This window comes from Pogona vitticeps, chromosome 2 (genome assembly GCF_051106095.1).
Source record: "Pogona vitticeps strain Pit_001003342236 chromosome 2, PviZW2.1, whole genome shotgun sequence".
In the NCBI taxonomy this organism is placed as follows: Eukaryota; Metazoa; Chordata; class Lepidosauria; order Squamata; family Agamidae; genus Pogona; species Pogona vitticeps.
The window spans coordinates 178,979,811-179,050,896 of NC_135784.1; the positions used below are offsets into that span (position 1 = coordinate 178,979,811).

The 71,086-nt window shown below is 44.3% G+C and overlaps 3 protein-coding genes and 1 non-coding gene across 12 annotated transcripts in view; 2 read left to right on the plus strand and 2 right to left on the minus strand.

Annotated features, from left to right (window-relative positions):
- The first annotated feature begins 399 nt into the window (after positions 1-399).
- On the plus strand, positions 400-10,104 carry SSR4 (signal sequence receptor subunit 4). Its single transcript, XM_020793007.3, has 6 exons — positions 400-558; positions 5,406-5,524; positions 6,017-6,091; positions 6,743-6,832; positions 8,003-8,068; positions 9,972-10,104. The coding sequence occupies exons 1-6, from the start codon at positions 492-494 to the stop codon at positions 10,074-10,076; spliced, it is 522 nt and encodes a 173-aa protein (XP_020648666.1). The 5' UTR covers positions 400-491; the 3' UTR covers positions 10,077-10,104.
- Positions 5,645-5,781, plus strand: LOC140705284 (small nucleolar RNA SNORA42/SNORA80 family). The gene has a single exon (XR_012084712.1). It is a non-coding gene; the product is annotated as a small nucleolar RNA SNORA42/SNORA80 family (small nucleolar RNA).
- A 4,252-nt stretch (positions 10,105-14,356) lies between the features above and the next one.
- On the minus strand, positions 14,357-39,425 carry PDZD4 (PDZ domain containing 4). 2 transcript variants are annotated; one of them, XM_072991444.2, is made up of 8 exons: positions 39,232-39,425; positions 25,346-25,617; positions 24,615-24,705; positions 22,633-22,710; positions 20,948-21,010; positions 20,745-20,846; positions 18,580-18,690; positions 14,357-16,541 (listed from the first exon to the last, which is right to left on the minus strand). In XM_072991444.2, the coding sequence occupies exons 1-8, from the start codon at positions 39,289-39,291 to the stop codon at positions 15,204-15,206; spliced, it is 2,115 nt and encodes a 704-aa protein (XP_072847545.2). In that variant the 5' UTR covers positions 39,292-39,425; the 3' UTR covers positions 14,357-15,203. The 2 variants fall into 2 exon arrangements, with proteins under 2 accessions (XP_072847545.2, XP_072847543.2); XM_072991442.2 differs by having other exon boundaries at positions 22,612-22,710; positions 39,232-39,424.
- Positions 39,426-67,815: 28,390 nt separating this feature from the next.
- L1CAM (L1 cell adhesion molecule) overlaps positions 67,816-71,086 on the minus strand; it is a 113,822-nt gene continuing 110,551 nt past the window's right edge. For all 8 annotated transcript variants that reach the window (XM_078386560.1, XM_078386563.1, XM_078386566.1 and 5 more), the window contains one exon: positions 67,816-69,809. In XM_078386560.1, coding sequence (XP_078242686.1) covers positions 69,581-69,809 — 229 coding nt within the window. In that variant the 3' untranslated portion in view covers positions 67,816-69,580. The remainder of the gene's footprint in view (positions 69,810-71,086) is intronic.

Genomic DNA, 71,086 nt, shown 5'->3' on the forward strand with positions numbered 1-71,086 from the left:
GCCAACGAGTATAAGATTATAAGTGTCGCGGCGTTTGTAAAAAGAAATTAGTTCTTACTAAACAAAAACCATTGAGCGGGAACGCCGGGCACATAAATGCGCATGTGTGACCTATTCCTATTTTATTGCTCTTTGTCCACGGGCTACGTCAGCGTTAAAGAAGTCGCTAAGCGACCCTATTTTCTCCTCCCGTCCTTGAACAAGAGACTGGTATTGCGCATGAGCAGAATCAAGACGTTCAGGCGGTCTCTCGCCCTCCACTCCCGTCCCCTCCCCTTTTGCGGGCGCGATAGAAGCCGCAAGCGGCCATTTTAGAATCCCTCGCAGAAGAGCCACGTTTGTTCCCGTTCGAGCTGTCCGGTGTCACGTGGCGGGGGAGCGCAGGGCGCCGGCGCTCATTGGCCCTTGGCCCTTCCCGACGTCCCTCTCGCGGGAAGGGGGGACTTAACAGCCGGGGTTGGTCTTTTCGCCTTTCCTCTCACGGTTTGGCCATGGCCGGGGACGGGTTGGGGCTGCGGTGGTTGCTGTCTGCGGTGTTGTTGCTGAGTGGGGTGCGAGGTATGGAGGCTTTGCATCGCTTCTTTTTTGTTGCTGTTGTTGTTACATGCTCTCAAGTTGCCTCTGAGTTATGGCGACCCTATGAATGAGCGATCTCCAAAATATCCTACCCTCAACAGCCTTGTTCAGCTCAGGCAAACTCAAGGTTGTGGTTTCCTTTAAGGAGTCAGACCATCACGGAACTGGCCTTTTCTTGATGCCTTCAACCTTTCTCAGAATTGTTTTTACCCCCCCCCCCCAAAAGGAGGCTTGCTTTCTTATGATCTGCCCCAAGGTATGAAAGTGTCAGCATTTTTTGCTTCCAGAAGTAGGCTTCAGACTTTATTTGTTCTAGGATCCACTTGTATGTCTTTCCGGCAATCCAGAAAGCTGTCCTCCAGTACTATATTTCAAACAAATCCTTTTCTCCCCTTGTCAGCTTTCTGTGCTGTCCAGTTTTCACACCCATACATGACGATTGGAAATACAAGAGTGTGGATGATCTTGATCTTCATTTCCAGTGACACAACCTTATACTTGATCTTTTCTAATTCCTTCATTGCTGCCCTTCCAAGACTCAATCTTCTTCTGATTTGGCATCATTCTCCATTTGGATTGATGATTGAACCAAGGTACACAACATCCTTAACAATTTCAATTTCTTTATTGTCCACATTATAGTTACTGTGTCATGGTATTTGTCTCCTTAATATTCAGCAGCAGTCTTGCTTTGGCACTTTCTTCTTTCACTTTCATCTGAAGTCATTTCATGTTATTGCTACTTCCTGCCATTAAGATTGTATCATCTGCATATGTTAAGTTATTGATGTTTCTTCCACCAATTTTCAGTCCTCCATCTGAATCCTGTCTAGCTTTCCATATGGCATGTCTGCACACAGATAGGATACAATGCACCTTTATCTGACACCTTTGATTATAGGAAACCATTTTGTCTCCATATTCTGTCGTAGCCATAACATTTTGTCCATAATACAGGTTATGAATCGGGACAATTAAGTACTGAGGCACACCCATTTTTTAAAAGAAATGCCCATAGTTTCTCATGATGCACACAGTCAAAGGCTTTGCTATATTCTGTAAAGCATAGACTGACTTCTGTAGTTGTTCTTGTAGCCTATCTTCCCCCTGCTTCTATTCTGGGATTGTCTCTGTTCAGGGCTTCATATGTTCCCTAGAGTCTCTTCTCAGCATCATCTCCTGTATTTCACATTTCATAATCTCCAATTTCCCTTTAAAAAAAACCCTAAAAGTTTTTGTCTTTTATCTGTTAGATAAACTATGCTATGTAGAGCAGGAGTGGGGAACATGTGATCTTCCAAATGTTGCTGAACTGCAGCTTTCATCAGCTCTAGCCAGCATGCCTAATGGTGATGGATGTTTTACAAGAATCTGAAACATCATGCATTTCCTGCTTCTGATATAGGGTACAGTGCTGGACTAAGGTAGAACAGATCATCAGATTTTATCTTAATCATGCAGCTTTTATATTTCTTCACTTTGGGAAAATAAGTTGGTCAAACATGTAGGATGCATTAGAAATATAGCCTCCAGATCCCATGAGGTACTTGTTCTCCTCTATTCAGCAGTGGTTAGGCCTCATCTAGAGTACCGGGTCCAGTTCTGGATACCATACTTTAAGAAGGATGCCAACAAACGAGCAAGTTCAGAGGAGGGCAGCAAGGATGATTAAGGGACTGGAAAACAAGCCCAGTGAGGAAAGACAGAAAGAGTTGGGCATGTTTAGCACTGAGGAAAAAAGACTGAGTTTGGATATGATAGCACTTTCCAGATACTTGAAAGATAATTGTACAAAGGAGGAGCAGGATCTGTTCTTGATCATCCCAGAGTGCAGGGCACATAATAATTGGCTCAAGCTACAATAAGCCTGATTTAGGCTGAATATCAGGAACAACTTCCTACTGTTGGAGCAGTACAACAGTGGAACCAATTGCCTCAGGAGGTTGTGAGCTCTCCAAAACTGGAAGCCTTCAAGAGAAACCTAGACCGCTGCCTGCTATACATACTTTAACTTGTGTTCCTGTATTGTGAACAGGGTGTTGGATTAAATCTCCTTAGAGGCCTTTTCATTATTCTATGGTTTTTCGTTTGTAACCTGTTCTAATGGGTCCAATAGATGGATCTCTTTTTTTGCAGGAAAGACTATATTATAGACTATATTGAAATAAAAAGAAAAAACATGTTATTCATTTGCACTAAGGTGATTGTTATCACATGGTCTAAAACTTTGCCAGTATAAGAGCTAGCAAGTAGTGGATTGTTTCTGTTTTCTGCCTCAAACAAGACTAGCGCCACAGAAGTGAAAACCTTTTGATTTGCAGGAGATGGTTACCTTTATTGTTGGTTCCTAGAGCAAGTTAAGGTATAACCTGAGATCTTCTTGCACCAAACAAAGTGTAAACTAAAACATTGCAGCTTGGAATTGTCAATCTAGTGGACTTTGCTTCTTTGTAAATGGGACTGAGATTGAGCCATGAATCTGAGTTTACTCCATTCCTTTCACAATATATTACATGTTTTAATTACTGTTATATTATCAAGGTGTGAATTTTTGTTTGTTTAGAGTGCTAAAATAATTAAGGGAAGTTTAGAAAATGCAGTCCTGAGAATGTGCGTACATAGCACTTTAAAAACGAGGTTTGAACAGTTGTATATTAAAAGTCACTGCAAAACAATCAGCCAGCTCTCTAGCAAAGTCACTGTACAATAACATTGCCTTGTAAAAGAATCTCTTTCATGAGTGACTGTCCAGTGTAAAACTAAACAACTGAGGAGAAAAATTGGTCTTTGAGAAAATTAGCTTAACAGCAATTTAGACCCATAGCGTTTTGCCTACCCAAGTGATTTATACCCACTATAACTTGCTTCCCTGGAAGATGAACTCATCTGTTAGTCCAGACAAGAGCTTTTATTTGCCGTTATGGCAACTTGCCAGACCTGTACTTTGGAACTGTATTTTACATGAGCTGTAAAAGCAATAGAAATTTCTGTTTTATATTTTTGGACTATGCATTAAGTGCCTGTAAGTTACTGCTCTGGTAATAGTCAATTGCTTATAGTTGAAAGGAAATGTAAACATTTGAGAGAAATATAAATATTGAGAGGTAGGAGACAGAAGACAGCACACTGTGCCCCAAAAACCTGATACCTACAACACTAGCCACCTAGAGTGGTCTTAACCAACCAGATAGGTGGGATATAAATAAAATAAATAAAACTGGTCCCAGGGAGTGACAGGCATCATGTAGCACCAGCAGCAAAAGTGGTAGCAGATGAGGAGAACGTGGATTTTCCTCCACAGATTCAAACAGGTTTGGCTGGGTGAGCATGTCATTTTCTGTGCCTATTCTTATAATATGTATACTTAATGGCTAAGAAAATCATTTTCTTTAATATATTCTTACTTTTAAGAACTTTGAACTGTGCCTATAATTTCCATAACTTAAAGAATTTTGGGTGATCTCCACAATTTTGGAATATTTTTGTGTATATGGAATACAGAAGCAATGTAGATAAAAGCTTGTAGAATTAAGCAAGCTGATGCTGTCTGGAGTCATTGCAAAAAATAAAAGACTTTAATACGCAGATGAATTTTGATATGATTGGCAATGGTTGTCTGATTTCATTCTGGAATTAACCCTTTTTGAGATAATACCAGCTGTGACAAACACAGGCTTCTGATTTTCCTCTGAGAGGTCTGTAAAATTCCGGAGGACACTTGGGAGCAGTTTAGGCATCAGATTCTGACCTGAGAATACCCAGAAACAGTTGTTTGTTTGTTTGTTTTGGTAATGTCTAGTGTGCTGAAGAGAACAATTAGCGTACTCACTTCATTGATACTGGTCCTAGTTAAGGTACAGTCATGCCCTGCTTAACGATTACCCCGCATTACGACGAATCCGCTTCACGGTGATGTTTTTGCGATTGCAATTCGATGTTTTGAATTATTTATTTATTTATTTATTTATTTATTTGCTTTCCGAAGATCGGTTCCCTGCTTTGGGAACCAATTCTTCGCGTTACAATGATCAAAACAGCTGATCGTCGGGTTTTCAAAATGGCCACCGGGTGCTCAAAATGGCTCCCCGCTGTGCTTAGGTACGGATTCTTCGCTATACAGGCACCGAAAATGGCCACCGTATGGAGGATCGTCGCTGGACTGTGAGTTTTTAGCCCATTGGAATGCATTAACCGGGTTTTAATGCGTTTCAATGGGTTTTTTATTTTCGCTTTACAACATTTTCGCTCTACAGCAATTTCGCTGGAACAAATTAACATTAAGCAAGGCACCACTGTATTGTGTTACTGTTATCTTTGGTTATTTCACTCAGTACTGCTGTCACTTGCAAAATACATGTGCATATCTGTATGCATGTACAATACTTTAACACTGTTATTAGAAATGACTGAATGATGAAAATGCAAATCTCTTCAGCAGGGTGGATGTTAAGCAAAACATAAAATGAGAAGGGAGGAGATACATATGTATGGAAGCTGCATCTGCAATGATGAAGAGTTTTCTTGAGATAGTGACTCAGAGTGACAAAGGAAACTGCAGACTTGGTTGGTAGGTTTTAGTGTTTTAGGCCAAAAAAGCAATGATTCCCACCATCCCATTTGGAAATACCATAAATCAGCAGTTACTCATCTCTTAACTACTGGTTGTGTAAATTAGACAGTCACATTTTCTGAGCAGGTCTTTTATCTGTCAAGTCCTTCCTATTACAGCAAGCAATGTCTGCCTACTGATGAGTAGGTGATTTCTAGAAATCCTTTAACATGTGGTCTTAAATATTTTGATTAACAAGGTACTTTCTCTTTCCAATCAGCTGAAACCTGCACAGAACCAGCCATATCTCCGTCTTACTACACTACCTCTGATGCTGTCATTTCTTCTGAGACTGTCTTTGTTGTTGAGATCTCCCTCACTTGTAAGAATGGAGCTCAAGTGAGTGCCTGAATGCTGAACTTCTCTTGTCTTCAAAGAAAATGCAATCTAAGTGCCTTGATACATCCCCAGGAACCAGCAAAATAGATTGAAGTTTTGCAGTGGGTCTGTGACAATGTTGCATGGTTTTGGATTTATGGTGTGTCCCACTCCATGGACTTCCCATAGTGTACCCCATGCTATAGGAATTTGCCTCTCTGAACCATTGGCTGGCCTGATTTGCTGTAGCCCCAGCCACTGAAGCGGGTGGCACATGTGCACATTGACAAGAAATAATAAAGCACAATTGGGAGCCCAGATAGAATCTTGAACTCACCTCTTGTTGCTCTATCCAGAGGCCTTTGAACCTATTATTTGAAGGGCATGCTGAACTAGAAGAATCTCCCTTTCACATTGTTACAGAGTTCTGTTATGAGGGATGGATGACAAAATTACAACAAGCTTTCAGGATGAACACTGGTGTGATGTTCATCATACTTTCTCTTCCTACAGAATGTTGCCCTATATGCCGATGTCAATGGGAAGCAGTTTCCTGTTACTCGGGGCCAGGATGTTGGCCGCTATCAGGTAAGAGCAAGCAATGACAGAAACAGTGAAATCTTAATGGACCTCCATAAGCGGACCAATATTAAGCTGAAGGTGAATTTCCACACATTATCTGCATGGCCTTGAGCAAGGTGTCTTTTGCTTCCATGGTGTTGACTTGCAGTAATAGTTTGAGAATACTTATTTCAATTCATTGGGTCTGGAAAAAGTGGTCCCTTTAGGTATCAGAATAGAAGGACAATGTGGAATATGCCCTGTCCATCAAGTAGTTTGTCAGTGAGGAAATCTGGGCAGGCTATAAACATGGGTGAGAAGGTACTCGGCTCATTGGCTTGACATGTACATTTCGCATTGACATTGCTAGTCAAGTTCCCAGTCTTTCCATTTTATATATCCGAAGGTTTAGAGCATCAACGCTCTTCCTACACAAATGCATGGCTATGGATTTATGGTGGGTCTAGTTCCATAGGTCTGTCCATAGTGTATTCCATGCTAAAGTGAGCTGCTACTCTGAACCATTGGCTAGTTTGGCTTGTTGTAGCCCTGGCTACTGAAAAGAGTGGTACATCTGTTTATGTCTCTTCATGTCTGTGTATTTTCGTCTGTCTGTCTCCAGTCAGTGGGAGGTGGCCAATTTTGTTCAGATTGACCTGGTATTCCTGCCTCTCTTAGGTCTCTTGGAGCATGGAGCACAAGCTGGCCCGCTCTGGCACCTATGAGGTGAAGTTCTTTGATGAGGAATCTTACAGCATTTTACGGAAGGTGAGTCTGACCCCAGTGGGCTGCGCATCGGCTAAAGCAAAGGTGTGTGCAGCTTTGTCTCCCCAGGAGGTTTTATACTGCAGCTTTCATGGTCCCTCACTTTTGGGTGTTCTGTCTAGGGCTGCTTGGAGTTGTTGGCCAAAAATATTCTGGAGGAAGGCACGGTGCTAACCCCTGGGCGGTGGGAAGACAGACCCTCAGAAAGTAGCAGGGTTAGGAGATGGGTGATGATTTCAGTATATGACCTTGGGAGTGTATTTAAAATTAGTGATATTACTTCTTTAGTGGTATAATTAAGAAAAAATCTCATAAGTAATGTACTGTTGGGTTTTTTTAAAATCATCCAACATAATCTCTTTTCCTTTATTCAATTGGGAGGAATCACTCTGTTGATAGTATTTTTAGTACAGTAAAATGCCGTTGGATTCATATTCAGGTAGAGTTTGGCATTATTAGGAGTTGGTTTTGGTAGCCAAATTGTCATTTAGTGAATGAGTTTTTAAAGCATCAGTAAACCCTGAATTAACATGAATTATCTCCACTCTGTTTTCCATTCCTGCTTTTTGGGGTGGGGGTGGGGGTTGGAAGCTAGTTATATACCTTTGCACATACGGAGTGGTTTTTCTTTGCCACTGAGCAGTTGCAGCTTGACTGTACTTTTTAAAAAGTACAGTTCTTCCAAAGAAAATGGCAAGGATCCCATAAAGACCTGAGCTCCAAGGCTTCAGCAAGCATCTAATCATTGCCCTCAACCCTCTTGACTTTGCTCTGAGAACACAGGCCTAATACTTTCTTAATTTTTAAAAATCTCACAGCTAGCAGCTTAGATTTTATGCTATCGTAACTCACCATTTTTTTCTTTCTCCATAGGATATAATCCCATAGAGTTACTCAGTGTAGGGGAACGGTGATGGGGTCATATCTGATGGGAGTGTTATACCATGAGTGTTATATTATTTTTTAACTTTTCTGCACTGTCCATAAGATACCAGTACATGCCTGAAGAAATGAATTTTAATTCAAGGAAGATTTTTTTTTCTTTTAGTGATGCAGCCGTCTCTTGTATGGACCATACAGCTCCCATTGTGTTGTTTTATACCATGAGAAATCTCATCTAATTAATAAACTTGAACATGAGCCCATTTTCCCAATTCTGTTTCCTTTTTCTAGGCTCAACGCAACAACGAGGATGTCTCTGAGATCAAGCCATTGTTTACAGTCAATGTAGATCATCGAGTGAGTAAAAGAAGGAGGGAAAGCCTGCTGCAGTGTGGGAGAGGGATACTTCTGTGGGTGTCCAATGTTTAAAAGCAAAGTGTGCTGCTTATCTACCGCCCCATAGCGCTACAAGCACTCTCTGGGTGGTTTACAAGTTAATTATGCAGGCTACACATTGCCCACCCCCACCCCCCAGCAAGCTGGGTACTCATTTTACCGACCTCGGAAGGATAGAAGGCTGAGTCAACCTTGAGCCGCTACCTGGGATTGAACCCCAGGTCGTGGGCACAGTTTTGGCTGCAGTACAGCAGTTTAACCACTATGACATGGGGTAGAATCTTTTCCACCAGCAAGGTGTCTCTTTAGGACTGAGGGTCCACCTTAACCAGATTGTTTATAGGATATGACAGTTTCTCAATGCTGTTACCCTGTTTTCCCAAAAATAAGACAGGGTCTTATGTTAATTTTTGCTTCAAAAAACGCATTAGGGCTTATTTTCAGGGGATGTCTTGTTTTTTCATGTACAGCAATCTGCATTGATTCAAATACAGTCCTGTCATCATCTGGTTGCTGCACAATGGTGGAAGTCGGGGTTTCATTCAACTGGGGCTTGTTTTGGGGGTAGGGTTTATATTACGAGCATCCTGAAAAATCATACTAGGGCTTATTTTCAGGTTAGGTCTTATTTTTGGGGAAACAGGGTAATATATGGGTGTATATGTCCTACAAGGGACTCACATTATCTGAGACTAGATACATTGTTTGGATCCTTGCTTGTGAGGCAAATATGGTGCAAAAGGTCCTCAGATCAGGAATCCTGAAAAATAATTGCCTGCCCAGCAGGGGGTGATTCTCTATGCTGTTTCTCTCTTAATTTTAGATGAGATAGAGGCTGTATATTCATGATAGCAGATAAGTACTTTGAACAAAATCTCAGCCATTTAGGCATAATACAGAATTGAGGGAATTTGTTCTTTTAACTTGGCGTGGATTATAATAGCCGCTCCTCACATTTGAGGATTTGAATAATCTGATCTCCATCTTCTCAGACAAAGCCCAGCTTCCAAATTCAGAATGAGTTGTGTTTATTTAAATGAGTTTTGCTTAAGTTTTGCTGACAGTCATTATTAAGATGCTGAGAGTATAGGCAAGAAGGGAGAGGCCGGGAAGATTAGAAGAGCTAGGTCATGTGTAAGATTAGGTAAATAGTAAACTATTGAGGTGGTGAGAATAAAGATCTGTACTAAGCAAAGTAATGCCAATCAGTAGCAAATAACTCTGGTTTCTGAGATGTTGCTTTGTTTTTAAGCTTTCCTTCACATAAGTATTGGCTAGAGAGTTTATTTAAAAAGAGAGCATGCAGACAGAAGTTGAAGTTTTCTATAGCATTGGGAGAAATAGTGAATTACTCATGCAACAATACCTGCTGTCACATCAATTTAAGCCTCCCCCCCCATGTTCAGAGTAATCCCTTTTACTGCCTTGAGTTAGAGACTGGCAAATAAGCTGGAGCTGACCTTGGCTGATGGTTCCTCCAGCATGTCTATATTGCTAAATCCTGTAAGACTTTGCTAAAATATCAAAGAATCTTGTGGCTGGATAGAGATTATAAACGTCTCTGTGAGATTGTCTTGACCCCTGATTTAGTTTTTGATTGCTAAGAAGATTCCCACACTTAAGTCAGTCACTGTTCCTATTGCTGATCTCTGCTCTGTGTTGAAGTTCTCCGCTCTCAGTGATTGATAATCTGTGGATTCCCATCCTTGCCAATGCTGCATGTGCTGTTCAGCTGGAGTCTAGAAAAGAATCAAAAGTGGGAATACTCTGAGGATTCAGCGGTGTAACTCTTTGTGCCTCTCTTTAAGTATTGACGGCTGCATGATCATCATGTTTTTGTTCCTCTTCTCTTTCCCCATCACAGGGTGCCTGGAGTGGACCATGGGTCTCCACCGAGGTGCTGGCAGCCTTCATTGGTCTCCTGGTGTATTACATGGCCTTCAGCGCCAAGAGCAACATTCAGGCTTAAGCTTTCTTCAGTAAATCCTTCATGTCTACCTTACTGTCATCCGTTTGTCTTTTCAGTGGGTGAGAATAGGTTTCTGTGTGCTGGACTCTTCTCTGCCCCATTGCTTCAGACATGCAGTCACTCACTGACTTCATACAGGCCACTCGTGTCAGTTCATTATGCATTATTTTATTTGGGAGTGGGGGCAAAAGAAGAGTTTCAGAAATGGTAGTGCCACTCAGAACTGCCTGTTGGGATCCAGATCCCTGTTGGGATCTGAGGACTGTGAGAGAACAAAAAAGGATACTAGAGAACAAATAGCTTTTAAGTGGAGTGGATTCATGGGTTGAATCAGAGCCTGTTTCTGTAACTGCACACAATTTCTTCTGCTAATGAAGTCCCGAGCTGACTTTGCAGCAGAGATTGATATAGTGGTGGGCTGGGCTGTGATGGCAGCTGCTTTCCCACCTCTGAGCTTTGGGTTTGTTTTCTTTTGCCTTAATCCTGTTAAGCAGCCTGTCCCTGGGTGCCGCAATATTCATGCCACAGCTCCTTATCCGCCTAATGACACAGGCTCCTGGTGTGAGCCAGTGCAATGCAGGGGGGATTACACCACTGCTCTAAAGTCTTGCTAATGCTGGATTAAAGTTGGGGAAGCCAGCCACAGAGGGACTGTAATGAGAGCATCGCAGCCTGGCTTGAATATCCCACTCACAGTGGGATCCTGAAATGGGACAGACTCTTACTGATTTGGGACAAAACCCTATTTGCCGTTCACTGGAGGAAACAAGAAAAGCTGTCAGAATGGTGCCAGTTCTGATGTTACATGCCATCAAGTCACTTCTGACAGGGTTACCCCATGAATTAGTGATCTCCAAAAGGCCGTATCATTAACAGTCATGCTCACATTTTGCAAACTCAAGGCTGTGGTTTCCTTTGTTGAATCATTCCCTCTCATACTCGTCTTTTCCTACTGCCTTCCACTTTTCGTAGCATTATTGTCCTTTCCAGTGTGTCTTGTCTTCTCTTGATATGCCCCACAATATATCAGTCATTTTTACTCCTAGTCAATGTTCAGACTTGATTTGATGTACTAGCACCCACTTACTTGTCTTTCTGACAGTCCATGGAATGTGTAAGGCTGTGCTCAAACAACACATTTCAAATGAGTTGTTTTTTTCTTCTTCTCTGTCATCTTTCTTCACTATTAGCTTTCATGTCTATACATAGTGATTGGGAATATCATAGTATGGATGATCTTCGCCTTGTTCTCTGAAATATCTTTATATTTCAGGATCTTATTTGGTTCTTTCAAAGTTACCCTTCCTAGTCTCTGTCTTCTGATTCCTGGGTGCAGTTTCCATTTGGATTGATGATGGAACCAAGCTACGGAACATCTTTAACAATTTCAATTTCTCTTTTTTCTTCTTCTGAAAATCAAAGTTATGCAAGTCTTCTGTGGCCTTGATTTTTTCTTTCTTTCTTTCTTTTAAGGGCCAATTATTAGTCTGCTTTGGCACTTTCTACTTTAACTTCCCTCCACAGTCATTTCAAACTATTGCAGTTTTTAAACAGTAACTTTGTATCTTAAATTATTGATGCTTCATTTACCAATTTTCACTCCTCCCTTACTTTTACATTGTGTGCTCTGCACATAGGTTGCACAGACAGGGGTGAGGGCAGGATAAACATACACTCTTGTCTGACATCTTTGCAAATACGAAACTATCCTGTTTCTTCATATTCTGTGCGAACAATAGTTTCTTGTCCAAAGCATGGATTGCGCATCAGGCCAAAATGTGACATAGCCCTTTATTTCAGAACAATCTATAGCTTTTTATAATCCACACAAAGGCTTTGCTGTAATGTAAAAAACATAGATTATCTTCTGAAATTCATTATTATGCTAACAGATATTTATTAAATGATCTCTAGTGCTTATTGTTTTTCAGAATCTAGCATGAGCCTCTGGCATTCCTTACTCTACATGGTCAGAATCTTTGTTGCAAAATCTTAACCATGAATTTGCTTGCACGTGAATTTAATGCAGCAGATCCTGTAGTTAGTGTGTTCTTTCATGTGTTTTTGCTATGGGACTGGAATGTACGTTGAATGTTCCCAGTCTCTGGGCCTTAGTTTTTCATATTCATACTCTTACTAGGATTTTGATAGATGTAGTCTTGTCCTGGCAATTTATTTCTTCCATTGCTTTGAAGAGTACTTTTTACTTAACTTTCTAAAACTGCAAGTGTTGCTTCACAGGATTTTTCTTCAAAAGGATCTCTCAGCCTTGCACCTCTTCTGTAAAGTTCCTCAGTATATTGTTTCCATTGTGTGTTTTTTGTGGTTTTTGTTTTGCAGTTGTTTTGATCAAGTAAAATATTCTCCTCTTGATGCCTCTGCATTCCTAATCTTGGTTTAAATTTCCATTTGATTGCTAGCTTGACTGAAGGCTAATTTGGCATTGCTTGCCTGCCATCTAGAGTTGTTTTCCAGAAGGCTGCACCCATCTCCACGACCTGCTTGATATTATGAGTTGGCATTGCTCAATGTTTCTGTTCACTGCCTATTTTTCCTGAAAAAATGTAAAATTCATAGGTATCTCCAGTTTTAAATGCAGCTTTGTACTTTACAGGGATTCTCAGCTCCTGTAATCTCAGCAGAGTGTGTGTGTTTTTTTTTTTAAAAAAGTGTGCATTAACAATTTATAATGGGAAACTGCAGGGTTTTTTTTAAATAAAGTTGGATTGTTGGAAGAGCAAAATAATGTGTAGAGAAGAACTAGTAACAAATGTTTCTGCCGAGTTCTGCCACTCCTTGTGGTCATATCTATGCCGTCTTTTCTGTGACATGAGGCCACCAAGTCTTCTGAGTATAGGAAGGTGCACAAGCTGTGAATGAGAGTCATCCCCCAACATTTGCCAGTGCACAATTTTGAGAGTTCTTGGGAAGGATAAAATTGAACAGTTAACTTGATTTATGTGTTTATTACACCTGCATCTTTAAGGCTCTGTTTGTTACATACACACCTGCTGTATGCTTTTAAAATGGGGACAGAATTTATTAATTAGGGGCATGGACGTGTAAGAATACTTAGAGTGTTCTGTCTGGTTCTTGTTGCAGTCTAAAAGCAAAGCTAATAGTAACCTGTAGTCGGAGCTTCTAGCTGTTTTGGTATTCTCACCCACACTCACAGTTTTTTGAAATGAATAGTTCAAGCTGCCTTAGGGTATGACTGGATGGTCTACTTGTCCTGGGCTGAATTAGACTCAATCATCCTAAACCATTACTTTGAAGTGCAGTGTGTCATTTGGGACAATCCTTGCATCCACATATGAGGATCAGGTGGTTTCTGGGCAGGAATCTACAGCGCATCTGAAAGTGACCTTATTTGTCTTTCCTTTAAACAGAAAGGAAAATAACAAAACCATCCCCTTCCTTGTTGTCTCCTGTTCCATCCTTCCTGAGGGAGTAGAAGAAAACTTTAAAAAAAAAAGTTCTATCTGGCACAAGAGTGCCTTATTGGCTCGCTGAGCAAACAATTCAGCACTGCCTTATAAGTTGAAAGAAAAAAAAACCCACCTTTGCATCCTCTCCCTCTCCACGAAGCTTTCATTTTCTCAATATTGATAAGCAAAGAAATAGTTTAAACCATCAATTTTTGTTCAGTCCCTGAAATCACATATGCTGAAACTGAATGCAAATGGAGCAGTTCTATCCATGCCAAAAAACACCAGTATCTCCTGATGGAGACCCAAAAAGGTGCAGGTAGGCACAAATTGTGGATGGGCCATAAGTCATGGCTGCCTAGGGGGAGAAGTGAGCCAACCCAAACCAGACTGAACTAGATCCTTAACCTACTGAGTTGCTTGATGTATTCATTCACTCTGTGACCACATGTTATTTTAAAGGACAGTAGGCTCTCCAAAAATGATCTGCTTAACTTTGCTGTTTGCTACTACCTGGAAATGCAAGGGATTGAACCTAGTACTTCATTCATGCTGTTCAGCTTAGTAGTGGGACTTCTTTCTTATCCGAGTTCAAAAATTAGGGCAGAAACACTTCTTTACTAGCCAATAGTTCAGAAACAGCAGTCATCAGACCTCAAAAGGTTACCCAGTCACTGTCTTGTTATCAAGGACAGCTAGCTTTTTTCTCACACAGTTGTCCCAAAGTAACCCCATTTGCAATACTTTCCCTTCGCCTGTTAAACTGAATTTTGTAGTGCAAAAGCATTTGCTGGCCAGTTTTGGAAATAAAGCCCATGAAACTTGATTTTCACAGGACTGTTGGACGACAAGTAAAAAGAATGGCGTTTTTATTGTAACAATGCAAGTTCAGCCTTGGATACAAGGTTTACCACAAGCTATCTGCTCCCACAGTCTCCCTATGCTAAGCTAAGGTCCCTTGCCCTCAAGTAGGAGCAGAGGATAATCAGATGGTAGATGATGCAAGAAGGGGAGAGTAGCTTGTTGAGTGAGCCTCCAGGGCCCAGACCTTCGGGTTTGAATAGAGAAATGAAAAAGAAATCAATAGCCACAATCACAAAGAGAGAGAGAGAGAAAATTAGAGGAGAGAAAGATGTCACAACATCCCAACTTGGGGCGGGGTGGGGAGATCATCATTGGTCTTGTTGACCTATAAGTTGGGGGTGGGGTTGAGCCTCCTTGTTGCTTCCCTTGTGCTCTGCACAGTGCATGTAGACCACAGCAGATTCCTTGTGCTTCAGGGTGTGATTTGCAGGGGTGAAGCAGGCAAAACTTTCCCCTAAGCAATGGGTAGCCAAGCTGCCCTTCACAATCGCTTTTCATACAGATTGTATGTCAGAAAAACACCTTGCTCCACAGCAAGCAGGTTCAGGTGGGGTGGCACAGAGGGGAGTAACCCCTCATGCCCCTCTGGGTCTTAAGGCAGGCAGACAGCTATGCGGGGCTTTCTGTCCCATTCTACATTTGGTTCAAAGGGGGCCCTTTGAAGCCCTATGGCACTCAAGTCGCAATAAGATCGTTCCCTGGTGTGTTCCATGAGCTACGTTCTTGGTAAAAGAGGAATGGGTTGGCCTGTCTTTTTTTTTTTTTTAACATTCTCTGGCACACCAGCAGGGCATAAAGGACAATGCAGTTCCCTCTGTGTTTCCCTCTGATGTGCTCAAACGGTGGTGACAGACAGAAGCGGGTTGTACACTCTGCGCCCATCAGCTGAACGGGTGCCGTGTGCCAGCATCTCTTGAATGGTGATCCAGTTGTCCAGGATACGGCGACTCCGTTTCTTCATGGTTTTCCGGTGACTCAAAGCCAGGATGTTAACCTCACTTGACATGCCTCGGGCTTCGCTGCCTTCCCGTTCCCTCAAGCACTCCAGTCGGCTCTGCATCATAAATTCACGGCGCTTCCTCTGCTCACGGGCACGAATCAGGTGCTGCTTCCGCTCCTCCTTGCTCCAGTAGCGTCCCATCTTCATCTCACTCACGGCGTCATCATCTGTGGTCATGCCACTGCGTTCCTCGCGGATCTTCATCGCCCTGGCCTTGAGCAGCCGGTCCCTCACTGGTCTTTTGGCCACGTAGCGTGTGCCGTCACTGCGGACCTTCACTTTCCACTCCATGCGGGGCTCCCCTTTGGCCCCAAGAGAGTCCTTGCATATGCTGGCTAAGCTCATAGGGCTGATAGGAGCAGGTGGCTCTTCCCGTTGCCGCCGACTCAGATACGGGCTGCTTTCTCCGGCTGCTTTGGGGCTGCTGCGCCGCACTCGCTCTTCCCGCCGGAATTTCGGCTGTGGAGGTGAAGGAGGGGCAGTCCGGTTGAGGTTGGGGGGCTCAGCCAAGCGGCGCAAAGGGCTTTCCAACAAGGGGGTGCTTCGGCAACTCTCCCCGGTGTTGTAGGCACTGGTGCTGTCCTTGTCTGAACGTTCTGGCAGCTCGGTGATGTCTGACAACTCATGCTTCTTAGGTTCTCCTTCCAAGGTATATAATCCTTCCTCTTCAAGCAGCCAGGCCTTCATGCATCGCTCCCGTAGCTGCTGCATTTTTTGCGCCCGCAGGATGTTGCGGCACTTAAACTCCAGATGTCGGAGTTCCTCCTCCAGCAGGGCGACCTCGTTTCGGTTAACATCCAGTGCTGCGCTGACCAGGCCAGGGTCGTTGCCGTTCTCCAAGTGACATTTCAGCTCCAAGAGCTCCCGGTAGCGTTCGTACTCTTCATCCGTAAGCCCCGGCATCAGGTCTGTCCCCCCAGCACTGGGAGGCTCTCCTGCCAGCAATGAGTCCATGCTGTAATGGAAGTCACGGGGCTGCAGGCTGGGCCCAAACTTCCGTAGGGTCCCTGGGGTGTTAGCAGCACTGGGTGCTTCATCTCCTAGAAGGTCATGCTCAGAGCTCTCCTCATTGCGGGTGCTTTCGTCAGTTCGACCGACGCCACTATCTAGCTCCTGGCTGTTGGTCAGCGGCGTGGCGGGATCCCCAGCTGGCTTTTCTGGTAGAGGTTCATTCTGCGGGAGAAGGGGGACAGGCCACTGTTCAGAGAAACATGGATGAATACAGTACTGTCTTCTATCCAGGTTTTGGGGACAGAATTTCCTGACACCGTGGTATGACCCTTAGGACTCCTGCTTTATTATAATAGCTTTTACAAGGGCAGAATGGGAGGGTTAAATGAAATATCAGTTCCACCCCATGACCGATTCCCATGGGATCTGAAGGACAGGCAAAGGGGCTCCTTCCAAGATCTCAGCTGCTTCGGAAGCATAGAGCTTCCTTCTGATTAGACATCTCAGCTGTTTTATTTATTCCCAGTCACGAATGGCTCCCACAGCATCCCACTATTTCAGAAATCAAAATCATTTTTTCCTAGGCCTGCCTTTGCTGTTGCTTCACAAAGTGGAGGGGAGGGAGAGAGACAGATTATTTTGCCCTGCAGTTTTGGTGCATACTCCTGCACTCCTGTGCACGCATGTGTGCACACACACACACAGAGCTGCTCCAACTGCAGCAAGTTGATCAGAAATAAAACAAGATCATGTATCCTCTGGTTAGCTATTTAGAAGGCAATATGACTTCTGGACATTTGCCCACTCCTGTGTGAGGTCCTTCTATAGTGTGGACTGGTGTGAGTATAGACACTGGCGGATTTAAGGCTTACAAGATTGACTTTTTTGATAATGCGAAACAAGATGGGTGGTAGATTAAGTGATCTGGGGCCATTTATTGGCTGGACTCTGTATATGTGCAGACAGGCATTCTCAACAAGCTAGTTGTTTGTTCAGTGTTCTTTTGTTCCAATTATTTTTAAGCTTCCAGTAGTTAGGAATACATGCCAATCCACTGCTAATCAGCAGTCTTATCTTCTGTTTATCCCCAGTCCAGTGCATAAGCTAAGGCCCAGACACATGGAAATGAGTAGCTTAGGAGCACAATAATACGAGAGATTTGTCAGTCTCTGTTACTGATCACGGGAGGGAAGAGTTGATTTAATAGATTCAGTGAAATAAACAACAGCTTGCTTCACCGTAGGTACAAGCAAAGGATCATCATCTTACTGTAAATCTTTGAAATATGAGTCGGAGGCAAATTTTAGCATAACCATGAGCTCAGTAATTCACTTAGCATGCCGAAGCAGATGGTATGTGCAACCATAAGGGCTGCAGCTCAGCGGCAGAGCCCATACGTCCATTCAGAATGACCCAGGTTAAATCCCTAGAATTTCAGACAGAACTTATTTGAAACCTTGGAAAGCTGCTTCTAGTCAGCGGGGTCCCTGACATATACGGGCCAGAGGGCGCACAGTGTCATAAGCACTGTCACAGAATGGCTATGATGGTGGTGCTTTGCTACCAAATGGGGGTTGCAGCAAGATGACAAACAGGGATACCGATGACACTAAAATACAAATCATTTGGAGGCAGGGCTGGGGGTTTGACACTCATACCCTGTGTTGCTTCGAACGGAATCATGCACACCTCTCTTACCCCACACAGGTTTCACTCGTCTCAGCCATTCTTTTGTAACTTTCATTTGCTCTTTCAAGATCACCCTTCTCATCAACCTTCCCTCTAAGCACAGCCAAGCCAGTGCTGCCACCCATTTGCCATGGCCGTAATGCCACACACACAGAGCAGAGCCCCCGCCCAGTGCTCCAGAAAATTAGAGGGAATGTTGCTTCTCCTATATGCTCCTGCATGCTCATTCATACACATGCAACACTGCAAGCAGGCCTCTTTCCTGCTTTCTTCTGCCTGTCCCCAAAATGAGATGCCACCAACAGGAGAAGGAGTGTTGCACTGCATTTCGCAGCCGTCCTACCCCGATATTGGCAGTTGTGAGAGTTGCCGTTCAACCACACCTGGAAGCCTACCACACTGGTTCTTAACCTTGGGTTACTCAGGAGTTTTGGACTGCAACTCCCAGAAGCCTTCACCACCAGCTGTGCTGACTGGGGTTTCTGGGAGTTGCAGTTCAAAAACACCTGAGTAACAAAGGTTAAGAACCACTGGCCTACCACACCAGAGCTCCCCCTTCAGGATGGCATACCTGCTGACTTGGTGGAGAAAGGAGCCGCCCGGGTTTTGTTCCAGCTTCATGGTCAGAACCAAAGTCATCTAGGAAATCTTCACGGTCACTGTCCTTCCAGCGTTTGGACAGCTGAAAGAGGGAAGAAAGTTGAGTCAACAGTCCCAGGGATTTCTCTATCTACACCCCATCCCAAACCTAGTTCATGCTCTTTTGCATCCCAAATAAGTGCCAGTCTGTACCAGCCCTGCCATTCTGAACTACCCAGATCTCAGCAGTATCTTGCCTCAACTCAAAGCAAAATTATTATTTTGGACTGCATCTCCCAGAATCCCTCAGTCAGCAGGACTGGAGGAATCGGAGTTGCCATCTAAAAAGTAAGCCTTCCACGCTCTGGATTTCAGATTTATTTTGGCCTTTAATAACCTTCTATTTCATTTCATCTGGATATCTGTCAAAGTTGCACAATCTAATTTTTCTTTCCAAAACAAAGTGTGTACTGTTTTTCACTTTAGAATCAGAACCTCACGTTACTTTGTAAAATGTATTTTTAAAACCTCTGTTTATTGAGGGGACTCTAGTGCTGTTCAGACCCATATTCACATCTGAGTCAGTCCCTCTCTTTTAGCCTAATCGGCTTCAAGGGTTGCTGTATCCAGAGAAGGAGCCTTTGCTCCCAGAGAGGCTCATCCTAATCCAATCCCAGTCTAGCTGGTGGCTGAAAAGAGCTGTGCCTTATTCTTGCATGTAGAACCAGGTGCAGTTTCTCTTGAAAACAGAAGTAGTTTTGTGAAGTCTACAGTACCTGTGAACTGATTCTCCCCCTGCCCCCTACAAGCTTCTAGTCCACTAGTATATCATTAGTTAACTGTACTCAGTATCTTCTTGATTCAACCTGGGGCAATGTATGAATGGTTCACCAGTTTCAGTTCACGTCTCCTCTCTATGTTGTCAGGGTAATGCATCAGCATGGAAGAGCATCGACCAAAGCAATGCAAAACAGAATTCAGATATGAGGTCTCTCAGCATGCTTTTGTTTCAAATCACTGCACATCATCATCTGTACAGGGTTAAGATGGGGAAGAACACAGTCTGAAAACTGCACAAGTACAGCAGTATGAGTTTGGTTGTTAATGTATTGCTGCTTGTGTGGAAACAAGGGATACTTGCAGACAAACATTGGTATAATCATCCTAGTTCAAACACAGTTTTGTAGGGATTCAGGAGTATTTTTCCATCGTTCTTCCTTGCCACAGATGATCTGCTGAAGAGGGGACGAGAGAACAGTTGTGTAATATCTTTCGTTTGGTAGTATTAGGAGCCCCTGTATCTGGACGGAAGCACCTGTGAGGTTATTTGTGACTCCAAATTCAGGGAGAGAAGATAAAGAGGGAGAAAGATCTACAAACATGAGGAAACCAGAATACAGAAGGTCTAGTTTCTGGTACTTGAAAGCCTCGGGCATGATGAACAAGAAATAGGTCCATTCCTCGAAGTTAAAACATGCCAGTGTTCCACCACACTGGATTGGACTGGACTGGGCATGCTTTCTTCCATAACAGCCAAAGGAAAACCCATACGTGCTTGTTCTTTGTAATATGCGAAGCAGCAGAGAATTTCCTTCTTACAACCTTACTACTGTGGGCAAGGGTACGTGAAGTGAAGTTCAGGTTGCATATCCAGCCTATAGAGCCAGTGTGGTGCAGTGATTAGGGATGCTGGGCTAGTATCTGGGATACCTGATTCTTAGCCTGACCAGATTCTTAGCCTGGGGAGGAGAAAGAGTGGAGGAGAACCAGCTGTGCTACCTTAAAGCTTACTGGAGGAAAAGAAGGATATAATTATGATGAGTAAAATAATCATATCAATAGATCCTCTGATTCTCAAACCACAGGAAACCAATTTGTGCTAAGCCTGTCAATCTGGTTCGCTATTGTTTACTCCTGCATAGGGCAACTTGTTGCTTTTTCACTGCTCATTTCCTCAGAGCTTCAGCCACCACAGCTAGTGGCGAGGTCTGCTGGGGGGGTAAAAGACCACAAGCAGTTGACACTGATTGAGAGCAGCTCTTCCGAGTTTCAGGCGGGAGTCTTTCCCAGATAGAGACACGGGTGGAGAGTCAGCCACTGGGCTGTAGCTCCGGCTCATCCTTTTTCAGCCTCGCGGCACATCTAAATGCCTCTCACCTCAGTCTCAGGCCTAGCCAGCAGCAAAGAAATGTTTGTTCGCTCCTCCTGGGTGAGAATGGCTACAGCCTCCTCCCGATTTTGCACCTCCATGCCATTAATCTAAGATGGAGACAATGCACATAAGGGCAGGTTTAAATTCATGTCAAACTGGCCTTGGCAAACAACATCTGTCTGCAACAGACATTCCCCAAAACATTCACCTGGACAATACGATCTCCTTCCCGTATGCGTCCATCTTTGGCAGCGATGCTGTTGGGGTTCACCTGGAATAAGAAAAGTTGCATGAACACCAGTAAGTTCCTCGAGTATTCTGCTCGCTTGATTCTGTTTACTGCTATAGCCTCCTACCCTTGGAATACAGAACAAGACTGGAAATGGTAGGAGAAAACTTTTTTTTAGTGTCCAGAAATTTTATATGTAATCTAGTGCTCTGTAATGTAGTGGTTTGTGATTTCAGCCACGGAGTCACGAACTCAAATCTCAACTTGGGGGGGGGGCAGGGATCACTTCTTACTATTAATAAAAGACTACCTAAAGCTGCATGAAAATGCCTTTTTGTGTTTGCAAAATTTATTTCCATTTATTAAAGATCCCCTTCCTAGAATACAGCGATGATTTGGGGTAGCACTAAAGCTGGCCAAACTTCCTAACGTGATCTCTTTCAATGGGTAAAGACCTCCAGGTTTCATAGCTTGCCTCTGCTTTTCTGTGCTGATGACTTGGTGCATTAAACGTTTCCCTGCTCCCAGCATTTTTCCCAATAGCTGTGAATTCCACAGTGATGTGAGATCCAGTGCAAAAAGTTGCTCCTGATATTGTTGTTGTTATGGGCTGTCAGGCTTCTTCTGAATTAGGGGGGAGCTGATGAATTAATGACCTTGAATAGGGCCCATCACATACTGCAAACTCAAGACCAAAGCTTCCTTTATTGAGTCAATCCATCTTATGTTTGGTCTTCCCCTTTTCCTACTGTCTTCACATTTTCCCAGATTTTGTTTTTACCAGTGTGTTGTCTTCTTGTGATGTACTTAAAGCATGATAAAGTCAGTTTTCCCCACTAGCTATGAAGTGCACAGTGCCACAAAGTCCTGCTATTGAAATACTTCACAACGTATATGAAATCTATCTTAAATTTCTTCTTGCTATTGTTAAAGATCCTGAATAGGTGATTTTTAAGTGGATTGTATTCAGTAGCAGTCCCCTTGGAATCTTAACTTGCTGCCAAAGTAGAAGTGATGTTAATTGTGTGAATGCAATTACCATGTATGCTTTTAACAATGTCAATAAGCATCCGCAGGGAAGGATAAATACTGGAATAAAGAGGGGGAGAGAATTTAGTGCATCCACTCCCTGTTGTGGTTCCAAAAAACATTCCTCCTCTTACCAGATGTTGTTGATATCACCTTGGGAGGGGGGAAGGAACCCATTTCAGTCTGTGAATCTTGTTCTCTCCAAACATTCCTCCTCCCTTACTTTAAGAAGATATCAGAAGGTTTTCCCTTCTCTCTAAATTTCATGGAGTGAGTCTGACTTTCTCTGACCTGCAGCGATACCCTCTAAGGATGCCCTTGAGAACTGTCTGAAGCCACCTAGTGGTCATATTGACCAAAGTGCCTCAGGTGAGGTGCACATGCAAATATAGCTGGTCCTGGTAGGTCCCCTACCAACAAAGTAAGAAAGCTCACAACAAGCTCTTGCTGCTCCTGCCACAGGGGCATAAAATGAGGAACTCAAGTTCCCTGTGGCTCACAGGGTTTAAATCCTGGTGGGCAGCTCTGTTCCCTCCCCCACCCCACAACTTGCCTACCTTGCTCTCCCCCAGCCAAACACATCACACCCCACCAAGGGCTGCCCCCTCCCCCACCTCTCCAACGTAGATGCCTACATCGTCCTCGTCATCAGTTCGGTAACAAACCATCAGGCCCAGCTTGTCCCTGTGACTGGATTTGTACAGTTCCACCTCCTGTGGAGACAGAGAAACCACCAGACAAAGGTCACACAGAGTCACAATCCATCATCACCACCACCACCACTGCCGCCCTTAGAGAAGGAAAGATTAGAAGAGCTGACGGAGCACTCTAGACTATCCACATAGAAATTCATAGATAAAATATGGAGTCCTCTTCTTTGGCCCTGTTTTTCCACATCTGCACTCAAAGTCAGCAAAGGCAAATAGTCTATAGACCTTTTACGAGGATTATTATTATTATTGTGGGTTTTTTGGGCTCTTTGGCCGAAAAACCCACAACAACCACTAGATCCTGGCCGTGAAAGCCTTCGCGAATACATCATTATTGTTGTTTGCCATTTACTAGGGATGTGTGTATGTTTTTCTGCTAAATGGTAAAGTGGGATCAGATGTAACATCATTTGACAGCGTGAATTATGAGTTGTCCTACTTTCTTAGCAACTTGGGTCACAGCTTCCCATTGTTTTTAATTGTTTTGTTTTTGGTATTTGTTTTGGACCACAACTTACACAAATCCTCAGCCACCCATGCTGGTTGAGGCTTTCTGGGAGCTGTGGTCCTAGAAAGGAATTTATCCTGTTGTTAAAAAAAAAAAATCCATGTAAGGCTGATGACATAATCAACCGTACTGATTTATTTATTTATTGGGAATAAAGTGTTCCTGGTTTCTTCTCTGAAGTCCCCATGGAATATCTTTTGTCATCAGTAAGTTGTGGGAGGAAGTCTTTAATTATTGAAAATCACTGCTGCTGGGATGACTTTACCAGCATTGGCAATGATTTCAAGTACTGTAATTAAAGACTTCCCTTCTATCCTGCCATCTCCAATGGCTTCCTAATGACAAAAGAGATTCCACAGGAACCTTTGGATATTTGTGTATCTAGTGGGGGAATCAGAAATATTTTCTGAAGAATCGCTGCAGCTGACTACACCATCAGCCTTATGCAGCGTAACTTTCAGAATTCAGGATCTCACCCAAAATTTCCAAGCACGTGCAGTGCTGATTTTCAGAGGAATACTGTAGCGAAGTTATAGTTGTTGCATGTAGGAGCAGGGAGAAGAACTACAAGTCTTCAAAATACAGTTTTAGAGATGGCAAGCTTTGTATTGTCCTGCCCATGGTGTTTGCAACAAATTTTTTTAGCATGTTCTCCCTGGGGACCAGCTTACCATTCTCTCTAAAGAGGCCATGCCATTCTTCTCCCTCATCTTGTTCCATATTTTCCCTTCAATGGCCACTCCATTTTCCATGGCTTCGTCTGCACTGCCTTGCTTTTGCATATGGTGGCAGTCGTGGTGGTGATTTGCTCCTTTGGATATGATTTTTGCAACCTATCCATGGGATTAGTATCTGTTGATTCACTTATCCGCTGGCTAAAAATGCTAAATAACCCACCCAATAATTATGTATTTGTATTTCCAGGGTGTATTTACTAGAACTGGCCACTAGAGGAAGCCAGAAACCATGCCACATACAGCATTTGATACAGTACTTACATGTTTTTCAGCATCCACGGGGGCAGGGCTTGAAACCAATCCCCCCCGCGGATACCACAGTCTTACTATACTGTAAAAACACAATGCATTAAGTCGGCCATTCCCAATGGGAGCCATATGGTCCCCTGGGGAGCCCTGGCACGTTTGAAGGGGGCCAAAGGCTAGAAACAATTCTTAACATCCCACCTTATAGGGTTCATTATGCAACTTACACAATGCTGATTCTACCTATATTTCATATTGTGTTTATGACCATGGCCAAAAGCAGGTTAAAAATGGCTGCATTAAGGGAAGCAATGTTCTGCTTGTTTATGCTTTCATGGCACCTAAAACTGCCCACTCCATGTGGTTTCCCTTACTGTGTGTGGCCCATGCTTGGCCTATCTCCATCATTTTCTCACCTCATATTCCAACTCTTCTGCACGCTCAGTCTCTGGAGCACCTCCTTCCATGAATTCCACAGGGTCATAATATTCATGGCCTATTGCAGGGCTGTGAGCAAGAGGAAACATAAGGCAATTGGCCAAAAAGCCTCCCTTGGCCATTACTAACTCTCCCTCCCTTAGGACTCCAGCCATTCATGCACAAATTCAATAAATCCTAGTTAAATTTGAAAACTTTAACCTAGAACCTAAACAAATGTATCTTGCCATGGTATCTTGAGGTAAAAGGTATTTTCCTTAATACGCCCTTGTACCCTGTTGTTATGTCCAAAATAAAGAGGAAACTAGCTCAAAATAGACATTTGGGGAAACATAGTTGCCGGCTGTAGAGAAAAAAAATGGTCTGTTCTGCTTGTGTCTCTTAACAACACAAGCGTAAAAACTGGGTGAGCCTCACATCATGCATTGAGAGAAACATTATCACCTCTGATTTTCCCATCAAGCTGCCGTTACTTGTACAGCTGCAGTGGTTAGTTAAAAACCGGCAAGCCAAAAAGGACAGAGGAAATTACTTTTTTGAAATATAGCACCGGACATTTACCACTCCATTGCCACCGTTCATGTTGAGTGGAAGAGCTGCAGTCCAAAAATAACATTTCCAGGCTCTGGGACAGAAGAGACTACAAATTAAAATGAAAGGAACGAAGAGTGAATGGAGAAGATTTTCCTCAGGGGGAAAAAAAACTCACAGATCCGGCAGCCCATAGGGTTCCAGGGTCACAGCTGGGGGACTTGGAGGCCGCATCCTTCCCAGCCCTAATAGGTGTTCAAAGGTGATGTCTGTCTGAGTCCCGTTGTCTACCAGCGTGGTGGGATCATTCTGGGGGGCAGCACCTTCACTTCCACCACCTCGGCTGCGGGGACTGCGCCGTAGCACCTGGATCACCAGTGGCTCCTTAGAACACCGAAGGGCTTCCAGGGTCTGCTCCTGTGAGAGGCGGGACAATTCCCGACCATTCACCTGCAGGAGGTGGAAGCAAGGGGGGGAAAATGGGAAGCAAGGAAACAGATTTCTGACGCCAGGTTCCTGTTCTTCTTCTTGTCTCCTCCACTGAAAACTATTAAAAAAAACACACCACCACCCATCACAGATATTGTCACCCCTGAGTGGCTCCCTCTGAAGAGAAAGGGAGGAAGCGCAATGGGTTCTGCACCTTCCTCAACTCTTCGTTCCCAACTTTTGCTTCATGCACGCTGTTCTAAGCAAAACCTCCCATGGTCGAGAATGATCTCTTATGTCTGTCGTAGCCATGAAGCTTTTCTCCTCTTTCACTGAGGAGTGACACATTTGCTTCGCACAACTGGGCGTAGATACAATGAAAGAATACAAACTGTTCATTTTTGAGTTTATTAATGTTGTGTCTTTATTTCCAGGGAAAGGTGCTTGTGGGATTTTATCTTGTGTTCCACAGCAAGTTGGTTATCATGGGGGACTGTGTTGTGTGCGTGCAGAACTGCCATTTAATACTCTGTCTCAAGCAATAACATGTCTTATGTCAGCCTTAACTATGGCACCTTAAGGAAGCGCTTGTTAGTTATGTACCATCAAGTAGGAACTGACTTATAGTAACCCTAATACTGTAGAACTTTCCAGTAACTGAAGTATTTAAGGAGTGGATTTACCAGTTCCACTCCCCCAGTGAGTTTCCATGGCTGAAGGGAGAATTCAAACTCTGGTCTCCAGAGCCCTAATCCATGACTCTATCCATTACACCACTCTGGGGTCCCAAGCCCTTCCTTGGTTATATAAAAAGGTAAAGGTAAAGGTTCCCCTTGACAATTTTTGTCCAGTCGTGTTCGACTCTAGGGGGCGGTGCTCATCCCCATTTCCAAGCCACAGAGCCAGCGTTTTGTCGGAAGACAATCTTCCATGGTCACGTGGCCAGTGTGACTTAGACACGGAACACTGTTACCTTCCCACGAAGGTGGTCCCTATTTATCTACTTGCATTTGCATGCTTTCCAACCGCTAGGTTGGCAGGAGCTGAGACAAGTGACGGGAGCTCACTCCATCGTGTGGATTCGATCTTATGACTGCTTGGTCTTCTGACCCTGCAGCACAGGCTTCTGCAGTTTAGCCCACAGCGCCACCACGTCCCCTTGGTTATATACTTTTCCCTATTCTCCCGGCTGTATACAATTCCTTCTCTGTCCAATTAGTGTTCCATACACCCGAATGACTAGCCAGTCCCTCAGGCAAACATGTGTTCCTTTACAGAGCCATGAAAGAAGCACTATGACAGCACAGTGAACTATCAGACTTGGGTATTGAGAAAGTGGTGTTGTCTTGAGACTTATTTTAAACACACTGTGGTAAAGAGATAATGTTTTAATAATTTTAATTATAAAGAGAAATGGTTTATCCAAAGTGCAGTTTCCATGTGGATATTCCAGGAGCCACTAATTCCGGTCTTGCACCATAGAAATTACTTGCACAATGTCCCACCACACATGCGCGCCCACATTCATTTTTGCTGAAATTTGTGCGCTCTTTTGAGTTCAACCAAGATACAATTTGCCTGTCTGGATATAATGCATCAAATTTGCCACTTACAAAGATATATTGTTCATGAAAGATTACTGTTTATTTAAGTTGCTTCACATTGTTTCAAAAATTTGAACATATAAGATTGCTGCCTGAAACTGGGCCCCGTTCTTCCACAATACACCAGACTACAATAAATGTCCATCTTGATATTTTTCATTTTTTGGTGTTCCCTCACCACTTTATTTCCTATGGCAAAAAAAAAATCACCAACAAAGAAAAGTGGGTAAACATCACAATTTCTACTTGTTCTGCACAGAACTCCCAAAATTCAGGCAGTCCTTAAATGGTATGAACCAGTGCCACCCTAGCCCTTTGTGTATGCCAACCTATGCTTCTTCCTTCCCTCTTGCAGCAGGAAGCCCAGTATAGCACATACTGAACAATGCCATTTTATCCTCACCACAGCCCCTTGGGGCAGGCCTAGTTTTCACAAAGCTGATAAACCTTTTTGAGGTTTAAACTACTTAAAACTACAGAGGAGAGGTGTGTGTAGTTGTTTAATTTAATTCTGCTTCATTAGAAACACATTAGAAACCCTTCAAAACTAGCAAGTCAGAGAAATGGCTAAATCACTGCTCTATCAGCTGTACCAACTGGGTCCTTTTAAGGAGAAAGGTGGGGTAAAAATAATTTAAATAAACAAATGGCATCATCCATGAGACAAAAATAAAAATAAAATAAAGCTTCAAATTCTTCAGCTAACGTCATACTTGGCTGATTTTTGGGAAAAAAATATAACTGTTTTCTTTGCCTGCTAGACATCTTATTGAAGCATTAAGACAGACACACTATTTTAATGCCAAACAATGGCCAGTTGCAGGCTTGATGGTGCAGCTGTCAAAGGCACAGGAGCCCTGCCAGAAACTATGACAGAACTAATAGCCATGCCTAGGGTTGCCAACACTTTTCTGGAAAAGTTTCTGTGTCTGATTTTAAAGCTTATATCTGTCCTGTCATTGCAGCACAATGAAAAAATCCTGCTTTTTGAAACCTGAATCTTGAAATGACATCCCCTGTTTAAATTTCTAGGAGGAGAGATGTGTTTGTTGCAGCAAAAACAACAGAGATTCTTAAAGACTCACTAGTTTTATTTGACACAAGCTTTTGTAAACTGTTTGCCACATTAAATAAAACTAATCACTATTTGTCTGCCACACTTATTTCCCAACCATCTTGGCTTATGTTTCTTATTTGTCTATTGCTGTATCAGATCAGGCTTTATAAGCAGGGCTCCCCAGATAAGTGGGCTGGGGTGCAACTGGGGCACTGGCCCCATCAAGCAAGGGCACCAGTGTCTCCAGCTCCACAGAATACCTTTTCAACTTGCCTAATCATGCCACGTTGCTCCCTGGAGACCCCTACACATCATAGAGGACAGGAGCAGGTCCCCAACAGCATATATATCTTGGTTCCATAAACCCTCTGGACAGCCCCTGTCTGCTAAGCAGCTAAATGCTGAATGATGTGCACATGGCTGAGATTAATTTAAAAAAGAAAGGTGGGAAAATTCTGCCACCAAACTTGGCTAAAGGTCTGGTGGGAGACAAGAACCAAACAACAGGCCTGCTAGGCAAGGGCTACAGTTTGCCCAAAATGCAGTTGTGTACCATATGCCTGGAGCCTCTGAGAAAACTGAACATCTGCTTCACAGTTAACATTATGACCAACAGCTGCTGGTCATTCTCACCATCATGAATGTGTCTAATCTTAGGCCTGGATTACTAAAGGCAAGGTAGAAAGGAAACCGCAGGAGTCTGAGGTGAGTGAGTAATCTCCACACATTTAACCTAGTATTGGGTCCAGGGGTTGCTTCTGGTCCACACTGAGGGGTGGGGGTTTGAGATGTCCCGCTCCTGCTCAGACCAGAGGCCATTCTACCACTTCATTGGGTTCCACATGGAAACCAGGCCTCCACCAGAAGCCATCACGACGTGGTCTTGTTGCAATGCATGCTAGAATTGAAATGTGCTCTATTTGCTCCTCTTGAGTCTCTTGACATTGCATTTTAGTGTGTAAACTTCTAAAGTTATGAGGAAAAAAGCAACATTTCTCCCTCTACTTTCTCCACACTCAAAAGGTCCAGTACTGTTGTGTAATCTTTGCTTAAACCAAAAAAGTCCTGAGTACTTTCCTCATAGAAAAGTTTTCCCAATCCCTTGATCATCTCAATTATCTGTGTCCTACAGTTCTCCTGTCTTGAATCGGTGGCTGGCAGGCTTCACAATGGGTGACCTACGTAGAACATCAAATCCAGCCCATGAGCCAGGCATGGTGACCCACCAATGGCTTAGTAAACATATTGGTTTTATTGCCTAACACTACAGAAGTGTGTCAACAGGAAGGATCAAACATGTGGATAGACTGACACACATCATCAAAAAAGAGAACAAAACTGGACTAGAGAGTACACACACACAAATGCCAAATCTGAAGTGATTTTATAACAGGGAAGACTCTAACCCACTGAGTCTGCTGACCAGGTCCTGCTAGTATGGATGGGCAACTTCAAGGTCCCTAATTTCCCTCTTTATTCTTCTTTATTTTTAAACCAGACAAGTCTAAACAGTTCTTCAAATAGACTATTGTCCTCTGGCAGCCCTGCAAAAAACAAAGACCGTCCTCTACAAAACAGAACACACACTCACCTTACCCCTGGAAAGTCATAATACTGTACATCATTGGCAAGGAATAGTAGGCTTGAAAAAATCATAGGGAGATGGGAAGCCACCATATTGAGTCAGACCATTGATCCATCTAGCTCAATATTTGTTTAGCCTGACTGGCAGTGGTTCTTTAGGGTTGCAGCCAAAGGTCTCTCCAACCTTATCTGGGATTGATTTGGGGACTTGCAAACATGTGCTTGAGAGATGCTTTTTACCACCACTGGCTTGTCATAAAGCAAGGGAGGATGCCTTACTTCCTCGCCCTGCAGTGGCAAGATAAGGTGCATCCTACTCAGAGCATAGACTGCCATTACTTTGTACCAATGTTTCCCTGCAATATGTTACTGCAAGGGAGAGACGGGTGTGCTCTAAGACCATGCTCTTCATCCACATAGGGTACAACAGTAAGCCCCAACTTCCCTCTGTGGTATCCTGTTCAAACTCTGTGTGTACATCTAATGGGGTGGGTAAACTGTGTTCCTCCAGATGTTGCTGGACTCAAAATCCTATAATTGCTCAGCACCAGCCATACCAGTTGGGCAGAGACAATTTGGGGGGACCAACATTGTTTGATGGGCCACAGGTAAGTTGGCTGTCTCTGAAGTGATTCAGAAGCTCTTACAATGTGCGGGCTTTACATGGCGGATAAGACAGTAGGAACAGATCCCTCTGATGCAGGGGTGCGAGTGGGGGAACTGGCTTGCATGATCACTGCGTCCCAGGATAAAAGACAGAAAATCAAGTAGTCCTGATTTAGCCAGGGAATGCTGATTCCCCGCTTACTTCAAATTTGATCAGCCCCACAAGAATGCAAACAAATCCACCTTCTATATAGAGATTGCATCAGAAGTTGCCACAGTGCTATCCCCCTGAAGCAGCCATCTCTATTTACCATCAGACAAAGGCGCCCAGGGTATTTTATTTTTTGAATGTGCTATATTTGATCATTCATAGCTAAATGGTTTCTCCCACTGTCATAGCAGAAAACCCTATGTTCTCTCTCTATCTGTTGTTTATACAGCCACAGAAAAGGGAATGTCCAGAGAGCCTTTGATTTTAGGAGAGTGTGTAGCTATCTTTGTTTCTAATCTCACTTCAGTTGCTATTTCGCTTTGTGAACATATAAGCAAGTTAGAAGCCTGAATGAGTAAAGGGAAAACTCATTTTCCCACGTACATAGCTTATGAATATTTGTGGAATTAATTGGAGAAATTCCAAGGTCAAGCATGTTTGATTAATTATGCATGTAGATACAATATTTGTTGCCAACTTCTTTGCTTTCCTAGGGGTACATTCCTGTGCCTTTAAAGGTGGCAACCGAAGGGGAACGGCAGCAAGTGCTATTTTCAGTCAGTGTCACCTGAAATCTAGGAAGTGTTCCAGATGCTTTACTTCTGTTTCTCACATGAGGCACAAAGAAAAGGAGAAAAAAAGTGAGCCCCACCTTGGCTAATGCAAATGCCATACAAAGATATCTGGACACTTCTGTGCACTTCATAAAAATTATGAAATGTTTAATTCCTCCCCCCCCCCACTTCCAATATTTTATTTCTTCCCCATTTTATTAATCCCTATTGGAAATGGGAACATGCTACAGGGAGATAAAAATCACTCTAGCTGTTCCTGGGCAAGGTGATATCTGAATTGGCCTCCAAACTCTGCCCTTCCTTTATCATAATCCAAACCCTAACAACTTTCCTATACAATAGAGTGTGTCACAGGAGGTCCATAATGACACACCCATTGCTGTGCACACACTCTCCCACATACATATGCTCATACACATGTAACCCTCTGTGATTATTGTGGGAAGCTGCACAACCACTTCATTATGCGTCATGGGTTGACGCACCTATGGGTGCGTCATTGTGCAGTGCACCCTCACACAGGGTGCAGAGTGATTCTGTGCCTTGCCTTGCCTTTTGCTGATCAGCCTTGTGTGTGTCTCTCTTTCTCCATCACTGCAGCTGCAGTTACCATGGAAACTAGAGTGATTGATACAGGCATCTGCAGCTGGGGAGAAAGAAAATATCGGGAAAGGGGATCAAAAGCAGAGCAAATCTCCTCCCTCCTCCCTCTCCTCTAAGTCCAGAAACCAGAGGGTGCCGTCCATTCCCACCCACCCCCTTTTCTCTTCTGTTCTGAACTATGGAAGAGTCGAGGGGAGGCAGGGGAGAGGCGAGGACTATAGATTGTCTGCCTGTTTGAAATGTGGGGTCACTGGGAGGAAATCTGCCGGAGCTGGCAGGGAGCAGACGATAACTAAAAGAATTGGGGGTGGGTTGCAGGCTGTCGTTTGGGGGCACATGAAGAGCTAGAGGGTGGAGAAATGAGGCTGCAATTTTAGAAGCTGGAAAGAAGCCCCTAGACTGGTGGTTTGGAGAGGGGCTGTGGGTGGGAACGAGGAGTATGTTCTCTGCCTTGAGCAGGCCCTGTAGGAATTTATAACAAATGCTAATCACATTCCTGCAGGCAGGTCTGGAATGAGATCCAGCCTCAGGCCTTCAACCGATGGTTCCCCACAGCTTTCCTTTGTGTGTTTCTTTCCCCCTTCATCTTTCCCAAACTGCCTCTTCCTGCAACTCTCTCTCCCCTCTCCATCCTTTTTTCTACAAGCTGCTGTACATCCTTTTCTCCCGTACAGAATTCCACCCAGCCTTCCCCTGAAAACCCCATTCCTTCCTATTTTCAAAAGCATATTTGGCCAGAAACTAGTGTTAGAATGCACAACCTGGCCCCACTGCAGCGGAGAAAATGGCAAGTGGGGTGGTGGTGGATGGACGTCTGCTCATATGTTAACCGGGATTGAGTCTGGTGGGTAGAGATGTAACCCGTTGCAAATAAGGCCTGTGAAATATTAGCAGCTGTGACATTGTGGGTATGTCTGGCATTATTTCTGTGAGTGTGTCACTGCTGTATTATGTACAACTGCTCTCTCACTCTCTCGCTCTCTCGCTCTCTCTCTGTTTATTTATAATTATGTTTTTCTCTGGGTGTGTAGCTTGTGTCCAGAAGGCGCTTGCAATCTTATGCCAGCCAGTGTGCAGCTCTGTCAGCAAATGTAATTATATGATGTGAACAGTCTTCTGTGTGTGTGTGTGTGTGTGTGTGTGTGTGTCTGTGTTTCTTTTGTTTAATTATTTAAAATATTTTTTATCCTGCCTTTCTCCTAAAAAGGACTTACATCACTAAAATACAATATTAAAAGCTAAATTAGGCAAACATTAAAGAAGAATTAATAACACTGTACTTAAAACGTTTAGTAAAACAAAAACCAGATTTAGAAGCAACAAAATATAAACCATCCCATTTATTGTTATCCTAGACCATCAGTCACTAAGGAAAGTCTGCCTGAAGGGAAAGGTCTTTGCTCCTTTGTATATATTTACAAAGAGGTTTTAGTATATATCACAACTAACCAACTTATCTCTGCCTCTCAGTGATTGTATGTGTATGTTCTAGAAATCATGTGCTGTGAATTCAACTCTGACTTATGGTGTCCCCTTTCAGGGTTTTCTAGGTAGAGAATATTCAGAAATGGTTTACTCTTCCCTCCTTCTGGGGGGTGTCCTGGGACTGTGCAGCTTGCCCAAGGCCACACAGGCTGGCTGTACTCATAGTGGGGAATTCAACTCCCAAATTCTGACTCCACAGCCAGATACCTAAACCACTGAGCTATCTAGCCAGCTGTAACCAGATTTGTGCCTGAGTTGGTCCGAGTGTATTTTTACTGGTGTTCTTGTTTTTGTTATTAGTTTTTGGTGTGAGATGTTCATCCAGATAGGTTTTTCAGAGAACTACTGAACCAGTTTTCTTTCTCTCTTCTTCAGCAGCTTACTGCTCCTTAACATTCTCAGTTATATTTAGGAAGGAGTGTGCTCATATGTTTATTTTTATTCCAAAATAAGGAATCTTTTTTTAAAAGGGGAAAAAAAAAAAGATCTGCTGGATCAGAGCAGAAGTGCATCAACGCCCTGTCTGAGACTGCAGCCAGTCTTATGCCTTTGGGAACTCACATAAGCATGAAGGCAGCATCCATCACTTGTGCCTCTCCCTAGTTTATGGTATTCAAAAACAGGCTGTATTCAAAGGCTGTACTAAGCCATGGTTTACGTTAATAACTATGGTTTGTTAATTCTACCATTAACTGTTCTGTAGATATTGACCAAAGGAGTCGCAAATTATTTTTCCCATTTCTGGCTTCTTTCCTTCCTGCTGCTTTCGTCAGGTCCTATTTCAAGGTGAGCAACTGGGGAAATATACCAAGAACAAGCAACAGTGATGGGACAAGCCAAGTAAGATCATGTAAGCTAACAACAAACCATGGCCAGCGTTCTGTTCAATCCCACAACCACTGCAAAAACAGACACACTTGGAGGAGCCTGCCAGAGTAGCAGGAATGCTTATACTGTACTATTACCCTTTTGTTCTGCATTTAGACAATAGTGTGCTGGCCCATCACATTTGATTGTGGTTTGTGGGTCACTAACAAACCATGATTAGTTTCCAGGCACAGACTTGAGCAAGCCAGAGTTCAACAGACCACAATCTGGCTTACCATTATGTGCTAACCCTACCAGTGACTCTGATTAGCTACCTATGATGGCTAAGAACCATTTGGAATATTTTCACTCTGTCCCCTTTATTAAAAAAAAACACTGTATAAGTAGTTAGTCACTGTTGGACCTGGGGACAGTAAATTCCTAAGTGAAGTAAGTTGATGAACCTCACACATCCTAGATCCAAGAGTAAAAGTTATAAGAAGAAAGCCTTGTTTCAGAGTGTTTTGAAAACAGACAAAGCAGGCACAATGCCAACAAAAAATGTAGGATTAAATTGATCTGCCTCACTGACCATTAGGTCAGCCAACCACTATCAACCAGCAATATGTAGAGTCTGACTAGAAACAATACCGCAATCATTGGTAGGAGTTTTTTTAAAAATCAGAATTCTGCGTCATCAGCTCCTTGAACACATATACGAACAAGAAGACAACAAAAGGTTGTTCATAAAAGGTTTTATATCTGTTTTATATTCATAAAAGGTTTTATATCTGTTGATTTTTTTTTCTCTCCCATCATTTGCCTATTCATTGCTCAGTGACTTTATGTTCATTGTGTGAACTGACACCTTTGAAGAAAGCAGCTTGTGCAAGGGGATATGAAACCTCTATTTGTGCCGCACTGGCAAATCTCTTTCTGGGCAGAGTTGTCATCTTGGCTGGGGAATTTTGAGAATTGTTGTTTTTTAAAAAAAGTAATTGTTTTGAGTTCTGAAACAGTAGTACTTGGTCTGTGAGGCGCTCAGTCCCACATCCCAGGTGTAACGCTTGATGCTACTAGTGATTTTGTAACTGTGAGTCAATCCAAGAATACATGCCACTCTTACACTTTGAAAACAAAGACCTATGAATTTTTCAAGAACAAGTTCTAATCCATAGGCTTCAAAATAAGACACCTGTTGCCTTCATTGTGGGTAACAGTTTTAAATGTTGATCTAAAAGACTTGGGCTAAGACTCCTCTTCACCATGTCATTCCCTGGCCAAAATCCTGTTGATGAAAAACTTGCCTGTTGGAGCCATAAAGCAGGCAGTCTGTTCTTCCCCTTTGTTTTTGTCATGTGGCTGGGTGTGCCATTAACTTTCGGAGTGGAGGAAGTGAGGGACCACAACGGATGGCTTGCTGGACAGGTAGGGTCCTGTGTGCAGTTGCTGATGCATGCTATGTTATCCCTAACAGAATTCTGGCCACCATCTCAAAGCCTCTCTGTCTTCTCATCATCTGTAATACTGGAACAGTCATTTCCATCAGAAGACAGAAATAAAGACTGTAAAGTTGTTGTTGTTTTTTTAATATCAAAAAGTGATCTAGATCATTGGTTCCCAACTTCGAGTAACCCAGGGATTCTTGAACTGCAACTCCCAGAAGCCTTCACCACCAGCTGTGCTGGCTGGGGTTTCTGAGAGTTACAGTCCAAGAATATGTGGGTTACCCAAGGCTGGGAAGCACTGGTCTAGGCCAACAGTAATTTGCTAGGTTTTTCATATATACACATGACAAGAAGACAGCGAAAACTGACATAAAAACTGTTAAAATTATAGATAAGCATGGTTCATGGTTGAGTTCTTCAACTTGAACATGTTAATTGATGATATTTCTCAATGTGTTCATGGTAAATAATCTCACATCTGTGAGAATCTATGCAGTCACCTATGACATCTGTTTCTATGGTCATTAAAATGAGTAAAGCAGCCATGAGGAAGACCATTCTTAATTCACAATTAAGTGTCAGAATTTATTATATGTCAGAATTTATTCCTTGGATTTTCTGGTTATGTATTGCCTCTGAGCCTTCAGGTATGTTAGTTAGGTAGGAAAACAAAGATATCTTTTTCAATTTTCTGCAACTTTGCTTACTTAATAAAAGAGAATTTTGTCTAGTCAGCCCACTTCTACATCCATCTCTTTGTTTTCCTGTGCTCTGAAGTGAGTTTTAGTAAATGAAATTGATTTGGGCTCAAAAGAAATTTTATCTTCAACTTTTAGCAAATTTCACTTGTTGATCTTAAATGTGCATACACACATGCACAGTCCATTGCTCTGATTATTTTTGTTTGTTTGTTTGAAGTCATAAATGTACCAGGGAATAAATAAAGTATGAAGCAACAAAGGTTCCCTTCTAATGTTTGTAACAGTGCCAATTTTAATCTGGAGCTTCCTGTCCAAACTGATGTCTTTAAATGGCATTGATCAGTTTTTATAAGTAGGTTTGGAGCTTTGCTTGGAAAAATCAAATAGGATATTTGCTATCAAATATCCAAAGAGTGTGCAATCGTGTTTATACAAACTTAGTTCTCTCGCCCACTGTCCAGCATAAGTGAGAAAAAGAATGAGGCAATGCAAAGCACAGGAGCCTACATGTACGCGCGCACACACACACACACACACACACACACACACACACCTCACCTGTTGGAAAACCATCCCAATAAGCAGAATTCTCAACTGAATGGAGTGGGAAAGTAAAATTATAGCACAGTTCCTTTTGCTGATCTCACCTGACAATCCACAGGATCTCCTTGTTTCTCCCATTCATTTCCCATTGATACTTTTTTTTAAATAGAGACAAAGAGAGGAAGGGCCTGCAGGTATCTGAGTCTGCTAATTTTAGAGCTACAAGCTTGACTCATAACAGCTTAATAGATAGCCTCATGTGTCTTTTCTCTGTAAAAGAATCCATTTATAATGAGACTATCAGCCAATCCGTTCTGTTCCGCTTTACTGGGAGGAAATGTGGTTGCTTATTAGCAATTGCAATAAAACTACAAAAGGAAGATACGAGGTAGCATCAGTACGCAGCCGGCTGAAATACAAAGACTGGCAGAGCAGAAAGGAGGCAGTTCTTTGACGGCACAAAAGAACAAGAAACTTGGGAGGCCAACTTAGAACAGCCACTTCCAAAATGCAACAAGATCTTCTTTGGTAGATGCTTGATTGCAATGTTCATGCAACAGCTTGAAAGAGATATATATGTGCATTATTTAAATGTAGATATCAATTATAAAAAAATAGATATATGGTGGGATGCTTTAGTTATAAAGAAAAATAGATATACAGTATGGTGGGGTGCTTTAGTGTATGGAGACTTGATTGATTGATTGATTTGTCTCATTTATAGGCCACCTTTCTCCTGAAGAGGAGGTACATTATGAGCACCTAAAGAGCATACACACTGAGGGGTAACCCATGAATATAAGGACAAAATTCATGTCACACAGCAGGCTTATTTGCTGCTTCTCCTGTGCCATTAACAACATTAAGAGATTTTAAAAGCAAAACAAAAGAAAAAGGACTATCCTTTCCCTGCACAAACAAGAAACTGTAAAGATAAAACCATATGACCAGCATAATATTCCAGCTGACAAATACACTGATGCCTGCAACATAGCCAAATAAGCCCTGGAATTACCAAAGAAAGCTATATTATTGCACATTTCAATGATACACACATACACACAGGTACATGCTGCCTCTATGCCTCAATGAGAAAGCACCAGAAAACCCAGAGTATTGCACATCTGTACACTAGACAAAAGGCATTTATTGTAGCTAACTGCAATATAATGCTCCCTACACTGTCGATATTTCACCTCAAGCCTTACTACGTTTGTTTCTGCCCTGATGACCCAAACCAGCAGGTTTTGCTGACCACGGATTGGAAGGAGCCTTTGTACCTGGATAAGTGAGGAGAGGGAACGAAAAGACCTGGATTGACTGAATGTAAAGGGATGAACTACTACAGGGAGAGAGAAAGGGAGAGGAATTCAGGCTTGTTTGTTGAGTGAATGAAGGAAGGAAGAAAGAAAGGAATGAATGTGAGACTGAGGGAGAGCTGCTAGACAAAAAAGAGCGAGTGGGTGCAAAGAAGAGTGAGAAACTAAATACCTGAAGAGATAAGAAGGAAGGAGATTTTTGTTTTGTTTTGTGTGTCTGTGTGTGTCTTCCCCCCCCCACCCCGAAAAATGTATAAAGGATGAGGAACTGAAGGGAATGTGAGATCCAGGTTGACTGGAAGGGGGAGGGAGGACTACCTGTCCAGTGTAAGAGTCAATCCCTTTCTCTCTCAGGCCGCCCTCCCTCCCTTTCTTCTGCTTGGGTGTCCAGTGCCACTTCTCCTAAATACCCCCCCCCTTTTTTCTTTTGCACGAGCCCCCTCCCCATCATTTCTGCCACTCTGTGCTAAGGGGGAAGGGGGGGAGAGTAGTTGCTAGGCAACCTCCCCTCATCCGGTACCTGCTCCCCTCCCCCACTGCAGCATCACCCCTTCTCTCTTAATGCCACAGAACCCCCCTAACCCTCGCACCTCACCTCTTTCAGAAAAGGGATGGGGGTCCCTGCTCTGCAAGATGCCTGGATCACCTCTTCTTTCTTCAACAGCCTCCCTCCTCATTCTACCCCTTCTGCTTCCCTTCACCCCAAATATTTTCACAGGTCACCCCAGAGAACAGCCCCACTCCCGGCTAAAACTCCCGTGACACCTCTCCTCGCTTCCCTTGTCCCTAGACGACCCCATCTCCTCCTTCCCCTCCTTTACCACATCGCACCCCCTTTTAAATCCCCAGCTCCCAGATCTTACAATCCCTCCCCACCCTCTTTTGGCCCTGCCAGCCCTTCCAACTCATGCCATCCTAAACTCTTCTTTCCCTCGCAGATCCCTTCCCCGCCCCTTGCTCTCCCCCACCCGCACCCTCCTCATTCTGGCCATATACGCTCCCTGTTGGGGCAACCCCCCCTCCCCGTCAATCCTGCCAACCCCGTCGATTTCACTGCCCTCCCCACCCGCCCACCTACCCCCGCCCGCTTACCTGCAGCATGACCCTATATTGTTCTTCGGGCTTCTCCACCACACACATGTTACATCCCATGGCGATGCCGCTGGAGGGGCGGGACCGAGGGGGACCGCCGATGGGGAGAAGCAGGGTCAACTCATTGGGAAACTACAGGTGGGGGGGCGGGTCGCTCGCCCTCCCGGCCCCCCACCCCACCCTGGCATAGCCCTAGGAAGGAAGGGAGGGAGGGAGGGGGCGGGTGCCCTCGGATCGCTAGCCGCGCCATTCAACCCCCCGGGGGCATGGCGGCGGGGAGAGGAGCACGAAGCGCGGGTGGGGTGGGGGGTGGGAGGAATCGGCGGGTGTGGGCCGAGGGGGCGGCCGGGAGCCGTGCCTCCCTCCCCCCCTTGGGAGCCAACGCGAGTCCTCCGCAGGAGGAAGAGGGGACGGGGCGGCCGGTGCCGCGGCTGCGAAGCAACGCACACCCGTCTGCCGTCTGGACAGGCTCCCTCCCCGGCTCCGCTTGCCAGAGGGAGGAGGGGAGGGGAGGGGAGGGGAAAGGAGGGGGTGCGCGGCGCTTTATAAATATGGATGACTTCGGGGAGGGACGGGAGGGGAGGGGACTCCGAGAGCCCGAGCCGTCGTCGGAGCGATGGTCCCACCGTGTTTCCCACCCCCGCCACTCACTCTCCCCCCCCCCCGCCGCCGCCGCCTCCTCCCTCCCGTCACACTCCGGAGTGACCTTCGCACCTGGCTAATAGCCGACGGCCTTCACCTGCGACCCACCCACCCCGCCGCCCGGGTCCCGTTTTCCTTCCCCAGCGTCACTGGTGAACTCCGGCCACCCTTCCCGCCTCCGCCTCACCGTCCTGCTTCGACCCTCCCGTCCCGTCCTTTCCCATTCCGGCTACCCTTAGAGAGCCCTCCCTGCCCACCCGGCCCACTTGTACTCCCGCCACCCCTGTGGGCGCTTCGCCTCCCGCCTAGGACTCAGGGTTCCGTTCATCTCCTGCCATCTCTGACCCCCCCCATCCTCTCTCTCTCTCTCTCTCTCTCTCTCTCTCTCTCTCTCTCACACACACACACACACACACACACACACACACACACACACACACGAGAGCCAGCAAAAAGCCCCAAAGAGTCTTAAGGCACCTTGAGAACCCCACATTTTTCTTGGGCAAAGCTTCCGTGGACTGAAGTCCCCTTCAGATGCAGCCTTCTGTCAGTTTTTTAGGGTACCGCAGGACTCTCGTTGTTCCCTCCACCTCTCTACGTAAACCAGTTAGTTAAATCATCTCCATCTCCAGCCCAGCCCCATTCTAGGAGGTGAATATCGGCCTGTTCTGAGATCCTGTGTGCAAATAACCTGCCCATTCCCTCCTTATGCACTCCATCAGCACCTGACCCCTTTCACCCATCCTGAGCTCTACTATCAAAGCCAGTCCTATGATTTTATCACTACCTGACACCCTACTCTCAGCAGGAAGCAAGTCTTGGGGCAAGAGGCCAGGGACTTAAAATAAGGCACAGGGGGATAAAAGAGTAAGACTGGTAACAGTGTGGGCAACCACATCGCTTGAACAAATCCTTCTGATGAGACATCCCAGCTTGGCCCTCCGAACAACTTTTCTATTTATTTCCAACATCACGCATGGCTCCCATGGCATACCACTATTTCAGAAATCAGAATCATTCTTTCCTAGGCCTGCCTTTGCTGTTGCTTCATGGAAGAGAAGGAGGGACAGATTTTTTTGCCCTGAATTTTTTGGTGCACTTTCCTGCCCTCCAAATAACTGAGGCAAATGCAGCAAATTCATCAGAAAGAAAATAAAAGATCATGGAGCCTCTGGTTAGGGGTTGTATGTGTTCTGTGCTGCCCAAGTTGGAAGCGAATTACAGCAATCCTAACAGGGCTTTCAAAGCAAGAGAGATATTTAAGGAGCTATTTGAGCAGTTCCACTCCCCTAGTGAGTTTCCATGGCCGAGTGGGGATTCAAACCCTGTTCTCCAGAGTCCTAGTTCATCACTGCACTTCACTGGGAGCTCAAGTGTCCATTAGTAGGAAAACAATTAACTGGCCCTAAAAGTATCCTGGGTGCTGTAAAGAAACATATGAGCAGCAGAGCCCCTATCCCCAGATACTGGCAGCCTGAAGTAGCAGGAACCTGGGGTGGAAGTAAAGGAGGGACTTCCCTGACTCATTAAGGGAAGTCCTGCTTGCTGCCCATGGGTCACCCTCCCCTTGATCCACCTTCTACCACGGCATGCTTAAGTCCATCCTCTTCAAACTGTTTTTCAAAATCCTCTCCCTTCAGCTGCTGAAGAGTTGAATTATTTGAAAATACCCCATGATAATTTGGTAATCGCTTGGATAAACAGAGCTGGCCCAAGACATTTTGTGGCTGAAGCAAATGATGCACATGTGTGAGCATATTCACACATGGAAAAAAGCCAGTCTGACTGGCCTTTTAATCTACTTTCTATAGCGTTAATGCCACCTCCTTCCCTGGGATTGTTCCTCAGGGCTTTGGGATAAGATAAAGGACTCAGAAGGAAGGGAAGGAAGGCTCCCCCCCCCAGGAACCACTGCCTGAGGCAGCTGCCTCTCTCTGCCTTAGGATAAGGTCAGCTCCAAGTATGTGCACATGTGTGTATCCACATGTATGCATACCTGTGCATGCACATGTTTGAGGAAGGTAAATCCATAGCTGCAAGTCCTAACACTGGGTATTATTTAATGAGTCCTCATATGCAGGTGCAACATAAATCAGACTGCTAGATGCTGTGGATGAATGACGGATGGTGGCAGTGGAGATCACCTTCGTCTCATTTTTTAACTGCCTCACATATGGTGACTGACCCCGGCTGGAGACAGAGTGCCGAGTCAGATCAGACGGGCCATTTCTCTGAACCTGCCCTTGAATGAGTGACTCCCAATTTCTTCTCCCCACTTTGTCCCCAACCGCTCTGGGAATGGGGTAGAAACAAGCCAGGGATCAGAGGATGTGAGTGAAGAGAAAGGGGTGGGGGTTCCATTTGTTATTGCGGTGTTTGCCCCGGGGGTCCCTGGGACATCTCATAAATGATTCCAGGCTTGGAGTGAGTTGGGAGGTAAATTGATCCTTTGATTCATTGTGACAGGCCAGGGTTGATGAACAGCAGGAGAGAGAGAGCAGTCAGGAGGCAGAGGAGAAAATAGCAGCCTTAGGAAAGGCATAGCTGTTTATAGGGAATCTCCTTCCTTCCTTCCTTCCTTCCTTCCTTCCTTCCTTCCTTCCTTCCTTCCTTCCTTCCATGATGCTTTCTAAATTTTTGTATCCTCAGACACATACACTTGTATTCTGAAGTGCAGCTGCCTGTTGGGTGGAACTTGTTGATACAAGCTGCTTCTACCCTATACACAAGAGGGTGTGTTCACAAGTACTTGTACAACTGTTGTAGGGGAAACTGCCTGCCACGAATATTCAGAATATATATAAATGTTTTAAAATGTTTCATAATCAGGTGTGGATGAACTGAATACTCGTGGCAGGCAGTTTCCCCTACAACAGTTGTACAAGTACTTGTGAACATATCCTCTTGTGCATAGGGTAGAAGCAGCTTGTGTGTATATATATAAAGCTGACCACCAAAGAACTGATGCTTTTGAACTGTGGTGCTGGAGGAAACTCTTGAGAGTCCCCTGGACTGCAAGGAGAACAAACTTATCCATTTTGAAGGAAATCAACCCTGAGTGCTGACTGGAAGGACAGATCCTGAAGCTGAGGCTCCAGTACTTTGGCCATCGCATGAGAAGGGAAGACTCCCTGGAAAAGACGCTGATGTTAGGAAAGTGTGAAGGCAGGAGGAGAAGGGGACGACAGAGGACGAGATGGTTGGACAGTGTCACCAAAGCGACCAACATGAATTTGACCCAACTCCTGGAGGCAGTGGAAGACAGGAGGGCCTGGCATGCTCTGGTTCATGGTGTCACGAAGAGTCAGACATGACTTAACGACTAAACAACAACAAAAACAACAAAGCACCAATTCTTATTAAAACTCACCCCACCCCACCCCCACTTACTGGTCATAGGCTAGGTTTTAAACAAGATTTATGCTGCTTTTTGGTGTTCATCTGGTGACATGTGATGGTTTTATGTCAACTGCATTGGTAATGCTTTTACTGTGCTTCTGGTAGTCTGTCTGTGAGGTTTTTATTTTACTGATATATTTTACTCATTGCATACATTTGTAAACCATCCAGAGAATGAATGAAATCAAAACATCATAAATAAATAAAAAGCCAGATTAAACAAAACAGAGCAAATGTTTTCTCACGAGGCTCTTGCAAGTCAGTTAAATATCAAAAGTGGCCCTCTGAACAATTTGTTCAAAAGCCTGGAAGCATAATGTTTTTTGACTACAACTTCCAGAATTCCCTGGCTAGGGAATTTGGTTAGTTGTAGCCTCCTGAAAAAGTAATGTTTTCAAACCCTGACTCACGCTACTGTAAATCAGTGTGTAATTAAGTACAGTGATCCCTGCTGGGAGGAATGTTGTGAATGAACAATTAAGAAAGTTCTCCTTGTCAGTATAAATAAATTCAGAATCAAAACAGGCTTGTAAATTTTGATAATTTTCCTTCTCTGACCTGAAACTCCTCAGACCAGCCGCTGACCTACTATAAATCTTCAAGTCATGTTGTCACTCTGTGCCTGAACGAATAAATAAGAAAATCTGATCCGTGGTTTAAAATCTTCCCTCGCCTTTCTCTATTCAGCCTTGGAATCCCCTCGCCAATGAATTTGTGTCTGCCTTTCCTTCCATCTCCCACACATACTGTCAGACCTTTATATAACCTTTTCCTCCTCTTCCTTCACAGCTAATATCAGAACAGCCCAGAGAATGGTGTACTGGAATTGAGACTCACTGATTTATTGATCAGCAAGAACAACTATCTGCTATCCCCTCTCTGTTCCACCTGTGCTCAGCTGCAATCTTCACAGTTGCTAACAAGGAGAAGGTCTTTCTCAGCAACAATATATTCTAATAAGCTGCCCCTAAAATGCCAAGTAAAATATTTTGGTGTGGCCTGTTTTTCAATAGGCAATTAAGATCCATTAGTTTTACCAAAGCCTTGGTTCTGGCAAGACATAAACATTGCTAGTATGAATTATGGGTGTGGATTCATATTGTTTTTATTTATTTTATTTATTTTATTTATATCCCGCCTATCTAGCCAACTCAGGACCACTCTAGGCGGTTTTTGGGATCTCTAGGGGGAGTGGCTGTTATGATCAGCATGTAATGGGGTATCAGGAGCAGGTGCTGGGCCACTCATGGGGCTCACCTGGGAACCTGGAGGGAAAGCCTATTTAAAGAGTGGTTCTCCCTCCCACAACTTGCATCAGCAACACATTTCTTTGGTTGTGTTGTACTGATTGCTTTGCTGCTCCTGAACTCCCTGCGTCCCAGTATTCCTGCATCTGCTCCTGCCTTGGTGTTGCCTCTGCTTGCTACCGACATCTCTGCATCTGGACTCCAGGGTTCTTGTTCCTGCTTTGGCTCTTGCCTCTTGCTTGGGTTCTGTGTTCTTAGCCTTGTGCTCCTGCCTCTGCTTGGTCACGACCAACTGTGCCGTGAGTGCCTTTGGACTTGATGCCCTGCGTGGTGGACTGGGCCCTGGTGCCCTTGCCCCTCATGAGGGGCTGCCTGGAATATCTTGGACTGTGACATGGAGCTAGTCAGAGGTTCAGCCACGACTCCTCTTGGCCCAAGCCCACACTAGATCTAGGTTCACACCTGAGCCAGAGCTGTGAAAGGAATTCTGAGTAGCAGAATGAATTGTACCATTTTGCACAGACTGTGACAGAGCAAATGTTTGAATGATTCCCTAATCAAAAAGAAATCTGCTGTTGTCTTTACCTGAGCCATCCCAGCCTGGTGCCCTGTATGTATGTTGGTTTAAGTAAAGGTTTCCCCTTGACATTTGGTCCAGTCGTGTCTGACTCTAGGGGGCGGTGCTCATCCCCGTTTCCAAGCCATAGAGCCAGCGTTTGTCCGAAGACAATTTTCATGGTCATGTGGCCAGCACGACTAGACATGGAATGCTGTTACCTTCCCACCAAGGTGGCACCTATTTATCTGCTTGCAATTTAAAATATGCTTTTGAACTGCTAGGTTGGCAGGAGCTGGGACAAGCGACGGAAGCTCACTCCCATCGTGTGGATTCAATCTTACGACTGCTGGTCTTTCAACCTTGCAGCACAGAGGCTTCTGTGGTTTAACCCGCAGCACCACCACATCCCTGTTGGTTTACAATTCTTATAATCCACAGATAACTGAATAGAGGCTTTCAGGTCCTGTAGTCCAACACACTTGCAGGAACAGTCCCTCTGTCTAACCACTACCTCTGTCTAACCCTGCCTCATGACTTCAGTTCTTTTTTCTTCTTCTCCCATCCTTGCTCTAGTTCAAACATTCGGAAAAATGCAGGAAGCCAGGGTTGGACTAGGATCTGAAGGCCAGGTTCAGATCCCCTGGTGGGCTTGAAGGTCACCAGGTGGTTCTGAGCATCACACTCTGGTTTATCCTAACCAATATCGCAAGTTTTCTGTAAGAACAAAACATCATGGGAGGGAGCCAGGGAGACTCCTATATGTTGCCACAAGTCCCCTGGAAGGAAAAGGTAAAAAAGTGCCTAAGGTGACACAATTACTTGCAGCAGCACTTTCATTTGTGAACATACAGACTCTGAGTTCCCCAACAGCTGGACAGCTCTGCCATAGATTTTTCTTACACTGCAAGTACACATGATATATGTGTGTTCAGTTTTCTTGTAATGTGTACTGCAGGCAAACAGGATCAGATAACTGACTTCTTGTTTTTTCTCTCTAAAAGAAAACTTCTTTCCTCGTTAACAATAACAGGCAAAATCTGTTTTTCGAGAGCTCTATGTGCTTACAATTAAGTGAGGGTCCCTTATTAAGGATATTGCAAAATGATCTCAGTTGAAATATCGCACTGTATAATTTATGTAAGTAGAAACCATTTCATTACTCCGTTATGAGATCTCTAGTCACTTGACTGGCATGCTTCAAACACTAAATAGTTTGTGACTGCCCTAGTGTCTAGCGAGCTGATGGTTCAAAAGATCTGTCTTAATAAATCACTTTGCTCTTTCCACACCAGAAAAATCACTACCTTTCCATTGTATGTGAAGTAGAATTCTCTGTAACTTTAAAGTCGGCACACCATTGCAGCCACAGAGGCTGGTCCAACCAAATATATCATTGTTTTCATTATTGCAGCCCTGACAGATCTATTCACCTCTTTATAAATATCCCTCCTCTCTGTGCGCCCCTGTACGTCCAAGTCTCCCAAATCTATATTGGCTCCAACCCTGTTGCAACACTCTCCTCCAATGGCCGTATAATTTTTGTCCTGCCTGGTGGAGAGCATGCTAGGTTTGGGGGGGGGGGCGGGCAGCTGGATTAGACACAGAGTAAATAAGAGCGAGAATTCAGGGTCAGAGATCAGAGATGGAAAGGGGGACTCCATGCTGATACTGCAGACATTCTTGCAGGCAGGAGAACAAAGCCAGTCTCTAGCACACTCTTTCCCTCCCACTTGTTTCTGTTCTTTGTGAGATGCTGCCAGAGAAAGAGCAAGGGGAGCCTTTAACCCAGGGGACAACAGTCCTCCAGGTCTGGCACTCATCGCACTTTTCAGATCACCACTGACCCTGTTGAATAGAAAGAGGAAGGGAGACGTGGGCTGGGATGCGAAAGGTCAGGTTTATGCCTGTCGTCCTCTTTGCTCCTGGCTTCCATCATGCTCATCTGACCATCTGTACAAGACTCCTGACATCTGTTCATATGCCCGGCACATACCCGTACAGTGTTTCCAAGCAGAGCAGGATGTGGAAAAGTTAGGGCTTTTTGACTACAACGCCCAGACCCCACCCTGACCCCCAGCCAACATGTCCAGTTTAGAAGGCAACTAAAGTTATCAGCATGTTTAGTCCTTTAGAATGTGGAGCCAGACTGTGTATCACTTCTGGGGAATCTGTGGCTCTCCAGATGTTGTTGGACTTCAACTCCCAAAATCCTCAGCTGATACAGCCAAATGGTGTGGGATGACAGATGCTGCAGTCCTCCAGTAGCTGGAGGGCCACACATTTAAAATTTAACATGCTGTTTAGAAGACAGCTAATTAAAAGACTGCTTTTCAGGGAGGCCTTCCATAACAACCCTGCCTGACGTCATGCCTCTGTCTTGGCTGTCATAAAGTGCCTTGGACCATTGGTGTTTTTGATGGCTTTTATGCTTTTTATTGTTTTTTTGTATACCTTTACTGTTATATGTCAGGTTTTTTTAATTTGTTGTGAACCACCCAGAATAGTGCATTGCACTAACGGGGCAGTATATAAAGCAAAGAAAGAAAGAAATTCCCATCCCTGCCGTGGAAGACAGCAGCAGACCCATACATTTTGAATGCAACTGAGCCCCATCTACCATGTGTAAAGGGGTGGGGGCAGGGCCAGCCTGATCTCTAGATGGGGGTGAAACAGGGGCCTCATTGCTGTGCAGGGGAATCAAGAAGCAGCCTCTCCTGTGGTTCCACTGGGCTCCCCTAAGATAGTTTGCCCTCAGCCGACTGGATTAACCTGCTGCTTTCAAGCACAGAGAAGAGCGTTGATCCCCTGCCATGGCTGGCAACCCTCAAAGACAAGCATTTGGGGGACAGCTGGTTCTGGAGAGCTGCAGAAGGTTATGCACTTGTTAGAGCAGCAAGCCCCCCCATTGTATGTGTGGGTGCATGTGCAAGCGGTAAATTATTTTGGTGTTCCACTGCCTGAGGTGACCACCTCCTTCCCCTTAATGGTGCACACTACATTTTCAGCTGCTTTTCTCAACTTGAACTCCTCCTCCTTTGTTGTACCCTAGCTGAGGTGAATTAGGGTTCAGTTTTCATGCTGGCTCTCATTCACTGAGTGTATGCCTTACAGAGCAATTGTAAAAGGCGTACAAATTGTACATAAATTGGGTATGTAGTCGCCTGATGTTTTTCTCAAATCATTAAGAACATGTCTCTTGCCACATCTGTATTAGATTACTCCTGGCAAAGAACAAATGATGTCCGATGAAATTCAGATTCAGATTGTTTATCAATTGATTCTCCTGTCTTGTGCAGCTACATTGTACCAAGTTAATCGTTTTAAAAACTTGACACAAACCTTTTGCAGTCATACCTTAACTGAGGAGCCAGTGACAGTTCACCAAGGCCTGTCTACTGGTGTTTTTGCAGCTAGAAAGGAATACAAACCTATACCCCTCTATTTGGAATTTAGTTTTATTCAGTTCAGTGGTAGTTATTCCAGGTGAGTGCACTTTGAATTGCAGCTCAAGACTAACATTATTGGAATGTTGGTCTCTTTACTTGCTTTCCTCCCTGTAAAGCATGCAGAGTGTGTAATTTCTATTGTGAAGATAAATCCAATGTTTGAAAAATAGTTAATACATAAATGTTTGGCTGTGAATCCCTTTTTTTTCCACTGTGAGTGTACAGACCAGAACGCCCAAACTCTACATATTACAGTACATCTATGCAAACATGAGAAAATGCACACCAACAGCACAATCTGGGACATGCCTGCTCAAATATTCAAGTAATTGAATAGGGAATTGTGGGCAATCCTATGTATTTTCATGTGGAAATGGAAATGAGTCCCACTGATCTGAATGGAGCTTATTTGCAAGTAAGAACATATAGGATAGTTTTCTCGCCCATTCCATTTTATGTCCTGCTGGGTTTGAAGTCCACCATATTACCCTGAACACACCTGATCTTATGGTTGTTGTGGGTTTTTGGGGCTCTTTTGGCCATGATCTGAGTGCTGTCCTCTGAAGATGCCGGCCACAGAGACTGGTGAAACATGAGGAAGAACAACCTTCAGAACACGGCCAAAGAGCCCGAAAAACACACAACAACCATTAGATCCCAGCCATGAAAGCCTTCACGAATACACCTGATCTTGTTTGATTTTGGAAGCTGAACAGGGTCAGGCATAGTCAGCATTTAGATTTCAGACCTCCAGGGACTTCCTACAGTCTATTCTGAATGAAATCTCATCTGAATTAATTGTGCACAAAACTGCAGCTTTAACAGGCAAGGAGCCACCCGTTGCTGCAGCGAAATTGTCCCCCCCCCCGCCATGGACTCTCCACTTCAAGAAGTCCTGCCTGGATAGTGGCAGACCTTTTAGCCACAGCGGCTGTTCCACTGGTGCTGATCAAGTGCCAAGGGTGCTGAAAGTGGAGGGAAAGACAGTCAATGGGATCTTAGGTTCCCTTGTCTCTCTGACCCCTTCTCCAGCAAAGAAAGCTGGAAAACCTTCCGCTCTGAGAGCTGGAGTGGTACATTTCGTCTTCCAGTATGAATAGGAAAGCTGGGTGTGGTGGTGGGTAATGGTGGGACTTAGGAAATGATGGTTCTCCACCATCTCATCCTAGGACTGGACTAGAATTGATCATCTGCCTCTCTTCCTATAAAAAGAAAACAAGGTTAAAAAGTGAGTTAGGCAGCTGGCTTTGGGGCTAGAGAGGATGGGAGTCTGGTTCCCCACGGTGCCTCCAGTGGGTACACCCAGCCTGTGTACCGTTGGGCAAAGGGAAGCTGGAAAGTCTCAGGGTGCCTCCAGAAGAAGAGATCAGTAAACCACTTCCACGTAACCTATACCTAGAAAAGTCTGGAATTGACTTGATGGCATGTAATTATTGTTATTCCTTGAAGAACTATCAGAGGATAGTCCTCTACATGAAGGCACCATCCTTTTGATACGCTGCCCAGTCCAAATCAGGTTTCAAATTTTTTTTAAAACCTCCTTTATCAGGAAAAATGTAAGATATAAATAAAAATAAGGTTAAAAAAAGGAGCTTGGGCATGTCAATCAGGATTTAGCATCTGAATACCAGACTCAGCAGTCCCGCTTTTCACATGGCCACTGTCATGCGCCCTGCAGCGAGATGCACCCTATTTATGTATATTAATTCCTAAATTTGTATTTATAAGTATAAATCACTAAAACCAATTTTATTTAGATCTCTCATTTATGTTTTTGTTTTTGTTTGTTTGTTTGTTTATTGCTGTCTTGCAAAAAAATATATTATCTTGCGAGGTTCCCTATGGGAGGCACCATAACAGTCACAAAAACCAATCGTCTTGTGGGCTTTTCGTCCTGCGAGGCAATTGTCTTGCGAGGCACCACTGTACATAGGTCACCCATAGTGCTCCACAAGGATGCTGGGAATCCGCCCAGCGGGACTTCTTATCCCAGCATTCCAAGCAGCGAAGAGTCAGAAAGCGCAGCCACTTGGACAGCATACAGCACCTTGGGAAATGTAAACCCCGCATTTGCCCACTCCGGTTGTTATCTGCTTGCAATTATTACTAGACTTTGATCACAGACTTTTACTTTCAGAACTAGTTATTTATGTTATTACTAAAACCAGTAATAATCGAATGAGGAGGGTTATATTTAATATGGTAAAGAGTCATCACCATAGGCATCCTTCAGTCTCGAGAGACTATGGTATCGTGCTCTGTATGAAGGACTTGGAACAGTGTCTAGTGTGGCTGAGGAGGCCAATTCAAGAGTGACAATCCCTTCCACAATGAAGACAAATGCAATCTGTACCCCATCTAGCTCCCTGATTTTGCTGCTTTCGTGACTGCCTGTTTGTCTTGGCCTGCTGGACAAGGGTCTCTTCAAATTGGGTGAGGGGCTGAACGCTCAGATGTCAGGGTTTCCCATCTGTTGAGATCCATCTGTTGAGATAAAGAGTAGATACATTTATATAGTCTTACAGATATAGCCGGCCCTTTGAGGACAACCTTAATGCCAATGCGGCCCAAGATGAAATTGAGTTTGACACCTCTGGTCTCGAGAATGGGCTCCAATTTTGTCTGGTGGGGAAACAGACAAATTTTAGTGCACAAGAATCTTCTCGGCATTCTCTTCCTCGGCCCCTTGAGTCCGAAGTCATTTGCTTCTCATCTGGAGTGTGGCTTAATGTCACAGAATCACAGAATTTTAAAGCTGGAAGAGATGGCAAGCGTTGTCTCCCGGTGCAACCCTTTGCCAATGCAGGAAACCCACAGTGGAAGCACTGGCCAATAACTGTTGAAAACCCTCCAGAAAAGGAGAGCCCCTGATCCAGGCCATCACTGAATAGCAATTGTTTTTCACATTCTCCTGCTTATGATTGAATCCTTTGATTCAGCTCCTAACCTCTGAAGCAGGAGAAAACAAGCTTGCTCCATCTTCCATCAGGTATTGGAGATGGCTCTCCATCATCTGTTTTCCCAGGTAAATCATACCCAGTTCCTTCAACCATTCCTCACAGGGCTCAGTTTTCAGACCCTTTACCAACTTGCTCACCCTCCTCTGGGCTCATTCCAGCTTTTGGATATCCTTCTTAAGCTGCCCAGAACTGGACCCCGAATTCCAGATGTGGTCCGGACAAAGCAGAAAAGAAGGGTGCCTTTACTTCCCCTAGGCATGGGACATAAGCGTGTGAGGATATGAAGGATGAAGTCTTTGGGGAAAGAGCCATGGCCAGAACTCAAAGCATTATTTAGACAATTAACATGTTAACATTAGTTATAAATCTAGAAAACAATCTGTTTCTAAAATAACTTGTTATTCCTGTAGTGTCCCATTTCAGATCACCATCTCTTTCTCCTCAGTAACCAGTGACTACAGTGTTATTTAAATTGCTTTTTTAATACCCTCCCTGTAAAAATGGCCCTTGATTATGTGGTAAAAGTTACATTAAATTATGCAGTAACAATTAAGCTGAACGAGCAAACTTTATTCATTCAATTCAGGATGGGCCAATTCTGCAGTCAGGGTACCGATTTCCGGCTTCCAGGAGGCCCTGGGGGAATGCCATGGGATCAAGACAGTGGGGAGGGGGACCCACAGGGAGGAGCTCCTAGGGGTCCCTGGGCTGCACAGGTCTACCTTGGGAGACCCACACCCATTCCCATAGTCTTCATTCCCCCCCCCAAAAAAAAACCCTTGAAGAATGGGGGTATTGAAAAAGCTCCCTCCTGTCCTCTGAGTGACCAAGAAATATTTGAAGATCTGGGGGATGTGGGGGGCAGACCAAGGGCTGCTAGAGGCACACATTGTGGCCAAATTTCCTACATGCCTCTGAGAAAGTATAAAGGCACTTTCTGAGCTTCCTCTCTTTGTTTCTTAGACAAATTTTGGGGTTGTGGGGGCTGCCAGGGGGCCACAGAGGTGCTGAGGAAGAGTATTTGGGCCCCTAACTGGGTTTTGCCTACCCTTGACCTTAAAAAAACACTAGAAAGGACTGGGATGAAACATCCATGGTGAAAAGGTTAGGAACAGTGCTGGAGGATAGGGCAGGGTGGAATTCGGAAGTATTTAAAAGATGAAGCCCTAAGGAATGCAAATTCTATTTTTGTTGTTTTAGCGCCACCGCCGCGCCCCCACTACCACCAGTGTGGAAGACCTAAGGGCGGCATGATCGCCATGTTTGCATTGCACCAAAAAGAAACAGCATGCCGGCACTGAACATAAAATGCAGCCGATATTTGAATGTCATTCCCTCTTCCTGCTCCAGAGAGTCAGTCACTGCAAACAACGTCACTATTTGTAAGGTGTGATTTTTTTCCCCAAACTCCAGCTTATAGAGTAGAGGTGGGAAGGGGTTTGCAGTGGTCTTCAGTGTTCAAAACGCTGCCTGGCAGACCCTACTCTGTGGGGCTTTAAGGAGGCGATGAATCTCCTTATTGCTTAAAGCCCTGCCATTTACTTTGCAATGGACAACCTTAGAAGAGGCTCTGCATCCTGGGGAGCCCAGGATACCAGGTGTGAATTTGAATCCTGAGATTCTTTTAGCAGCATCCTGCCTTTTGTTTTGGTTTTTTTTCTTCTTCTTTTCTTTTGCCAGTTTTGAAAGTGAAAAATACGCTGTTGGAAGCGGATGCTGGATAATGACGCTGAAACTGCTGAAGCAGCATTCTGAATGCTTCAGAGCTGTCAACTTTTGCTGTGCTGGTGTTTAGCCCGGGAGCTGTGATCTAAGGAAGGAGATTGTGTTTGCACTTGGCATGAGCACTTTGGGGTTTTGTAAGATTTTAATCCTCACCTTAGTTGAATCTCTTAAGTATGGTATTTCGGTGCCCGGCAAAAAGCAAATGTTTGGTGCCCCAGTGAGCTCATGGCTTTGTTTGTGATCTGCTGGACCGTGGGTTTTATTCTGTTAGAAAGAAATCATTCTGAATTCTTGGAACAGTTTATATTGTTATAGATAGCTTTAAGAATCATATCACTGGCCGTATCTCACCAGGAGAGGTGCTGACATAGGGTAGGTTAAATACAAGCAAACAGAGCATCTCCAGCACCAACTCCTGAAGGCCCAGGGCCACTTCTCCTCCCACGGGGACTCCGAGTTGTGTTGGATCAGAGTGGAGGGTCCAGCACAGATGAAGATCACGAAGCTGTTCTAAGGCAACCAACTCGGTTCTTTTGTCAATGACTAAGAGTTTTGTCTCGTACAGATGGCAACCGGGACCTGGTTTGTCATGAAAGTACAGAATGGCCTTTTGGTCTCAGGCTCAATAATGAACTTGCGTCCCTGTTTCCAACTTCTTACTTCACTCCCAAGTCAGGGGGGTGGGAGGGGAATGACAGAATTCAGTCAGTAAGCACACTAAGGAATTAAAACATGTATGGCCCTGTTCTTCAGAATGAACTGTTAGGCTGCCTCATGTTCTGTATCTCTGTGAACAAGGGATTGTCCCCTTTAAAAGTCACAATAATCCACATGAGTGTTGGGGACTCATATGCAGCTGCAATGGTGTTTTTATGGTGTTTAAAATTTCCCGGTCTTTCTCGTATTATTACATGTTTTATTGTTTTTGAATGTCGTGATATACCGTATTGTGTTTTCTTTGCATATATTTTTAATCCATTTGTGAGCTGCCTTGGGTGCCCATACTGGTAGGTACTGGCTCTTTAGGGAAACATCATGATCCCGCTGACAGCACTGTAGTCCAAGGGTGTCTGGAGGTGTTTCCCCCCCCCCGCCCCCAGGGTGAAGGTCAAATCTACATGGTGATACATTGACTTAATTCATAGGCATAGTGAACATCACTAGCACACGGTGTGTCTGGGTACATTCAAATGATAAGTATGTGTAAGATTGTGGGGAAGCCATGTACCCCTCTGATAGTCAAATCCCTACGGACATTTGAGGCTCTCTAAAGGGCCACCTGCATCTGTAAGAGCTAATCTGTGCACTAAGATAAATGTCTTGGGATGCTGCTCCCGAGCCCATCATTGAGCTAAATCAGATTTGTGGCTCTCGGGAACAGGCATTCTCAACAGTGACCTGTAAATGCACATTGAATGAATTCTGGAATTCCCTCCCTTTCTTCCTGTGGTTTGTACAAGGTCATCTTAGTTATTTTAAACAGGAAACTCTGGAGGCTTTTAAAACGTCAATGTGCATTTTATTATTTGCTCTCTTGCATCCTTCAGAATCCTGCAAAAGGGAGGTCACTTCCTTGATTATTTATTATTTATATATTTAAAATATTTTTATCTTGCCTCTCTCCTTAAAAAGAACCCAAGGGAGCATACATCATTAAAAAGACCATTTTTAAAAGATTAAAAACAGTAGGTATGCAAGTATTTAAAAAGAATTAAAGAAGTATTATATTTTAAAGGGTTATCAAATCACCACTAAAACACATTTAAAAAGAAAGCACAACCATTCATTAAAAAACCCCTTTCAAACCACCAGTTATTAAGGGACAGCCAGTCTGAAGAGGAAAGTCTTTGCCTGCTTGTGGAAGGACAGCAAAGATGGGGCCAGCCTGTCTTCCCGTGGGAGGGAGTTCCAGAGTCTTGGCGCAGAGACAGAGAAGGCCCCTCTCCTGTCCCCACCAAGCGTACCTGTGAGGATGGCAGGGCTAAGAGAAAAGCCTCACCTGATGATCTTAAAGCCCAGGCAGGCTCACAGAGGAAGATGCAGTCTTTGAGATAGCTTGGACCCAAGCCATTGAGGGCTTTATAGATTAAAACCTTTTTTCAGTACTTTGAACTGTGGCCGGAAATGGATCGGCGGCCAGTGGAGCCCCATTCAGCAATCCAGCTGCTGCATTTTGGACCCTCTGGAGTTTCCAAACACTTTCCAAAGGCAGCCCCATGTAGACACATGGCAGTAATTCAGCCGAGATATAACTAAGGCATGTGTCACCGTGGCCACTTCAGACCCGTGAAGGAATAGGCACAGCTCGCACACTTGTGTTAAAGGCACTCCTGGACACCCAGGCTCAGAGATGAATCTAGGAGCACCCCTAAACTGCACACCGGTCTTTTCAGAGGGGGCGTAGCCCCCCCATCCAGCACAGACTGCAACCCTATCCTTTCATCTGCTTTTTGGCTGACCAGGAACATCTCTGTCTTGTCTGGGTTAAGTTTCGATTTATTTTATGAACCATGGTGTAAAGAGGCCCTTGACCATCCAGAAGAGCTCAACTGGGCGACTCTGTGCAGACACAATGGTGCCAGCGAAGAATGACCTCTTCACTGCCATGGAATAGGCCTTCCAATGGGCTCTAGCCCAGGTTCGGTAGGATCCACTCCAAGTTTTCCTCCATCGTTACTCTAGCCTCCGTCCCATTCATTTCATCACCACCAGCTCCCCAGTAAACCAGTGGGCTAGTCTGGCTCTGCCTCATAGGAGGGGATGCTTAGGAGCGGTTGTGTCAACTGCCCTGCCCATTTCCCCCATTCCAGAGGTCAACCAAGGCTTCAGCAGGATTGCCTGCTAAGACAAGAGGAAACTTCCCCAAGAGCCATCAGGAAACCATTTGGACCCATCAGCCTCCTGGGGTGGGCCATTTTAATTGCTCCCCCACCCCTGCCAAGGCTCCAAGTTCCAGTAAGTCTAGAGCCCACTAGATGATGATCTGTCCATGACAACAGAGAGTTTCCCCCATACTCAGATCACCAGAATCCACCCCAGTACAGAAAAACAGGTCTAAAGTGTGCCCTGCAGCATGAGTGGGAGCAGATACCATTTGGGACAGTCCCATGGTCAGCACGGAGGACATGAAGTCCTGAGCTTCTCCTGACAAAGCTGCCTTGGCGTGGATGTTGAAGTCCCCCAGCACAACAAGGCGAGGAGACTGCAACACCACCACTGAGACCAGCCCAGTAAGCTCAGGCAGGGAGACTGTTGAGCATTGGGCGTCCACTGATCCATGATTGTCCATCAGATGCCCTTAAAAAGGGTGACTAGAGACCAGCGCCATCAGGCCAGCTCTGCCTGAGCAGGAAGCACTGTAGGGGTGGAAGCTTGTTCCACCAAGGCACATGCTGTACTCAATGGAAAAACACAATCAGATGGACTGGCTAACCAGCACAGTGCGCTTGCCAGTCCCTTGCCATCACAGGGACTAAGACAAATGAGACATCAATATGAGACACAGCCTCACAGATGCCACGATGGCAGAGGCTGCAAGCAGTGAGCAGCATGCCCGTTCCATTTTGATGACATCAGAACCATCTGCTTCATCACCTTACTTTGTAGGAGGGCAAGGCGGGCCACATGCCCAGCACCATTGGTACATTCAGAGAGAGAGATACCCAGTGGCCCCTTAACTGGATTTAAATAGTCAGACATGCAATCATCTGTGCAATTGAGGGCAGAGCTGGCCTGACCATAAGGCAACAGACAAGCGGATAGTGAGGGACAGCAGCAAAAGCCTCCTGACTTTGTAATACAGTGCTTGTGTATACCACACATGTCCTGAGCTCTTGAATCCAGCCCAGACAACAATGAACCTTGTGGTAGATTAAGACTAGCATATTTTATTTGTTATAAGCTTTTGTCTATTACAGCCTCTTTCATCAGTTGCATCATGTCCCGCCTAAAGTGGCAGATAATAATTATACATACTGTAGGCTTGTGGAGTGGGGCATGGGCATTATAATCATTGGGTCAGAGGGGAACTGAAACGATAAAAATGACTAATAATCTTTACATTAAAAGTGGTTGTTGCAACCAGTAGCTGATGTGTAACACAGGCATATCTGCAATGAGGAGCTGTTTCATTTATCCTTTATAGAGGAATGAAAAAAGCTTTCATCGGTGGCAGATATTTGGATGAATTCCACATCTTTAGGTCATTGAATTTTTGGCTTAGGTACCATATTGTGTTTTCATGTACTGAATGCAGAACTACAAGCTTTTCTGTACCACAAGTTGCACAGACGAGGGAATTTCATCCATTGCAGCTTTTATAGTGGCATTAAGTAAACACACATATTTTAAATAAACTGTTGGGTTGTGTGCAGAGTAACTAGTTCTGTTGTTTCTAGCAGAAGTTATCCATGTGATACAGTCCTTGTAACCCCACCTTACCCTATGGCATCCTGTCTCATCCTACCCCTTGTGGTAAATACCACTGATCAGATGTTTAAACTGAATAAATGCAATGCAGTGCAATGCAGCAGAAGTTTCCAAGATGCATGAAATCATGACAACGGGAAGTGCACTGGAGTGATGCTAGTGGTGAGAGGTGGTGAGGTGGAAAGAGACTCAAAAAAGATGTTAAGACAGGTACAGGTATCCTTTGAGGAGCAAAGAATGAGGTGAGAAAGGACCAAGGAAAATGACGATTTGGGTGTATCATACAGCTTTAGGCTTTTGAGTTTGCTGTGTTTTTCCTTTGGGGGGTGTTTTTTGACCCATCTCTTTTTCTGTAACCACAGGTTAGCTAAGCAAAGCAATCCAATGTGTGTGTGTGCATAGCAATGCCTCTGAGCATGTACAGGCCTGCCTTTCTTCAGCCATCAACACATGCAGCCTTTTGGCCACATATTTGGAGTTGAAGAACTGGACTTGCGTCCAGGTCTGCATTAACAGTATTCTTATTTTACAAACGAAGCATTACAAGTTCCTCCTGTTATTGCCTTCTGAGAACACAGCCCATTATGTCTCTGAAACATCTAAAACTGCACTTGTCTTCTACCACATTCAGTCTCTGCACTGGTCCTTCTTTCCTACACTGAGCTTTTCCTCTTAGAACACTGCTAGACGGTGGTGGAAGAAACCATATCAATGCAGTTTCAGGGGCTGGATCTGGCAACCGTCTCGGTTACTTTGGGGTCCGCAATAGGATTCAAGGAGAGATGTTGAGAAGAGGCAAGCTGGCAGGATGGTGCAGTGTCCAGATGCCCTCTGCAGGTCGTCCCTGGAATTACTTGGCTTTTCTGCCTGCTCTAACATCTTTTGTCTCTCCCATTAGAAAGACCAAGGCTCCCGGGAGGCGGATGGATGGGTGAGGGAATGCTAATAAGAGTCAGCAGCTTCCACATCAAATGCCATGGCTAGTGCATGTTGCTGTCAGTGCATCTGCCAGCACAAGGATCAGTATTATGTCTGGAGGCAACAGGACAGTGCATCTCTTTCTTCCTTACCAAAGAGAATAGGTTGAAGCCTCTTGTTTTACATTTCTGATTGCCCAAAGACATTCAGCTGCCACAATACTTGCCCCTGGTCTCCTACCACCTGCTACTTTCCAGATGTTTTAGACTACATTCCCCCCCATCCCCAGCCACTGGTTGTGCTGGTTGGCTCTGATGAGAGTCAATGGCCAAAACAAGCCCAGTGAATCAATGGGGATTTAGTGAGTCAGCTCCTCCATACATTCTATTGATTTGATGGGCCTACTCTAGTGTGATTTACTATGCTGAGCATTTGGGGTTTTGGCCATAGACTGCAACATCTGGAGGGACAGGAGGTTGAGAGAGGCTGCGCTGCACAATTCAAGAGGGATGATTTGGGATCTTGCAGATAATTAGTATCACAGAGGATGGTAAGAATTTGGTTCATCTGCAGCTCCTCCCGATCTGAGAGCTGTGCATTTGCACCTAGCATGCTGCGAAACATTATAAGAGATCCGGAGATGGGACTGATACTTCAGGAGAGAGCAGAACCTGTTGTATCACTGTTGTGCTGGCATCTTGGAAAATATTGCTGCTCTAAGCAGCTACTTCTGGTGCCTGTACATTTAGGGTGTCTCTATTTCTCAGAGGATATCTTAAGATAAGTCTACCCTCAAAACTGATTTTTGGCTCAAGCAAAAATTTGAAGACAGAAAGGGAAGAAGGAAGCCTCAACAGGTATCATAAAAATCTCATGTTTACATCTAAACTTGATGGATGAACTGGCAATGTTTCTCATTATTTCAGAGGACATGGATTTATCATTTTGGGTAGGGGTTTTACCCTATAAGGAATTTTTTTAATAAACAGGAATTTAAAACTGCAGTTTTGTATTGCAGACTTCCCAAAATATTTCAGGAAAGTTTAGAATCCTCTTTTTGCTCTTTAAGAGTTGAAGAAGAAGGAAAAAGAGATCTGAGTATTTTGACATCTTTGAGATTCCCGGACATCCCCCAACCTCCTGCTCTCCAGATGTGTTAGACCAGTGGCTTCCAACCTTGGATTCCCAGATGTTCTTGGACTAAAACTCCCAGAAGCCTTCACCACTCATTGTGTTGGCCAGGATTTCTGGGAGTTGCAGTCTGAGAACATCTGGGGAGCCAAGGTTGCAAACTACTGTGTTAAATTACAGCTCTTTCCATTCCCAGCTGTCATGGCCACTGAGGATGAAGGGAGGGGTAGCCTGAAATCCTATAATAGCCCATTCTAGATCTGAAAATATCTGAAGGGTCCTTGACTCCTCTTTTAGTCCAGGAGGTCAGAGTAAGATGTTCAATGCACCATCTAGTCATGGTTTATTGGATCTGTTTCAATTAATGAACCTAAGGAAGTAGACAAGGCACTTGAATGCTGGAAAGTTACCACCTCTCTTGTAGGTCTGTGCCCATCTTGACTATTAAATGCTGCCAAAAATACAATAGAATGGGTCACTAGTGTTATTAATGAAAAGCTTCAGGAAGGCCATATGCCTTACTGCTTAAAAGAAACTATAGAAAAGCCCATTCTTAAGAAAAAGAAGAAACAATCTGATGACAGATGATCTAAATAAATACAGATCTGTCACAAATATTCAGTTTGGGGGCAAGTTAAATGAGAGGGGGTGGCTGATCAATTGCAAACATTCTTTGATGAGATGGATAGTCTAGATCCATTTCAATTGGGGTTTAGGCTGCCCCACAACAGGGAAACAATGGTTGATTTGTAAGACATTCTCAATGTCCTAGGTATAAAGTACTCAGAAATAGCTTACCAGTCCTTCCTTCTGGTGCTGCTCTGGACTATGTAACATGCCCAACGTTGTACACACCTTGGTTTTTCTTGCAGGTGGCATAACAGGGAAGCAAATTCCTGATCCTGGCTCCACAGACAGGTGCTTCACCCACTGAGTTATCCAGTTAGCTATTCAAGCATTTTACCAGCTTTTCCCCACCCCCTGCACCAGTGAGAGGCGTTTCATCCTTAATGCCTCCATGGCATGCAGCCGCAACTCACTCCTCTCAAATCCCTGAGTAACTGTGTTTATCACATTTAGCAACTGCCAGTGGGGAACAATTTTGTTTCAGCTTGTTTTTCAAGAATTTACCCAGCCCCATGTTCCTGCAAGCATCGGGCACAAAGAAATTGAGGTTTCAAAAAGTTCAAAAGTGGGCGAAAAAGAGAAATTTATTTTCACATCTTAGCTCACCCACTTTAATTTAGACACGCACTGCAGTTGTGCAAATCCTGTTGTTCAGTGCAGATGACACACAATTCACGGTGAGAGGTTCTGCACAGAGATATGGCACTGAATATCATTCTTTCACTTCTGGATTAACTCTCCAATAGTATTTTTCAAACTACTGTATCCAGGCATCCTCAGATTCTTCAGAAGCTTATCCAGGTGTTGACGGCCTAACTAGATACTACAAGGAGTTTGTTTCATTCCTTAAGTATTAAAAGTAGAAATGGGCACAAATCAGAAAAAAAATTGTGATTCATTTAGATTCATGGTTTACCAAGGTCAACGAATCACAAATTACAAATTTATGATTTTTTTCTCATGAATCGATTCATCAATCCATTTTTACTTTAAAATCCTATAAAAAGCTCCCCCAAGAACCTAGAGATGCCTAAATAACCCCTGACACTTCTCTACAAACCATGCAAGTTTGTTGACATTTGGGTTTCAGACATCTGAGCTATGCACCTACAAGTAGGGATTCCCAGAAAAGTTCCCCCAAGGCACCTAGAGACACCAGAATCACAGAGAAGCTTCTACTGCCTCTCCTCTACAATCCCCCCATGTTTGGGGAAGATTGGGTTTAAAAAATCCAAGTTACAAAGCCACAAATTAGGTCACTCCAGAAAAGTGCTCTTTAGCAGCTAACTTGGGGAAACCCAATCTTCAGCATACTATCTAGGCTGTGGTTCGTAGTAAGCCAGAGGCTCAAATGGTGACTCGCTTGGGCCAGTGTTGTCGAGCTCGAGAGTCCTGCAATACTGACAGTCCCGAAAGTCTCGGAGGCTGTGAGGGACTGGTATTGGAACGTCCAGTGTTCTCAATGTGGTGTTTAGCTCTCTTCTTCCGTAAAGGCCCTGGCTCAGCAGGAACAGATGATGATTCAGACTCACATCCGGACACAGAGCAATCCAGGAATTTGGGGCGCGAACAGGCTGAATAAGGCAGTACAGTTACCTCAGCCAAGGTGTCTGCCCAGGAGGGAGATTGAGCCAACAGTGGAGAAGGCGGTTGCCCAGATTGAGGCGGAATAGTTTCATAGTTAGTATCAAGATCGATAGGTGGTTGATCCTGCATGGGAGGGTGTTGTACTGGTGGCTGTGCATTGATGGAAGACTTCTTAGGTTTCTTTGGCTTGGTACCTACCTGTTTTGGAGTGGATTTTGGTGTCGGAGTCAATTGAGATGCTGATTTTGAGGATTTAGGCTTAGGCATTTGGGGCTTAGATTTAGGTGTTGGCAATGGAGAGTTGGCAGCAGACGAGACCCGTGGTGGTTGTGAACCTGTGCCTCGTCCATCTTAGATGGGGAACAAAGAGATTGCTCCCACAAAAAGGATCTGAGGCGTTGTTGGTGGAGTTTGATGGCTTGTTTAGTGAAATTTTTACAATTGGAGCAGGAAGCCAGTTGATGCAATTCTCCCAAACAAAATAGGCAAGAACCATGGCCGTCGGACACAGGCAACTTATTCATGCACCACGTGCACCTCTTAAACAGCCCTGTGGGGGCCATAAATGGCAGGAAGATGGGAAAAATTGAAATCTCACAAAGAACGAAGAGAGTCTATTGTAAATAACAATGATACCATTCTAATTATGTTCCTCAGGAAAAGAACCAGATTGCGCGAATGGAGAGCTCAAAATCGAAGATAAGACCTCAGCGACAGCAAAAAGGAAGTGAGGTAATCTCCAAGATGGGTAGACCACATATGTTAAGGGGGCAGGTCCTGGTGAACGTACGTTTGAGCTCTAGAATATTCCGGAGACTTCTGAGCAGGGCAGATTAAACCCATTAGTGTGCATTTATAGAGACTACGAAGAAGAACCTTTGTTGCTAAATATCCGCTGTCCTAATTTTTTTAATGGATATATTTAAATCATTTTGCCTCTTCCTGCAACCTTAGAGAGCTTTCCCTTAACTCGTGGGTTCTGTGCTGTCAAGTTGGAACTGACTTATAGCAACCTAAATAAGGCTTTCAAAGTAAGTGAGATATTCAAGGAGTGATTTTACCAGTTCCTCTCCCCCCAGTGAGTTTTCATGGCCAAGTGGGCACTGTAACCCTGTTCTCCAGAGTCCTAATCCATAAAATTATCTCTCAGGCAGATACAGGATAAATAAGCAATTATTTCTTCAGAAGCAAAGTGTCACTGTTTTAAATAAGTGCAAACATACTTACATAGTATTTATGCCATTGTCTAGCACCAGCAGGGTCTTTCTGGATTTTACAAAAGGCAAACAGGCCAAACTCTATGCAAAAGAATAGACACAACATATTATCGAAGGCTTTCACGGCCGAGATCTGATGGTTGTTGTGGGTTTTTTGGGCTTTCTGGCCGTGTTCTGAAGTTTGTTCTCCTGACGTTTCGCCAGTCTCTGTGGCCGGCACCTTCAGAGGACTGGAGTAGGAACTCTGTCTGTGCTCTGGTGCAGTTTGTTTGGATAGTTGAGTATTTATAGCTGTGGGAACAGCTTTTGTCCTTTTCAGGAGATAGTGTGTTTTTGTTGTGGATGTATTGTTATGATAAGTGGGAGAGATGAAAGGGCCTGTTGCAGACCACTGAAACTTCAAGCAGAGGTTATTTACAAAGAAATAACAGTTGTGTTGCCCTATCTCACCATATTGGCAAAAGGGGAAAAAGAAATGGAAGAAAAGTAAAATATTTTAGGACTTTAGAGACCAACAGATCCACTGTGAACTTTGTGGATCAAAATCTGTTCCTTCAGAGAGTACAAATACATATCCACTATGTTTGTTCCAGCTGACAGGAAAGCTCAGTGGCTTAATTATCTGGCTGCGGAGCCAGAAGTTGGGAGTTTGATTCCCCACTGTTACTCCTACAAGTACAGCCAGTCTGTGTGGCCTTGGGCAAACTGCACAATCCCAGGATACCCCAGAAAAAGGGAATGGTAAATCACTTCTGAGTATGCTTGACCTGGAAAACCCTGAGAAGGGTCTCCACAAGTCAGAATTGGTATGACAGCATGCAGTTGTTATTATATATTTATTCCACAGTGCTGAGAGTCATGTCCAGGTGAGGATACAGATAGTAGACAATGTGACAATGGTTCATTAACATGGAAATGCTACTTGTTACAAGCTGTTAATTAGTAGATCCTGCTAGAAGAAGATTACCGCAAGAGGTCCCGACTATGATGGTGAGAAACACAGTTGATTAGTATTTTGGTTTATGTTTATGTTGCAGTTTTTAAAAAATAAAAAATTATATTAAAAAATTGTAGATCCTAACCAGGGTGATAATTTAGACTTAACTTTCCCAGGAGTTCGTATGGGACTGAGGTCATACAAGGGGCATCACTGTGTCTAAAGAAATGGATTTTGATCCACAAAAGCTCACACAGAAATAAATCTACTAGTCTCATGTGCTCCAGTATTTTTCCTTTCCTTTGTTTCTTTTTTCCTTTTGCCAACAGATTACGTTCATTTGAAAGTGCAGTATATTAACCAGAGGTTTGGTTTGAGATTACAGATGTTTTTATTATGCGATATGGGTTACAGATGTTTTTATCATGTTATATGGGTTAGTTGGTTTAGTTAACAGGATGTTTGCACTGTCAGTAACAGTTTTGCTTATGTTAATACTTTTCAACAGAATAGTCATGTTAGTCTAACCTATCCAGCCAGCTGCAAAAGCAATGGGGAGTCAAACAGCATTTTAGAAATTAAATAATTATGTGTATTGTATTTATTTATCTGAGATTATTGATAAAACTTCTCGCATCTGATGAAATTAGTTATTGACCAAAGAAGTCTGTGGTACAATAAATTTGTTACTCTTTAACATGCCACTGTAATCTGTTTTTGTTGCAACTGATTTCTTTCTTTCTTATTTCAATTCAGAACTCTTGACATACTGAACCCTCATTACAACAGCATGTAAGGGGTAAAACAGCTCCCCTAAGCAAAGAGGGTCAAATCCCATAAAAATGGGAGAAGATCAAGGTAGAGAAAAATGGATTAACTCTCATTTCAACTGAGTGTGTTCAGTCTCCATGGCCTGTAGTTAGACTTCTTGCAATTTCATCTTCAAACTATCAAAGCAGTAATGGGAAAAGACTACTTTTAAGTTTTGTTTCAATGAAATCTGGCATGAGAGGGGAGACAGTGCTACACACAGTATGACGCACACACAGAGAGCAGCAGAGTGTCCTTCAGTCTCCATCCCACCAGTTAACCAAGGGCAAACTTTAATCTGTGATTAATGCTTCACTTGATTATTCTGCCAATGAAGTTGATTAAAGCTTGCTGCCTTAGTCCCCACCCTTCATGTGTAAAAACAGCTATTATAATGGGAGGCCAGCTTTCCCAAGGTGACATAAGCAATTGCTAGGGTAGGCATGAGCACCATCCGCTCCAGCTTCTAGGTTCATCTTGATTGGCCCAAGAAGGGAGATGGAGAGTACAGTATATTATGTTCAGCTCCTGTCATGATTCCCATTGCAGGACTGCCTGAAGGTGGAGCTCTGCACAAAGGATAGCCCAGGGAAAAGGCCACTGAGCAACTGGTCCTAGGAGACGTCTCCTGCCAGAAAGCAGGGAGCATCGCTTTGGATAGATACGGAGGGGAACTGCCCACCCCGGCACCAGTCTGGTAGGCAGGATGGCATCAAGAGGGAGGGCCATCCCCTCCAAGCCCCAAGCCCCTGCCGTATCCTTACGTAGTCTGGCCCAGAGCTTGGAAATAAGGCATTATGTCAGTATTGTTTGTTATTTTTTCCATTAAAAAAGAGAAAAGGCATTACTTTGCCCAATGCTTTTCTTTAAAAAACAAGACAAAAATAACAGGGCATTTTCTCTGTGCTAAAATCACTTCCCATGCTATGGCACTGTGGCCAAAGGCCACCTCCACCGAATGAAGTTGCTGAAACATCTCCCAGGAGAACTTGTTCGACCCAGTGTTTTCTCACCTTAGCACTCCAGATGTTTATGGAGAGCTCCCAGAAGCCCTAGCTGGCCTAGACAATGGGTGAAATTTCTGGAAGCAACAAGACAACAATCCCAGGTGACCTATACAGCTTGTAGGAGAATATGTTTGGTGGAAACTGGGCAGCCTTTTGATCAGGTTGCACTTTCAGGCAAAGCTTCTGTCATGTTCTACTGAAGAAGAGCAGTTCAATGTGACTGTTGGCTTTGTGTAGGACTCACAGGAGTATCTCTCTTCAGGTGGCAAGACGAGGCTGTGTTAAGACTTTTTTTCCTCATTGGCAGAACTACCAATCAGGTAGGGAATGCTCTATGGGATTTGTAGTCCACTTGGGGGGGGGGCAGCCAGATTGGGGAAGGCCATTTCAAAGTGACACAGACAACATTGTTGAATGTGTCACTTTGAAATGGCCTTCAAAGGCATCAGTGGTGGCAACCAATATTATTATTTATAATAATTATTATTTATTTATTTAATTTATATCCCACCCATTTGGACCGAAGTCTACTCTGGGCGGCTAACAACGGTATTAAAATAAAACAAAACAACAATATGCCATTCTCCAGAAGCCCCATTGCTTATTAGAGGCATGTGGATTTTTTTGTGATTACAAATCCCATAAATTCCCCAGGCCTAAAGAATTCTGAGTGGCATAGTCCAAAACTGCACACCTCTTGTTTATTTTAAAGTTGATGATTTCATTAATATAATACTTGCTTAATTCTTTTTTAAATTATTTGTACACTTACTTTTTTAGCTTTTAAATATTGTCTTTTTAATTATTTAAGTCACCTCTGGGTCCTTTTTAGGGATAAAAGGAAGACAGAAATATTTCAAATAAATAAACCATTTAGTAATACTAACTGAAAAAAATTAAACATGTTCAAGCTTTTAAACAGCAGCAACAACAAATTAAGTGCTCCACTTCTAACATTTAACACCGGTGAAATCATTTCAGACTCACCATTCCAAACTGTAGTGTGGTCCTGCCCCCACCCTGACTATGATTTCCATTCCCAGTCCATCTCTTTAGAGAGGAATGTCATATTCTAGGCTTTCCTCTGCTCAGAGCAAAGTCCTTTCACTGACTTGCAAGGAGTGTGTTGCTGTTCTGTGCCATCAAGTCAGAAGAAATTTATAGCGACCCTAACAGGGCTTTCAAAGTAAATGAGATGTTTAAGGAGTGGTTTTACCAGTTCCACGCCCCCAGTGAGCTTCCATGGCTGAGCAGGGATTTGAACCCAGGCCTCCTGAGACCTAGGCCATCACTCTATCCACTACACCATGCTGGGAACCAAGGGGTGCATCATCAGAGACAAAATGAGCTGTCTTTCTTCCTTTGGCAGCCATCTCAGCCGGGAGGGGCAAGGGACCTTGTGAAAAGAGAGAGAGAGAACCTGGAAAAAAAAATCAGCACTCTCCATTTCTCCGTCCCACTTTGTATGGCCTGCCTTGTTGAGCAGGGTCTCATGAAAAGTCTTTTTTTTAACCTAGGGGTGCCAGAGACTGACTGATCATGGGGGCCTGCTAGAGCTGCTGTTCCTCTATATTATATGGCGTTTCAAAGTCCAGAAGCTGAGGGGTTGTCAAAAGGAAGCCTGATGTCATTTTTGGGGGGGGGGCAGGTTGTGACTGCCTACAGATGCTCCTATGAGAAACCCAGGTAAAAGAAGCCCCCCACCCCCACCCCCCATCCTATTTCCCCATCATAACACCAAGCACGCTCCAATGTCAGCATTTATTTACCATTTTATAATTCTGTTTATATATACATATATATATATATAAAAGTCATCGAGAGAGAAAAGTAGATAGCAACAGACCTGACGAAAGAGAAGAATACATAGGGCAGGAAGGCTTGGTGGGGGCAGAAGGGATGGCATCACATGTCAGGGGAGAGAGAACGTTCTTAAAATGTGGGTTTTTTTTCTTACTTTTTTTTTTTACTTCCAAGCCACCTAAATAGACCAACTAGAAGACTTCAAAACACCAGTCCTAAGACATCTAAAACAAACTCGAGCACAAGGGTTTGAAATATTTACAGACCAGGGAAAAGGCAGGGTTTATTTTGTGTAGGGTTGCTTAAAACATTGGAGTACTTTTATTGTCCTTTTTTAATTATTTCCAAAAAACATTTTTATGCAAAAAAAGCAAGGATTTATTGAATCCCTGACAAGCAAGAGAGGGAGGGAAAAAGTTACATCAGACAGAAGTGGAGACGGGGTGGGATTTGATTCAGTGAACAAGAGGCCACTTTCGAAAGACAGAACATGTCGCAAGGCAGCTGTGTGAGATGCATTCAAGAAGCAGGGAAGTTCTTGGACGTGGTATCTGTTTGTGGGAAGGGTAGGAATGAGGAACCGGGAAAGACGGTGTTTCGTGAAATGGCGAGGGTTTGCTCCCCTGGAAGGAACACGTTTTGGTCATCAGAAGAAAGAAACATAAATGAACATGGCACCCAAAGACAAAATGAGAGAGACAGAGGAAGGGAGGGAATCTTAAGAGGGGAAATTCAGCACCAGAAGGCAAGGTTTTCAAACAGTGTTCCAGGGCACCATGGAGTCTCTTGGGGAATTTATCAGAGGTTCTTGAGGGAGCAACAGCGGGGAAGTTTTTTTTTTCTGAAGTACTCACTTGCATACCACTAGCAACCTTCCTCTGCAACCCAGAGCTACAGAGGACTGTTCTAGTGTACACACAGTTCACAAGCAGGGATGATGACAAGACCCAGCCGAGACCCCACATGTAACTGAGTAGGGCCCTAAAATATATTCCAGCATCCTCAGCAATGCAGGACAAGCAAGAGCGCCTGAGTAAACAAGCTGACTTGCCAGGAAAGGAGTGACAGAGCAACAGAGTGGGGCTGAGAAGAGTCAACACAAGCACACGGTGCTTCTACACGGGTAGAAATGGTAGGTGGCCTCCCGTCGGCTTAATCCTTGAGAAGTGGGCGAATGCTAGAATGAATCAAAATCCCAAATTCTGTCAGCTTTTCAGCCCACGGACACTTACTCCCTGTCCAGAATGAAGGGCCAAGTGCACCGATGACTCTCCGTCCTGTCACTTAACCCACCTTCCTTTCTCAAGAGGCAAGGAGAAGACCTGGCTCCCAGCCCTTATTCTTCCGCCCATTGATTCCCATTGGAGTCGAGATGGGACTTCGCAGCACCAGCAGACACCCTCTTGCTAAACATGGACAGATTTTAAAAAAAACCCCAACAATTCCGAGACTTGAGGAGTTGGGCAGGGGGGTCATCAGTTCTTTTGGCAATTTGGAACCCAAAGCCCCTCCTGTTGATTCCCCATTTGCATCTCAATAAGCCCACCCCTTGGATCTTGTTATTCCTTCTTTCCCTCCCTTCCCACCACACATACAGACACACATAATCTGGCTGAAGGATAACTGGTTTTTGTGGGGAGGAGACAGACTTGCTCAGGGCTGGGTGGATAATTTTGGGAATCCCCTCATTTTCTAACCCTCCTTGATTGTGTGAATGGGGGAGGGTCAGTTAGTAAACAAAATGGGGGAAATTCCCCCAATTACCATTTTCTGTGTAAAGGAGAGAGATTAATTTCTTTGTTTCTTTCCCTTGGGGAGGAGGGGATTATCCCTATGACCTCCCCCTAGTCATCCACAGGGAAATCCTCTTCCCCCAGGGATTGATCCTTTGGGGAAATGCCCCTTTTTACTCCAGGGCAGTGACAACGTTGGTGGGGCTGGTAGCCCCTGAGCTATCATTTCCACCTCCTTCCTTGCCCTTCTGCCCGCTGTACTGCCCGATGAAGGAGCCGTCCTCATTGAACTGAACATCCACGCTGCCCCCATAGTCTGCCAAGCTGTCGTCACTCCCCAGGGCCTTGATGTCGCCGTTCAGGGAGGGCTGGCTGCTTGTGAAGGGCTTCTCCTCATTGTCACTGAGGGGGAGAAAAGACTGTGGTGAGAAGAGGAAAGAGACTCCAATCCTCAAGAGAGAAGGCAGCACCAAAGATCCAATCCATGCATTCTTGAGGGGATTCACATAAACTGGGAATGAGTGCAAGGGAAGCTGCATCCTTCTCTATGGATGATCAGAGACGGTTCCCAATTGACAGTTTAACCCCAAATGACCCCACAGAACCTGGGAAGTTGTTTTGAAAAAGCAATTGGATACAACTAGAGTGCCACCCCCCCAAAGTGATTAAACACCAGTATAATTACTTACTTTCCTTTGTCTGAAAAGTAACTACAATGTCTATTTTCAGTTATTCTTTAAAAAGATGCTGGCCTGTGCCAGAAATCATGCTCTTTTCCCATCCACATCATTATTGTCTCATCACCCCCATGAGCCAGCCCATAGACTATGATGCCATCCGGCAGAAGTAGGGAGGCAACTGTCATCAAAGGAACACATGACTATCTAGGAAAGATGGCCAGCTGCCCAAGTGTGCACACGGGCCTGTGGATATGTGAGGCTGGGAATGTTGGACGCCATCTTGGGTCCCTGTACGATCCATTCTTGCACATCTCTGGAGGTCCCTTTCTATTGTGCCTAGCAAAGAGGGGAGCATGCAGACTACAGCATGTTGGGCAAGCCTCTCTTCAGTGCCTTCCACTGGGAGGGCTGGGAACCCCCATGACAAGACCAAGAAGGGGTGGGCTGAGAGGGCATAAGCCTGTATGCTGAGCGAAGACCTGTCAAGATGAAAACAGGAAGGGGGGGGGAAGTAATTCTGGGAAAGGAGAGGCTGTTGCCTAGTTCCAAGCAAGGACAAACTTGAGGAAAGAAAAAAATGAGAACAGGAAGTCAGGTCATGCACGGCCACTAGTTTGGTCTCTTTTCCCCTGGTCTTTACACATTCACACATGTACCCTCTCTCCCCCTTGCGTGCAGCAGCTTCATTTCTTCCTATGGTTTAGGCAAAGCACACAGGAGGAGGCAGGAAGGGGATTTCTCCCTATTTTCCCTTCAAAAGGAAAGTGAGGTGAAATCCCTTTCCCTTTAAAGGGAAAGATCAGTCTAGATAGAAAATCATGACAAACAGGTTTGTTTAAAGTGTGGTGTGGTCAATCCTTGCATGTAGATGCAAGGATTGCCCCAATGACACACTTCAAAGCAACTCTGTTTAGTATGATTTAGACCAAGGCAAGATAACTTGGCCATCTAGTTCCACCCTTAAGATTTAAAAGCCGCGAAACTGAATGGATGCTGTGG

Excerpts from the sequence above, each read along its gene's own strand:
- SSR4 (XM_020793007.3), top strand. The coding sequence starts at position 492 with ATGGCCGGGGACGGGTTGGGGCTGCGGTGGTTGCTGTCTGCGGTGTTG. Across the intron at positions 5,525-6,016 it reads CTTGTAAGAATGGAGCTCAA|AATGTTGCCCTATATGCCGA; the intron begins GTGAGTGCCTGA and ends CTCTTCCTACAG. Across the intron at positions 6,833-8,002 it reads CTTACAGCATTTTACGGAAG|GCTCAACGCAACAACGAGGA; the intron begins GTGAGTCTGACC and ends TCCTTTTTCTAG.
- PDZD4 (XM_072991442.2), bottom strand. The coding sequence starts at position 39,291 with ATGGGATGTAACATGTGTGTGGTGGAGAAGCCCGAAGAACAATATAGG. Across the intron at positions 25,618-39,231 it reads AATATAGGGTCATGCTGCAG|GTGAATGGTCGGGAATTGTC; the intron begins GTAAGCGGGCGG and ends CACCTCCTGCAG. Across the intron at positions 21,011-22,611 it reads TAGGCATCTACGTTGGAGAG|GTGAACCCCAACAGCATCGC; the intron begins GTGGGGGAGGGG and ends TTCTTATTCCAG.